General features: G+C 38.4%; 7 protein-coding genes across 7 annotated transcripts; 3 read left to right on the forward strand and 4 right to left on the reverse strand.

Moving 5' to 3' along the window:
• Positions 1-526: 526 nt before the first annotated feature.
• LOC143882796 (uncharacterized) lies at positions 527-1128 on the reverse strand. Its single transcript, XM_077386210.1, has one exon. It carries the CDS (start codon positions 1071-1073, stop codon positions 645-647), a length of 429 nt encoding a protein of 142 aa, XP_077242325.1. The 5' UTR covers positions 1074-1128; the 3' UTR covers positions 527-644.
• An 8327-nt stretch (positions 1129-9455) lies between these two features.
• Positions 9456-16727, reverse strand: LOC143884326 (small ribosomal subunit protein RACK1). The gene is made up of 2 exons (XM_077387838.1): positions 15769-16727; positions 9456-9806 (listed from the first exon to the last, which is right to left on the reverse strand). The coding sequence occupies exons 1-2, from the start codon at positions 16612-16614 to the stop codon at positions 9705-9707; spliced, it is 948 nt and encodes a 315-aa protein (XP_077243953.1). The 5' UTR covers positions 16615-16727; the 3' UTR covers positions 9456-9704.
• Positions 16728-18451: 1724 nt separating this feature from the next.
• LOC143884327 (carboxypeptidase) lies at positions 18452-25591 on the reverse strand. The gene is made up of 2 exons (XM_077387839.1): positions 25240-25591; positions 18452-18905 (listed from the first exon to the last, which is right to left on the reverse strand). The coding sequence occupies exons 1-2, from the start codon at positions 25502-25504 to the stop codon at positions 18751-18753; spliced, it is 420 nt and encodes a 139-aa protein (XP_077243954.1). The 5' UTR covers positions 25505-25591; the 3' UTR covers positions 18452-18750.
• Positions 25592-29406: 3815 nt separating this feature from the next.
• LOC143884328 (uncharacterized) lies at positions 29407-44431 on the forward strand. Its single transcript, XM_077387840.1, has 4 exons — positions 29407-29683; positions 31842-32209; positions 37381-37423; positions 43669-44431. The coding sequence occupies exons 1-4, from the start codon at positions 29560-29562 to the stop codon at positions 44112-44114; spliced, it is 981 nt and encodes a 326-aa protein (XP_077243955.1). The 5' UTR covers positions 29407-29559; the 3' UTR covers positions 44115-44431.
• Positions 44432-52077: 7646 nt separating this feature from the next.
• On the forward strand, positions 52078-58630 carry LOC143884329 (beta-glucuronosyltransferase GlcAT14A-like). Its single transcript, XM_077387841.1, has 4 exons — positions 52078-52898; positions 56537-56612; positions 56707-56822; positions 57081-58630. Exons 1-4 carry the CDS (start codon positions 52400-52402, stop codon positions 57593-57595), a joined length of 1206 nt encoding a protein of 401 aa, XP_077243956.1. The 5' UTR covers positions 52078-52399; the 3' UTR covers positions 57596-58630.
• Positions 58631-60292: 1662 nt separating this feature from the next.
• Positions 60293-62639, forward strand: LOC143882804 (Tetratricopeptide repeat (TPR)-like superfamily protein). The gene has a single exon (XM_077386216.1). It carries the CDS (start codon positions 60559-60561, stop codon positions 62215-62217), a length of 1659 nt encoding a protein of 552 aa, XP_077242331.1. The 5' UTR covers positions 60293-60558; the 3' UTR covers positions 62218-62639.
• A 944-nt stretch (positions 62640-63583) lies between these two features.
• Positions 63584-69959, reverse strand: LOC143884330 (ATP-dependent Clp protease proteolytic subunit 3, chloroplastic-like). The gene is made up of 5 exons (XM_077387842.1): positions 69668-69959; positions 69460-69574; positions 65772-65947; positions 64292-64387; positions 63584-64187 (listed from the first exon to the last, which is right to left on the reverse strand). The coding sequence occupies exons 1-5, from the start codon at positions 69929-69931 to the stop codon at positions 63894-63896; spliced, it is 945 nt and encodes a 314-aa protein (XP_077243957.1). The 5' UTR covers positions 69932-69959; the 3' UTR covers positions 63584-63893.
• Between the last annotated feature and the right edge of the window lie 837 nt (positions 69960-70796).

Below are 70796 nucleotides of genomic sequence, written 5' to 3' on the forward strand. Positions count from 1 at the left end.
CTAAAGGGCGCCCACGCAGAAATAGGGTGAAGGGGGCCCCATTGGCTTCAAGGGACCGTTATGCATTTAATGTACTTTGACTTTCAGCATTATAAATGCACCTCTGTTCCTTGCAGCCAATGGGGGCGCCCTTTCAACCCATTTCTACAAGGGCGCCCTTCAATTTAGAATACCTCATTTTCTAAAACTATTATAGCCGTTATATAATTAGAAATACTCATCTTTAACTTTAAAACCATTTGGGTCTAAGATTATTTAAAAATAATTTTTAGAAGTATCCAAAGAAGCCCTTCAGCTACGTGTCCATCTAGCAACATTCTGCTCTGTCTCCATTCTTCTGTAAGTTCAACCAGCTTTTAGGGCTCTTCCTTCTATCAAAAGTTTAGCCAGTCTGGCTATGGGTTGCAAGATATCATAGAAACAATAGATTTAATCCCGGCTTACCCATAAGAGGAAAAAAAAGAAGATTGTATAGACAACCTAACGTTACGTACAGATCTCAGATGATAGAAGATTTACTCACTAATTATAAAAATTTCAAAAGAATTCAATTCATGTAGTATCTAAAGTCTAAACAAACAGAGCTCTCTATCCATAATCTCTATACATACATTCACCAATCCAAAGATCTATGGAAATTGAATCTAAAAAATTCCCTTACTCGCTTCAATCAAATGAGAAACAATCATATAAACCGAGATTGGAACACTCGACGCGACAAGAACCATCATCCCAATAGCCAAGCTAGGCCGTGTGTTCATCAACAGGGTCTGAAGCAACCCAACTGCCTCACACACGTCTGAATCATAACACGTGTAATATCGCTTCTCCCAATCCATCCAATCATGAGGTGGCTCATAATTCCTCTCCACCATTTTCATCTCGTGAATGCGCTTTCGCAGCACGATCATGTCCTCATCCACTGATCGGCCCCCAAAATTCCGATCGTACGGATCACTTTTCACCGCGAAAACTCCGGTTTGTGGTCGAAATCTCTTCTTATGACAGAACCCAACTTTGCGGTTTGGAGTGGTGAGGGAGAATCGTTGAGGGAGAATAAGACAAGTTTCCATTGAGAGAGTTTACAAAGGGATGAAGGTGAAGGAGGAAGGGGTTTGTCGTTTTATAAGCTTTGGCAGAGATTGTTTAAGAGCTAAGCTAAGGTTGTGGCAAACCGTGTTGGATACCGCCACGTGTCTGCTTCCGCGTTTATTTCAGTTACATCCTGTTCGTAATGCGAGTGGGGGACACGCGTCCTCTTTTTTTAAAATATTGATTCCTTTACTTGCAAAACCGGGCTAGGTGCGGCTCCTTCTCCCAAAGCAAGGGCCTGTTTTTTTATCGGAAAAGATATTCTCCCGGAAAATAAGGAATTGGAATTCTAATCCGATTCCTATTCCTCCTTACTTAGAAACAGGATGTAAAAATATTTAGGCCATGTTCGGCAGCTAGGAACTTTTGTCCATGATAAATTAGTGTCCCCGGTGAGAGATGGGTAGGGCGGGCGGATGGGTGGGAGGGAGAAGGAGAAAGATTTGAGAGGACGATTGAGATGAGGGGGAAGTGGCTAAAAATTAGGAAAAAGTCGATCCAATTTTGAGTAGAGTTTTTTTTTTTCCTAAAATTTAACCACCTCTTACCACTTGGAGACCAGTTTCCTGATTTTTGTTTCCTGTTTTTTAGCAATTTCACCTGCCCTTACCCACCTCTCGACACTTGTTTAACATGAAAAAAAAATAAAAAATTATGATAGCTAAATGTGCCCTTAATTCAAAAAAAAAAATCCTACCCAAGGCAAAATCAGAGTACCACATATTGGGGTGGGAAATAAGACTCCAACATTTTTTTCTATTTAATTTCACTTCGGTCACATTTCCGCCCTTTCATTTCATTCATCTTTTTGAACCAATTCCGGTAATCCAAAAAAAAAAAGAGAAAAAAAAAATTATCTTTTTTCAAATTTTAAAAATATTTTTACTATTCTAAACTGTCTAAACTGTTTTTGAAAAGATTGAAAATATATTTCAAAAAATGAAGAAACAATCAACGCATCAAACAATAAGCAGTCATGGGTAGAGGAGGAAAATAAAAGAAAAAAGAAGAGAGAAGGGAAGAAAACGAATGGATATGAAGAAAACGTTTGTGCGTTTCTTGAAGAAGAGAAAATGGAGGAAAAGAATAACACACGAAATTGTAAATAAAAATGTTTTTTAGAAACTTAAAGAGGAGAAGAGGAATTAAAGAGAGGAGATTAAAGTCTATAAGAGAAAGCTTCGGCCTGCCTTGCCTGCGTCCCATTTTTCTAACTCTCTATGTTTCTTACTTTGATTATGTCAGTCACCATACCAATTTGTCTGAACACGTCAATAATTAGTTATCACAAGAATTAGATTAGTAGTACAAATTAGTCAAGATTTGCATAATGGAAGTTGACATTTGCTAATAATGTCAAGTCAAAAATGGCATCCTTCAAAAGCCTCACATGGTGCATCTCATTTGGATGTTGTTATAGCAATTATTAGTGTAAGACTCCTAGATGAAGAGTATAAGTGCTTCTTATCATATTTTAACATTGATTTGAAGTTGATAAGAAATATGTTCTACGTTTGGTTGCCGGAATTTTTTTGATTCTCAGGACTTCTATGGAATTTCTGCAGGAAACCCACGTATGGTTGGTGGGCCCAAAATAATCCCAAGAACCAAAATAACCCCGCACGAAACCCTAGGAAAGAAAAAAATACTCCCAAGAACCAAAATAATCCCAGGAACCAAAAATAAGCTTGCAGAAGATTTTTTTTTCTTCCCAACAGTTCAAGCAACCAAACAAAGCAGGGGTATAGTCCGGTCAACCAAACATGGATTTTTATTTTACCAGGATACTTCCAGGGAGTTTTTTTTCCCACCAATCTCCCAGGAAGTTTTTTGTTCCACAAAAATCCCACGAACCAAAAAAATTCCGGCAACCAAACGGTGAAGAAGTCAAAAAAGAGCTATTAGCTAGGGCTCACTTGTTATCACATGCTAATTAAGAAGGCATCCTTACCTTATATGTTACAACCCCATGATAGATATCTTTCCATATGTTATTTTCCTCTCCTCAATCAGCTCCCTTTGTCTCATGATCTAGTATCTCCTATCTCTTTCCATACATGGAAGAGTAGAGTGCCATTATTGTAATAAGGGAATATGTTACCCCACCCCCCACCCCCCCCCCCCCCCCCCCCCCTCTCCACACACAATTTTTTAACTCTTTTACACACAACTCGTTGTTTTATTTTTTTATTCATTTTAGAAAAATCAATATGAAGACACGTTTGTGTTATGATTGTGTCTCAAATAGTCATCTTAATAGATTTCTACTAACAAGACGATCTCCTTCAAAAATAGTTGGATAAGTCGGAAAGGGCTGTTAAAAAGCTTCCTAACACTGGCATGTCTTCCCAACAGCTCTATTTATTTCTGCAGGCACATTGATGTGATTGTTATCATCATATTATAATTTTTAAGAGTTAAAATAGATGTAAATGATATTTTTACCCTCTTCTTTTGACCTTTCTTGTAGATGAAGAAAAAGACAAACTAAAGGAGGCGGAAATGCAACTCTTTCCCAAAAAAAAAAAAAAATAGACAAAGAAGAGGTGAAAAATATGATTTCCCAACATTGAACTATAGTCAAGGAAAATTATAAGGAGACACAACTAGCAAGCCATCCTTTGGCTTTCCAAGGTTACTGTTTGTGCATCCTCCCTATAATCAACGTTGTCACACTCTTTTTATTTTGGATTTTGAGAATGATTGTTAGTCCAAAACCGATTGTTGGACTTAACTTTGAGTCCAGTAACCGGTTTTGGACTCACACCCTGTTCGTTTAAGATTTTGAGAATTGATGTGTGTTAGGAATAAATTTTCTTATTTAGATGCTTTCCTTATTTATGTTATTGCTATCTTATATTAGGTTCCCTTATTTTCTTTTTCATATTCTGCTAATATATGTTTCCTTATTTCGCTTTCCATAATTTCTATATAATGTAGATGCCGTATGGCTTTTGGGCAAGGAATGAATAATCAAATTAAGTGCAATTTGCATATTGGACGCCAAGTTTCCTCGAATCAACTCAATCTTTCCCTTTTTCTATCATCTTCTTCCATATTTTCTTTTCTGATAGAACGTGTTCTATCAACTTGGTATTAGAGCACTTTCCTAGTGCATGGTGCTGCAGAAAAAGTTTTTTGGCATCACCGAAGCAGTTTACTGGTGGATGCCTCTTACTCGCTGTCAAAAGAACAAGATTAGTATCAAAGATTTGAAGGCGTATTCTATGGCTACATGAAATAATAATGGTTTGTCCTTAGAAGCAAAGTTGGAACCGAAGTTTAATTAGAGATTCCAAGTTTTCGAAGATAAATAAGGGAAATGTTTAGAGAATTGGTCTCTCAAAATTCCAATCCTCCGCAGGTGATGGCACCGTTTTTGGTGTGAAGTTAGAGGAGCTTCTAAGCGAAGAGTTCAGCGAGAGCACCGTCGAGAAGGCTTACACAATAAAAAAGAACAGACGAAATAGAAAAAAGAGAGAAAGAAATCAGATCGAAGAAAAAGCCAAAAAGCCACAAAAGAAAGTGGTTAATGATTATCGCTTTCTCAAATCCAACAACGTCGACACCGAAAAATTTGTCATGCCTCTCTACCTTTTCAACGCCATAGAAAAGATCCTCACCTGAAACTATCCGTGAATCAATCTAAAAAAATACACCAAAGAAGCTTTGATGAACGGGATAATGGGATCGGTTTGCAATTGGAGTGGCCTCGACCCTTGATGATGGTTACTAATTACAAGACAAAGAGAAGGCAAGAAGGAGGGAGCAAGAAAAAAGAAAGGGAGACTAGAGAAGAAATTCGAAAATTTTTACACAAGATTAATCTCCAACCTTGGGGACAAGGTTGAAATTAAGGGCGGGGGAATGTTAGGAATAAATTTTCCTATTTAGATGCTTTCCTTATTTATGTTATTGCTATCTTATATTAGGTTTTCTTATTTTCTATTTCTTATTCTGCTGATTCTATTTCCATATTTTCTTTCCCTAATTTTTATATAATGTAGATGTCGTATGGCTTTTGAGCCAGGGATAATCAAATTAAGTGCAGTTTGCATATTGGAGGTCGAGTTTCCTCGAATTAACTCATTGGAGGCCTGAGTGTCCTCAAATTAACTCATTCTATCATCTTCTTCTTCTTTTTCTCTTCTGATAGAACGGTGTTCTATCAACTTGGTATCAAAGCACTTTCCTAGTGCATAGTGCTGCAGAAAGAGTTTTCTGGCATCACCGACGTCCAAATCTATTCCACGGCGGATGCCTTGAAAGCTGAAATCAGAAAAGAACTCGATGCGGTTTATCAGGCACGGCTCAACAACATTGGGATGCAGTTGCAAAAGATCATGAATCTTCTTCTGCAAACACGACCGTCACCTGGTGTGAAGTTATGAGAGCCTCTAAGTAAAAAGTTCAGCGAGATCGCCGTCGAGAAGGCTTACACGATAAAAAGAAAAGACGAAACAGAAAAAAGAAAGAAACAAATCCGATTAAAAAAAAGAGCAAAAAAGCCACAAAAGAAAAGGGTTAATGATTATCAACGTTCTTGAGTCCGACAACGTCGATGCCAAAAAATTTGTCATGCCTCTCAACCTTTCCAACGCCATAGAAAGGATCCCCACCTGAAACCATTCGTGAATAAATCTAAAAAAATACATCAAAGAAGCTTTGATGAACAGCAATTGGAGTGGCCTCAACTCTTGATGATAGCAGGCAAAATCGTGACTAATTACAAGACAAATAAAAGGCAAGGAGGAGGGAGAAAGAAAAAAAAAAAGAAGAGAGAAGAAATTTGGAAAGTTCGCAAGATCAATCTCCAACCTTGGGGACAAGGTTGAAATCAAGGGCGGAGGAATGTTATGAATAAATTTTCTTATTCAGATGCTTTCCTTATTTATGTTATTGCTATCTTATATTAGGTTTCCTTATCTTCTTTTTCATATTCTGCTAATATATGTTTCCTTATTTTGCTTTCCCTAATTTTTATATAATGTAGATGCCGTATGGCTTTTGGGCAAAGAATGAATAATCAAATTAAGTGCAATTTGCATATTGGAGGCTGAGTTTCCTCGAATTAACTCATTGGAGGCCTGAGTTTTCTCGAATTAACTCAATCTTTCCCTTTTTCTATCATCTTCTTTCTTATATATTTTCTTTTCTAATAGAACGGTGTTCTATCAACTTGGTATCAGAGCACTTTCCTAGTGCATGTTGCTGCAGAAAGAGTTTTCTGGCATCACCGGCGTCCAAATCTATTCCTAACAATGTGTTTGTCCAAAACTGATTGTTGGACTTTGACTCACAATAGGTTCTCAAATATCCAAAACAGGCAAGGCCTTAAATGTAAATTTGAGACCAATAATCCATTCTGGACTCACAATCGGTTCTGAAAATCCAAAACAAACAGGGCCTAATTAAATAATGTCATGAAGAACCATGATCTCCCTTTACTTTGCATGATCAGAACCTCTCCTTTTGTAGGGACCTCCATGAAAGGGTCACTGAACGAAAACTGGCCACAATGTAAAACTCCAATCATTTGATTACTGATCTACAAATCAACGGTTAAAAATTAATCAGCGTTAGACATCTAAGCGAGGATTAAGCAACAAACCAGATTGTGCCATTCCTAAAAAAAAAAAAAAAAAAAAAACAACAAACCAGATTGAAGGGAGCATAGATGTTCTTTTACTAAACAATCCTAACCATTCAACCAGAGAACATGAGTACAGATGTGCTGCTCAATTCTCTCATAAACGTCCATCCACAGGCTATGGATCAAGTGGTCAGGATTATCCGATCAAAGAGAATTTCATCCTATAACATCTAATTGGCGGGCCCCTTCGAGATGATATAGTCCAAATGATGCCAGTGTTAGATAGACGTGCACGTAATGAATGGAAGTGCAACAGCAGCTTGATTAAAGAGCATGACTTTTAAGCTTTTGGAAAGCATTGCGTGTGGAAAATTCCAAGAAATGCCATGGAAGATAAGATAAGAAGCTTCCCATTGGCACAGCTGACTAAATATTATTGTTTTCTTTCTATTGTTTATCTTGGCTTCCATGAATAAACAATTGTAATGTGAATCCAGCTTTCTAACTGCTGTTTTACGTTTTAGTTTTAGCATGTATCAAATAAAATAGGAGGTCGTTTTCCATCTTGTGGAGCAGACCGTTTTTCATTGATTGTGATCCATACCATACAATTTCCTGGCCCCCACAGAATCTACGGTGAACGAGCGGTGGCTGAGAATTGCACCTGAGGAATGGCCATAACTATTCGATCAATGGGTTTTTAACCATTGGTTGAGCCATAAGGGCATCAATCAGATGGCCAAGAATGTTTCATAGTTGAGTGTTTTTGGGTGTGGGCCATTTATAATGGATGATTTTGATACACAGTGGGCCCCACCAATAATGTGCTTTGGGCAGCATCAACGAGATTGTGGGACCTACACACAAAAGAAGAGCTTGGAGGGCTCTTCTTCAAGGTGAATTGAGAGCAGATCTACAAAGACAGTCAGCACCAAACAAAGGAGGGCTCTTCCTTTTACCCGTATGTATCGCTTTTCCTTCTTAGGCCCTGTTTGTTTGGGATTGTGGAAGCTGCTTGTGGCAGCCGATTGTGATTACTGGACCCAAAATTACATTAAGTTTGAGTCCAATAATCACAATCAGCTGCCACAATTGACTGAGTATAGTTGATGCGGGACATTGATTTGCTAACTATTTTTTCTTAGCACTCTCCATTTACGTGCATTTTTATTTTATTTTATTTTGCATAGTATAGTTGAAGCCCAACAAAATTTATCATATTAGTTACTCGTTTTTCAATTAGTGCTACCAAATCCCTTGTAAAATTTTACCGAATGAAAAATTAACATTACATAGTAATTGTTTTAAAACATTTTAAATCCAAGTAGAGATTGTCTTGTACGGGTTGTGTGGGTGAAGCCTTATGCCTCCTTTCAGCTCTAGGCAATCTTTGTTGCCTTAACAATTTACAGCTTGTTAGAAAATTTGAACTTGGTGATCTCTACTTCACTATGTTTACCTGTAGTTACGATTGATCCAACCGAGTGAGGTATTGCAAGAAGAGTAGCTAAACGAACACAAATGGGAAAGAAACAGACCTTGAGATATTATATTATATCCGTTGTAGTCCCTGCAATTTTGCCAATGCAACCACAGTGCCAGGATACAAACTGGGCACTAGGAATGTTGAAGAGGGTACTTCCATTCATTCCTTTCAATAGGGCCTTCCAGAAAGAGCCCTTCAAAAAACAGGTCCAAGCGACTCATACACAATTAGGGCTGGCAATTAAACTCGCGAATGAGGAGATCCGCCCCACCACGCCCGATCGAGGCGGGGATCCTCGATTCAAGTGGGGGCGAGGATTGAAAAATTCCCCGAAGCAGGTGGGCAGGTATTGCCCTGCCCCGCCCCGTTATCCCAATACAAAATTGAATTTTCCGCTAATAAATTTGGGTTTGCCGCTTTTAATTTGCATAGCCACACTTGCCATCGAGCAAATTTCCTCAGGTATTCTTAAATTTTCCCTAATATCTTTTTCAAATGCATTTTTCAGTAGAATTTTTCAATTAAAAAATCCATCAAACACGTTTCACCGTAGCGTGCGGGGCGGGGATGGGGATTAGATTTTCCCCACGGGGTGGGACGGGGATTCCCTGCCATTCCCGGAACAGGGACGACGGGAATTTTTCCTCAAGGCAGAGACAGGGACGGGGAATGCAACATCCGGCCCCGCCCCGTTGCCACCCCTATCCACAATCTTAGGTAACTGGTTCTGAAAGAGTGGGCTTGCAAAAGCATTGACAACAATTCAATAGCTCTGCCAAGTCATCTAAATGCTACCCTCAAGCCCAATGCACTGGTTCAATAATTTTCCCCTGCCCAGACTCAACCCCATTTTCAAAAATTGATACCTGATGGAAAGATGACCTCTCTACTTGTAAACCATATGAGAAGCTATATTGTTTGCTTCTCATATTACCATCTCCTAAATTGTCAAAATAGAAAAGAAACAACTTACTATGAAATGGTTAAAACTTCATCAAACCATTTCATTGATGTTTACCATTCAAAAAAAATGTCATTGATGCACGTTTCCACTCCTACAAAACCTCCCAAGAAACCAGCTTGGTTGGTTCTAGCTAAAAAAAAACATTTCATTGATGCAAATTTGCACTCCTATATTTCTGTCTATTGAGGGCTATGCAATCATCATCCCAAACAAACTTCGTTAAAACCAGATATATTTTTTTTGGAATGGTAAAACCAGCTAAAATATTACTCCATAACTGCAACAATGAATATAAAATGAACCAAAAGGCTTTCTCTAGATTCATGCTGCAAAGACAAAGCCAATCTATTCAGGATGGTGTTATTTTAGCGACAAAGTACACGAACACAAAGATATGACAAACCAAAAACTAAGCAACTAAAAGTGTCAAATATATAATAAACCAAAAAAATCAAAGCCAACCCATGTGCCTTCTAAAATCCAAAATCAGCAAAAAGATTAAACAAAATCCTACATGATCCTCCCAGGAAGAAAAACTCGAAATAAATGTACCTACTTGGGAAAACATCTTAATAACGGCCAATACCCCAGACCCTAATGGCACCATCTGTGTAACCAGTAAACAAGGTGCTTCCATCAGAGCTCCAACTCAAGCTTGTACAGTACACCATCTGCAACAACAGTTAGGAAGAGATAATTAAAAGCTTTTCTTACACATTTTTTTTTTGAAAGAAGAGCTTTTCTTACACATCTAGTTAAAGCTTCCAAGTTATGAAATAATCAAAAAATATATGTTTGAAACTAAACAAATGCAATATAGTAGTGTTAACCATAACAAACTAGTGGCTCACACAGCTATCCTATCAAGAAATATAGGTCTTCATTTCCAGCTACTATTGCAATGTAGACGATGTGGCCACAAGTTCAGTAGTAGTTTTTTTTTCTTTTTTTTGGAAATGCCAGTTCAGTAGTATTTACCCCAGATATTAAAAACAACCACTTCACAAATCTGAATGCATTAGCCATAAGCTGAAGTAAGCAGTCCGTAGTCCTAAAAGATTTCACATGACCTGTTATGAATGCTATGTCATGTATGAGGTCAATCTTTGGTTATTGGAATTCCAAACGCCCTCTATAGAGACTAGGGATACTGAGTTCTGGCTGGTTTCCAAGATATGACCACCACACCAACATATGTGGAATATAATCAAATGATTCAAATAGAAAGTGCATATATAAGATGAGAGATGACACTATATCCAGTTTCCCGTACAGAAAAATGGAAGCTGACATTCAGATGTAAGGGTTCAGTAAATAACTGCAGAATTATACTCACAAGATCAATGCGTTCACCCTGTTCCCAAGATATCAGAGGTCACCACAATTCAAGAATCTAGTCTGTTATTTGTGATAATCTTCACAGAAAATTAACTGCAGTATTGTCGTCTGATCAAAACACGCGGATATTAATCCCAGCAAAAATGGCCCTGAAGTTTGTACCTACCATGCTGCGAAACCCACAACTCTACACTGGTTGAGTGTGATGTCAAATTGTCAACAAAACCAAGAACCACTACCACCAGAGCTCCCATTACATAGGGAAATTTGAGGCCCTTTTCGGAGTCGTGAAACAGATCAGTTACTGAAAGGTTTCTCATTACAGGCCAATAGTTTATTATGAGGCACAAAAAACCCCGAGGTTCCCAGCTGCATAAAAGAAAAGGTGAGACTGGACTCCCGTAATCAGAAACATCATGCAACTCCATAATTGTCTTGCTGCTTCTAGGCACGCCCGATTGTGCCTCTGCAGATCACTACCAAGATGCCTATTAAGCCAATTAAACTGAAAGCATCAGAACCACAAGACTGACATTTGCCATATCAGAGATATCATGTTGATTCGCCCTGATCCGAGTCATCAAATGAACTTGTCATTCTTATTGGAGGGAGAGAGAGAGGGGTCGTCTATTCTTGTGGTCTGCAATTCTAATCTAGCCATCCCATATGACCAAAAGGCCGAATGCGGCCTATTCTTCACTACACCAAGCATTAGCTACCTATTCTTGTCGCTTCTAGTAAAATATGCATTATTCAGAAGAAGAAAATATGTCTTGCCAATTTTTATCTGGTGTCAAAGAATCTCATCAAAACTATACCACAAACATCCATGCTCACAAGTCTCATCTCTCTCTCTCATAAATGTGTGTTATATTTGCAATTAATGCTAGCCATCAGTATCGATCTCTCTCTTATCTCATTATATGAATACTTTTTTCTTAAATCATAGCACACAAGGTTTTAAATTTCGATCGAAATCCGAAATTTCGGACTGAAATTTCAGGTTTTGGTCGAAAGTGAAACCGAAATGAGTTGAAGTCAAAACGTTATCGATCCCCGAAATTTAAGGAATATCCCTAAAAAATCCGAAGGATATTCATTATTTAATATTATCGCCGAAATTTTGTACGGGATAAAATATTACTTTATTCTATTTGGACGGATTTAGAACGAAATTTCGAAATTTCGGTTTCGGTGAGGAACGAAACGCATTCTGAAACCGAAATTTAAAACCTTGATAGCACATCGTTATTGATGAGACCTAGGCTAATACAAGCCCTTGGGTCAAACCCATCAAAGCCTAGGATTTGTGTTTGAAATAGTCATGTGATGAGAAGTTGTTGCAAAGCACATCTTGTTTCCAAACGGAATCACCCCCCTCCTGGTTGTTTAAAGTTAAATATTGATGGGTCGATCCTGGTGTATTCAAGTGGTGGTCTCCTAAGTAACTGAGAGTGAAGCGACAATGGCTTTTTTGTTGCTATATGTGTGAAAAAATCCAAGAGGCGGAGGTTCAGGCACTGCTTAGCATGATTCTTATTGTTGACATATATATTATGGATATGCTTATTGTTGAGGGTGATTCCCTTAACGTGATTCGGTGGGTTAGAGATTGGTCCCGCTACCCTTGAGGGGGGGGGGGGGGGGGGTGTTTAAGATTTTCGACTAGCTCCCCATTTGAGGATCTTCCATTTACCTTATCATGCTCCTTGTTTCTTTTTTAATTTCCTTTCTGGTGCAGTGTGGTGATCACCTCGGTCAAGTTCCTTTATTAAAACTTTTTCTGTTCGTTGTTTCTTTTTCTTTTTTTCTTTTTGGTGCCGTGTTGTGATATCCTCGGTCATGTTCCTGTTCGATAATAATAATAATAATGAGGATGATGATGATGGAATTAGGTGTTAGTGGCAGATTAATCAGTGTTTCAAAACTCAAGCTTGGACAACAACTCGGCCATTGTAAGAGGGAGCTGACTCGGGCAAGAAAATTATTAATGCAGTCAATTTTCCATTAGCTCGTGAGTGACATGAGCTTTGATTGACTTGGTAGGGTAAAACTTGGACAAGAGCTTGGCCAAGGGAGAAGGGAGTCGACTCGGGCAAGTCAACAATTGATTTGGGAAGTATTTTAACACTGCATTAAATACAAAGGAAAAGGATTAGAAATGCATTTATGAGCAATAAGCATAAATGAGAAGGGTTGTTTGGGCCTTTTAGGAAGATTCTTTGATATTAAATGATATTTGGTGAAATGAGGTCATTTTGATAATCCATGCTTGTCGAGCAAATAGGGCAAGTCCTCCCTTTTGGTTGTTGATTGGATGGCTAGAATTGTTGTTTCATTGATTCAAATTACTCAGCCAACATGATCCAGTAGAATTGTGCTTGAAATAACTAAAGGCTAAGATTTATGCTTGAACTAATCATGTGATGAAATAAGAGAGATAGATGATGATAGCTAAATGCAAATGAAAAGGATAAGATTTGCATTCGTGAGGCAGAGGAGATGAGACCTATAAGCTCCGGTCTAAAGGTGTTTGGGGGTATAGTTGATTGGGAAGTTAGAACATGTAGTTTGGGACTTTTGAGAAAATTCTTCAACATAAAATGATAATTGGCAAAAAGACGGGGCATTTTAGTATTCCATGCTTGCCATATGAGGCAACAGGTTGAGTCCTTTTATGAATGGTCAAATAGGGGCAAATTGATGTAATGTCTCTAGTCAGAGGAATGTGCATCTAGTGGGTCCTATGATGCTTATAGTTTGATTGGTGTCTCGACCTTGAATTAAGCCTATTAGGTGCTTTATAGGTCAAAAAATGTGCTTGTGATAGTGACAACAAGTGTTTCCTTAGAGTATGGTGGGAACCCGTGTTTCAAAATGTGAATACGGGTCAAAATGCAGCCAAAGAAAATCCTAGTTGGCTCGACGTAGCGCAGCCGAGCAATCGGTTAATGCGGCCGAGTACTTGGTTGACACAGTCGAGTATTTGAGAGAGTCAAAAGGAGTTTTAATTGATTTTGTAGGGCAAAATGTGGACTCGGACAAGAACGCGGACAAGGTAAAAGGAGTCGACTCAGGTGAGTCACCGATGATGCAGGGGAGTTTTGAAAAATTGAAACTATCATGGGAAATTGGGAACCACCACTCCTGCATGCAGAATCTGAACCCATAGCCAAGTGGCAAAATGGGGAGTCTATTCTACATCACTAAAGCAATGTGTATGGGTTGAGAATTTTAGCTACCAATGAATATTGAGACATGAAAGAACCTCGCAGCCGCTAAATGTTTTTTTACAAATACACGAGCAACTAAATCTTGGAACGAATTGATGGAATCAATCGGCAAACACCAACTACCACTAAAATAAAGCAAACCAAACAAATGAAAATTTAAGAGAAACATCAATCTTAGAGCCCACATCATTGACACCATTGGCCACTAAAACACAAACCTTCTTCTGAACCCATCAGCTATAAATCTTTTTCTAGAAAAACAATAGAAAGGGGAGAAAAAATTTTATGGAGAACATATTTTCTGCCCTTAAATCTTGTGATTTTATAAGTAAATTTCTAGAAATTTTCTCCTACATCAAAAGGCAAAACATGAGCATAGCCTGATCGAAAACAACAGACATTCCCCTCTCTCAACATGCAATAAGTTTTCTAATAAGAGTACATAAGATTAAAGGGCAATGATTCAGTGAAACTTTCTTGGTGTAAGTCCCAGAGAAGCAGGATTCGTTTCTGGAGTTGGGGATTCGCGAATCCGAACCGTGATTCGATTCGATTCCCCGATTCTGGGGAACCCTGATTCCCAATTTTGGGAACTCCGATTCCCAATTTTGGGAACCCCGATTCCCACTTTATAGGAACCCCGATTCCCAAGCGAATCCCTGCGAATCCCAACTCCCCACGACTCTCAACGATTCCCCGGCAAATCCCCGACGAATCCCCGTCGACTTTCTGGCAAACCCACGATTCCCGCTTCCCACCATCCCAGGAGCCTTCGATTCCCGCTTTCGATTCCCGCCTTGGCAACCTTGGTAAGTCCACAATGTTGGAATCTTGTTAAAACTGACCAAAATCGGAAGAGGATAGACATTCAGTCTAATTGAACTACCACCCAAGAAAGGTCAAAGCAAGTGGGCACAATTCCTATTACTATCCTGCCATGATCACAGGGTGATACATTTGCTCATAGCAAACAGAGGGGTCATTTCCAACAAATATATGGTCATTTCTATTTAGCATTTAGTGTTAAGAATGAAAACCTATCCTATGAGCCATCTTAACCACACAAATGTACACATGACAATGTATGCAGTGATCTCAACTCCTTCGATATAGCCAATAATCAAATTGAAGGATCACTATCCTTTGTGTTCCACATGTGCAAAGGAAAAAACCGCCAAACTATATAAACATGTGTGTGTGTGTAGAAATCCCCTTTCCCGCTCAATTCAAGTGGGAAAGAAAGTTCAAGGCAAAAATTTGACACACATTTCTAATTTTTGGGGATTTTACTCTTCCAAAATGCACATACATTTCACAAATCAATAACTAAATATGATGATCAAGTAAAATAGCTTCTGAAAAACAACAAAGTAGCCAAGTGGCTACCATACTATGTAATGAGGAAAGACCAGATGAGAAAAAACACAACAAGTGTTTGGTTAACCTACATCAAAATAAAAAACAATCTGCACATTCTTATCTCATGATCAAAGGATTTGTTCCAAATATCTATTTTAATAATCCTTGAAATGCGCACATCTAACCATGGAGATTGAAAACAAAAGCTCCACAAACGACACCACTCATGTCTGATCTAATGACTATCATTCATAGATCATATGAACCAAGACAACAAATAACCCCAATTCATAGATCATAGATGATAAAATAAAATAAAAAAGTGATTAAGCATGCCTGTATTTTCATACTGGAAACAAAAATATATAAAAATCATCCTGTTTAAATGTAACAAATAATAACAGCAGAAAAACATTTAACTAAAAAGCTATTGTGATATACCACCAATGTCAAATACAAACCAAACCCAACAGAATATATGAAAGGTTTTAATATTAGACAAATCTATCATAAATCAAACCAACAACATAGGAACCAAAATAGAGCCAAACCACAAGGACAAGAATAATAAAATTCCATCACCCAAAATCCCATTTACTTCAACCATACGAAACATATAAAAACTAAGCAAACAATTCATAACCCTAACCCTAGATCCCAATAAAACCCAGAAACCAGACCATAGTACAGTAGTTATAGTTACCTGATTCTTCCCAGCTTGACTCGCTTCGGGCTTGAGATCCTGCACAACACTCTTACTCTCCAGATCCCAAATCTTAACACTCTCCTGCGTCGCAGCGCAAAGCCAGTACCTATTAGGACTAAAACACAGAGCATGAATAATCCCCCCAGCATCAAGCGAATAAAGCCTCTTCCCTTCAGCCAAATCCCACAAAAGAGTCACCCCATCTTTCCCTCCACTAGCACAAAGTGATCCATCAGGTGAAACCGCAACAGTATTCACATACCCACCATGCCCAGCCAAAGTACACCTCAACTTACAATTACTCAAATTCCAAACCTTCACCGTCCGATCCCAAGACCCAGAAACAATCGTCGGCTGAAAAGTATTAGGGCTAAATCGAACACAACTAACCCAATTACTATGACTATCACCATCCTGGATAGTGTACTTACATTCACCTAACGTGTTCCATAGCTTGATCGTGCGGTCACGAGAGGCCGAGACGATCTGACGGTTGTCGATGGAGAAGGCAACGGAGAGGACGTCTTTGGTATGGCCCACAAAGCGGCGGGTGGTGGCCCCGGTGTTGAGGTCCCAGAGACGGAGTTCGGAGTCCCAGGATCCGGAGAGAGCGAATTGGCCGTCGGATGAGAGAACGACGTCTTGGACGAAGTGAGAGTGGCCTGTTAGGCGGCGACGAGGGACCCCGTATGTGCCTTCTTCTTTGGTGAGAGTCCAGACTAGGACTGATTTGTCACGGGATGAGGAGACGATCATGTCTGAGTTGTCGATTGGGGCTGCGATGGCTGTGACTACGTCTGAGTGGCCTTTCATTGTGCCTCGGAGGACTAGGGATTCGGCCATTGTTGTGGTGGAGAGGGGAGACTCTGGTTTCGGGATGGAGGTTAGGGCTTGGGAAGGGTTGAGTTGATGGGCTAGTAAGTATAATATATGGGATGTATGGGATGCGAAGATGGAGGGATTCTAGGGTTTTGGGGTATGTTGGGGATTATATTTTTGTGAACGGGTATAAGTGTAAAAGTATTACATCATTAATGGGCCGAGCTATTTTCTTTACTTTTTTCTAATCGCCATGGGCGGGCTGATTATGTGGACGCAATAGTCAGTTTGGTTGCGTAAAATTTAAAACCTAGGAAGTTTTTAGTAAGATTTTCATCCCATCCTATGTTTGGTTGCCTTTTAGCACTAGAATTCTTTTAATCCCACTCTTGTAATGATTGCTTATGAGTATGACATAGACTCAATTTTAGAAATTGTAAGGAGAAAAAAAAACTTAGCAAATCCCGTTGACTTCACTGCTGTGATTAAAAAGCACAGAGGATAAAAAATTTACTGGCAACCAAACAATGTTATGGGCTGGGTAAAAGCAAATCTTGGAGGTGTCTTAAGTTTTAACTTTCTAATGACCGTGGGCCAGGTTGATTTTGTGGACGCGTTAGGGGTTTATGTATACAATGTTAATGGGTTGGACAAAAACAGCATTGTTAAAATATTGAAAACTCAACTCAACTCGACTCGACTCAATTAAGCCTTTGTCCCAAGGGGTCGGGTAATGAATCCTTTAGAAACAGGATTGATTTCATAGAAAATTGGCAAAGTTTACCGCCGGATGCCAACCTGACGCTTGGGACAGACTGTGAAAAACACAGGCGGAGTTGTTAAAATATTAAAAACTACTAAAAAACCTTTTGGGGTCAAGTAAACGTGAACAATCTGTTTATCCAAGCTGAGACACTAGGTCCAACCAATTATGCAGTGTTTGGCAACCATGAGGACTTATTCCATGGAGTTATTAATTGGCCCAAATTTGGAAGGGGGTATAGAATAAAGGAGAGGGAGAGACTTGATTGGGCAGGGTAGAGAATGAAGAAAATCTCTATTTAGAATGGGTTTTTCATTTTCCTGATTTGTAGGTGCTTTTCATGCTCATGGAATATTTTTTCACAGTGACGAGGGGCCTTGTTTGGATTGCTGGATTTTTTATCTCTAAAACTTCATGCTTTCCAATTGTTTGATTACTTGTGAAAAAGTGACTTTAACCATCGTTTTTTTTATAGGAACTTTAACCATCGTTGTTCAAGTTTTAACTTATAATGAGAGTTTTATATGGTGCCTGAGCATGACGTACAGTGCGGGGTGCCCTTGATATTTGGTCCAACAGCAGGCCAGCCTAATTTTTAAGAGGCTGGGCTGCTGTTGGATCAAGTTTGATCAGATATCAAGGGATGTGCTTTTAAGCCTGCACGGGCACCATATAATTTCTCTTATCATGATATCCCTGAGAAATTAAAAAAAAACCTAAGAAAAGTTTTCCTCAAGAAATACTTTTCCTGCAATCCAAACAGGGCAGCATCTTAAAGATGTTGATCTGGGGACGATCAAGTTGTGGCAAAGGCAATGCAAGTAAACCCGAGGTTGCAATGTAATTATGTATGGCACTTCCTGTATCATTCCTTTTAATTAAGAACACATTTGATTTTTAATCTTTTATTTCCTGTTCTTTTCTTTAACATGATTCTTAACCCTCCAGTAATAGATCATTTAGCAGGACAGTTGAATTTTTTTTCAAAGCCTACAAGTGAAAACCATGCATAAAATCCCCAAGAGATGAACCAAAAGCCCAGAAAAGTAGACAAGACTGCCATTTCCCAGAAGAATGCACCATTTTCCAACCACCGTAAATAAGAACAAAATACATTTAATGGTGTGAGCACATCTCATTACCCAATAAATCTTATACATAATACATTTAAATACATCCCAAAAGACTAACAGAACAAATCACATTCAGATCGTCACTGTCACCTTCACCATCATCTTCATTTCCTTCGCCTTCGTCCTCAGAGTGTAACTCTTTAAAGTCGAGTAGATCTCTAGAGACCAGAATCTAAGAAACTATGAGGAAGAAGATCAGACCTCAAGACTATAGAATCAATTAGCTGAGTGACAGATGTGTATTAAAAAAGTCCACCATTGATGTTAATCATCGTATGAACAGTGGGGCGCTGCGGTACACCCAGCATCAAAGGGATCTTCAGAGCCACAGCAATGCCAATATTGGATAACTTGACCAGCATCAGGGGTGTTCATGGTTCCTCCAGTATATACACTTTCAAACTTCCTCTTTGTTTCTCCTGGGATGGCAAAGAATCATATACAGACTAACAAATTGATTTTACCAAGTCACACACAGCCATTTGATCATTTTATATTAGGATATGAAAGCATCAGTGAAAAAAAAAAATGTATCCAAGTGTTCGTCTGAAGGACATATCTGTTCATTTGACCGGCATCTTTTTCTTCAATAAAATAAGCTTACGTTGCTAGAAGATTCAGAAAGAATGGCAGGATCCAAACCCATGATGGCATGAAAGAAGCAATCTTGTAATTCTCAAGAATAAAAAAGTGACTGACATCCTGAAAATTGACAAATGTATTGCTAATTCGTGAAGATGCTGCACATTTACTTTATTTTGAATAATTCATCTTTTAAAGGCCAAATAAGTTCATTAAAACAACAAGTATTACTAGTTTGAGAATTTTTTACTTCAATTTGTGAAAAGTTGATTGAAAACACTAGTGTCATTTATAAGGAAGATTGTAGTTAATCCGGATTGGAACTGAAAGCACAAGTCAAAATACATTAAACCAAGAACCGCAACTCAATTAGCTCAACAGATTTAGCAGCACATAGTCAGGTGGATTGGAAAATAGCTTAGTTTTAAAAGCATATGCCGTTGTATTTTGGCCATTACAAGAATAATTACCCGATAGAGTTTTCTCACATGCACTGACCGCACGACACCGAAAGAATCCCAAGATATTTCACTTCCTTGCAAAGAGATCATGTAAGGAAGCAATGACAACACTGTAAAGGATGCCATTTAAACATGACTTGGATTAAAAGTTTTCTTGAAAGACCCAAATTGGTTCTCCGTAGACAGGCATCAAAGAACATCTCGTACCTGATTTGCCAGCGCCCGCCTTGCCCTGCCCTTACTTTTCTATCAATCAGCCTCAGTGATCCTCAAAGACTTTTAAGTGCCAAACAAGGAATGACATGAACATTCCAGGACAAATAATGTTTTCCTACAAAGCGAATTTATACTAAGGAATATGATATAATATCACCTAAAATCCTACATCACATCTACTAAATACTAATTACTGTAACTAGAAGGTTAACACTCATTTCTTCAAAAACCAAGTGGTATGAAGCAACTCTTGAATGAAAAGGTTGAAAGTAGAACATTTTCCAAAGGGCAGCCTTCAACTAAAAAGTACGAACAAGGTGATGGTTCTTGGGAGATAGGTTTATAAGCAGTGTAACAGTTTCCTTTCGCACAGGAAACCGCTTCCTTCCTTTCAACAGAAAATATATTCAAATATGTTTCTAGAGAAGGGTTCTTTTCTAAGAAACAACTACATGAGGACTATAGCATGCATAGTCGAGGGCTCGAGGCCCCATGCAGTGTGCTCCAAGGAGCACCATCAAGGTTGTTGGAAATTTGTTGGGCCTATACACGATCTACATTGCCCACACATGATGGAAATAGTAAACAAGCCACAAACAACACAATGAGGACACGAGTTTACGTGGTTCGGCAAGATTGCTAACAACCACAGGCAAGTCAGAGAAATCTACGACGAGCAAGAAACAAAAACGATTACAACGTTTTTCCCTTGATCTAAAATCAAATCACCTCACCCTCTGTCCCAAAAAAAATAGAGCTTCCCATAATCTTCTTGTTTAAACCCTCGCCTTGTTACGCTTTTCCACGCAAGAGCACTCCACTCTCAATCTCTCGAAAACGCTCTTTCATTAGGTATGCAATACCTTGTATAACTAGGTTAGTCTAACTAGAAAAACCACAATAGAGTCCCCCAATGGTTTTAGAAACTCTCCTATGATTTAGACGAATTTATTGCTGACACACATGTCGTGTCGTGTCCGACACGACACCCGTGTCCACATGTGTTGACATGTACTACCAGAGGTGTCAGACTTAATGTAGGAGTGTCGACACATTTTTGTACCGTGACAAGTGTGACATTATGTTTTATTATTGAATATTGTGTTTACCTCTTTCATCGTTAACTCTTCTTATATTATAACTATTCTTTTAGATATTCTTTAACTAATATTTGATGTCATATCGCCTATCCTACAACTAAAACTCTAAACAAACTCTCGTTCTAATATTATATTATTGTATCCTATTGATTTTTCTGCGTCTCAGTTCTTGGTTTAGCCGTGTCCCCGTTTCTAAATTTTGGGGGTTTGCTGTGTCCGTGTCGATATGCGACACTTGTGTCCCTATCCACAAATCATAGAAACTCTCATTCTTTTATTTTTGCTTCCAATTCAAGTAAGGAGACCTCTGAGATAAAAGAACTCCTAGTCAAACTAGGATGCCCCCCACTTCTCTAGTACAAAGCTCACACGAACCCAATAATCTCCACCTTTGCTTGTTTCTTGGCCACCCAAAAGATTTACGTAGGCATCTCCACTTGTTTGCTATCACCGCAAACATCCATTGGCCTTCTACAACCACTAGCTATGCACACTATTGAATCATCCTAATCCTGACTCCACTTGTCTCGACCAACACAACCAAAGCATATATGTAAGTTGCTTAATACCTCGGCGTGTTGTGGAAAAAAAGACTGAGCCCACACCGGTTACCGACCTCGTAGGCCTTTAGGGTCATGGGGTGTATCGATGCCTTTCATTACTCGAAGAGCGGAAACAAGACCACTAATTCACTACGAAATTACATAGTGAATTCAATCGGACCCCTTCTGGGCCAAGTTGGAAAGCTTGATTGGTTGGTCATACTTGAAATGGGTGGGAGTTCATAATCCTACGGTCTCGCCCGGGTGGTAAGGCTCACCTAGTCTAGTGTCTTCCCTAATTGCAAGGTGTTCAGAAAGCGACTCACTCTCTCACCCGGTCCATCAACTGAGAATACTCTTCTTGCAAAGAGCCCACCCAATGTTTCATTTCTATCGTGAATGCAATCGAAATCATCGATAAATATGAGGTTACCTCCGGAGGTGCTTGTATCAAGAGATCAATCAAGACATAAGTGCCCCTCAGACATCGTTATCAAGGTCACGGAGGAGGGAAGAGTGCCCGTTATAACGCACTGTCATTTTCCCCCACAGCGTGCTGCCTTCGACTTTTTAAGTCGCGTCTCAACTTTGGAGATGGACCTCGACTGACCCTCAATACTGCCAAGAACCGTCACATCCTCACCATCGTTTGCAGCCTAGAAACTCATCTATTCACCAACTGTGAAAGAGAACTTGTGTGCACACACATCACTCCGATTCCAATCATCTTTTGAGGTACTAGGAACATCATTTTTATCATCGTGCTCCCCTATGATATAAACCACCACACTTCTCTCCTTTTAGTAAGACCATATAGCCATGTGTGAATTTCATGGCTCCAACTGGAGCTAAATACTTGCAACCCCTGAAGTCCAACTGACCTAGTGACATTAGATTCATTTGCATCATTAGGACATACGCCACACCACCCAAAGTGTGCACTACTCCATCACACATTCTGATTTTTATAGTCCCAAATTCTGTGACATCGAAAGTTGACCCATCACCGAAGGACACAATCTCTGCCTTTCTCTCTAGAAACGTATCAAAATATTCTTGTTTGGAACACACATGAAAAAAGCAACAACAATCTAGAATTTAATCAACTCAAGAAGTGAATCTATCCGCGAAGACCGTGAGGACTTCTCCAACCATCTCATTCTACTCATATATTACCTCCATGGCCTTATTTCAGAAACATTGCTCGAATTGTAGGCTCACTTTAGACAACCCCTCCTGGTGTGATTGTAACCCTTGTAATGATAACATTGCACACCTATCTTACCAACTTTGGATCTCGATCTACTATTTTTTGGATCCCCTGTCAAACGACCTTCCTCTTCAATTTTCACTATGAACAATCAATCCATGCTCTTGACTACCCTCAAAATTGGGCTTCTTCTTAATCTTGTTTGATAAGAGCAATGTGACTTCCTCCAGCTTCATTGTATCTTTCTCGAAAAATAACAGTCACTAGAATCTCGTAAGAATCGCGAAGAGAGCAAGAAGCAATAAGGCTTTATCTCTTTCATTCATCTTTCCATCAAACTTTGTGGAACTTATCCAAGCCCATTGAACATCGTCATATCTTCAAGAAGATTCCCGCCTTCCAATATCTTTAAACCCATACACCTGTTGCTTCATATACAATCAGTTAGCCAAGATTTTTAACATATAAAGCTTCTCCAACTTCTCATAATTTTGAAACAGATTCTTCCTCCAGAACATTAAACATAACATTTTCAACAAGACGTGATCGAATAATATTGACAACCCTCCATTCGATGCCTGCCCACTCTCCTGACTTCATCTTTTTCGGCTTGCCAACATTCCTATCAACACCTTAGCAAGGCCCTGTTGAAATAGGATATCATTCACTCTCCTTTGTCATAGGCTGAAATTGCCTTTTTAATTAAATTTGTCAATCTAGAATTTTAAGGTCGAGTCCTTTGCCAATATTTCAGATCAACCTTATATCACTTCACAAACTTTGAAAGCAAACAATTTAACTCTGGCCCTGGTCGTTTGATTGGAGCAGCGGCTGACTAATCGGCCTGTAGTCGTCTGATCAAAGCAACATAAGACGAATTGGCCTCTGGCCATCCCACAGGGCAACGTCTGACAGATCGGACATACCATGAACAATCGGCAAAGTTTTTTCTAATCTGAAAGACAAATAATGTCGCGGCAAACGAATTCAAAAATTCGAGTGGGTTCACTTGTTTTATGATCCCACAGTCAATCAGAATCTCATTCAATCAATCTACGTATCTCCGAAATCAAACTAAACTGCAATAAGATCTAAAATGAAGGTTATCTCATGATGAAATTCTAAGAAACTCTACCTCTGGCTAGAATCCTCTGCCAAGCTTTAAAAATTCTGCCATTTTTATCAATTTTTTGTCGACGATCGCTCCCACCAAGGTTCTAATAGCACTTTATGGGAAATATATCATGATTATACGCGATCTACATGATGCATACCCGATGAAAATGGTAAACAAACCACAAGACACACAATGAAGGAACGAGTTTATGTGGTTCCACACTTCCACATGATTGCAAACATACATGGCGAGTTAGAAGAATCCACTATGAGCAAGAAACAAGAACGATTACAGTGTTTTTCACCTAATAAAACCATTACCCCCAACAAAATATAATAAATAAAAACCTTCTCATAATCTTATACTCTAAACCAGCAATCTCCTCTGACGTTTTCCCATGCAAGAGCACTCCTCTCTCAATCTTTCGACCAAACTCTTCCATAAGGTATTCAATATCTTATATAATTAGGTTCTTCTTGTAATCTTATTCTCTAAACCGGAATCCTCCTCTGACGTTTTCTCATGCAAGAGCACTCCTCTCTCAATCTCTCCACCAAACTCTTCCATAAGGTATTCAATATCTTATATATTATGTTTCCTATTCCATAAGGTATTCAATATCTTATATAACTATGTTTCCTAACCCAAGTATCGCTCTCCCTCCCTCGTAGTAAGGAAACAACAATAGGGTCCCTCAACAGTGTAGAAAATGTCATTACTCTCTCTCCCTCTTTCCTTCTCTCATGTTTCCTACTCAGGTAAGGATACATCCAAGAGTAAAGAACTCATAATCAAACTAGGATGAGCCCTACTTCTCTAGTGGGAAATGAGACATAATCCCAGTACATGTATAGGCAAATTGTTTCGTTCCAAAAACCCATGTGGCTTTGTGAGTCCTAAGGCCTCCAAAGCTAGATTTTGATAGTGACTCTGCTTCATGAACCAATCTCAATCTCATTCATCTGAAACAGACTGTAGAGACCTTCCTCAACAAATTCAAGGTCAAGGACAGTGGTCATACACTCATACTTGGCAGAGCTCAGACAACTATTGAAATTTCATTCAATGTAATCTTTGGTGATACATCTTTCAAATTTGACTTTTTCTAGCCTTGACATCTATGCAACCAACACTTACAAACCAAATCCTCAACATACAACATATAATACGAAAGTTACATTGTCTCCCTTAATCCATGAATGAGTGATATCAAAATTTCAAGACAAAAAACAATAATCCCCGCAGAAAATGACTATCATATCCACTAAAGTCCCAATCATAAAAGACATTATGTATTTATAAAAAGTAAAACAATAAGAAAAAGGAGCCTAAATTTTCTACTAGTTGACTGGGAAATGGATTTCATCGACTCATATCATAAAACAACCGAAATTTAAACAAACCATTGAAAAATAAAACACCTCAGGATAATATCACAAATGGGTATTCATAAGAACATGAAATAAAATGGAATAATATATAAGGAAAATAAGTGAAAATCAGTAAACGGAAGGAAAGAGCTTACCCCCGAAATGGGCAGTGTGAAAACGGCAAGCTCGAGGGTGGTTGAGAGACGGGTCGAACTGCGTTTTGCAATTCTTGCACGTATTTAGGGTTTGATTCGAGTTTCCAACGCATCGAATTGAGGTTTTTTTGCCGGGAAATTTAGAAGATACGATGGGTTTCCGGAGATGAATTTGGAGTGTGGGTGAGTTGGGCGGGTTGAAACGATTGAGAGGGAAAAGAAGAGAAGCAGAGATCGGTGAACTTTTCATGGTTCCTGTCACCATTTTAGCAAAAATAAAGATTCAGGGGTTTGAAGGAAGAGGAACAAGTTGTTTTGAAGCTAGAAGGGAATCATGTGGTGATCTGAGCCTTTCATCTGATCTGCACACAGGGATTAACCAAAATTATTAAAAAAGGAAACATTTTGATGTTTTAATGGCCGTCGATTTCGTTGGTGTTTGTCGCCAACCCCACACTAGAAAAAATTTAAGCATGACGTGCAGAATTTTTTAGTAGAGCACACTTGGTAGGATGATCCAAACCGTTCATTTCTTGGGCCATAACGTAAGTAGACTGCACCTTGTAAATCATCCCCATAGGATGATCCTAACCCTCTGATCTCCGTAGGTTTCTATAATAGAGATTTTATATGGTGTGTTGCTGTGTATTTTCCAAAAATTACTGTGCGGTCCACTCATAGGACGATCCAAACTAGACCCGGCAAACGGGTGGGTCGGGTCGGGTCGGGTGACCCGTGGGTCATGCGGGTGCTGGTCAAGTAGCCTACTGGTCAGCAACCAGGTGACCCGTACCAGAGCGTGTGGGTTGGGTCGACCCGCGGGTTACCCGCATGTTTTTCCATAAAGAGTTTTTATTGGGCGGTGATAAATTCACCCCCTTCTATGTATGAATTCACCTCCTAATTTTCAAAATGGATGGTACAGCCTACACGATAGGATGATCCAAACCGTCCATTTGATGGGCCACAATGTAAATAGATCGTGTCCCAAAAATCATTGCCATAGGATTATCTCAACCGTTCGATCTATAGAAGTTTCCATATTGTCAGTCCCTCTTTAGATCGGAGGGTTAGAATCATCCTATGCTAATGATTTTTTGGGCACAACCTATTTACATTATGGCCCATCAAATGCACGGTTTGGATCATCCTATGGTGTGGGCTGTACCTTCCAATCATCCATTTTTTAAAATAGGGAGTGTATTCATGCATAGTAAATTAGTAATGCTCATGAGCTGCTGGAAGTTGGTAGTCCTCAAAAAGTGAAATGCTGTTAGAAGGGCTGATTTCCAAACACAAGTGCACTATTCCAGCTCAAAAAGTGAGATGGTCTTAGCCCTTGATCTCATTTTCTATTTTAAAATAAAAAATGTTAAAAAAGGGAAAATTATTAAAAAAATGCAAAGTTTTAGTTTTATTGTCAATCAAGGGTAGACATTTCAAATTCATAAAGTAGGGGCTGTCAGGTACGAAAATTTTGGTTTTGGGACAACTATACCCCCTTGCTTTTCCCACCCTTTTAGAGGCTCTAATCCTTATGTTTCTCACCTACCCATATCACCTTTTTGTTTTCCTCTTCCCTAAGCCTGCTGCAGGCCTTTTAACATGAAACTCCATTGACAACGTTTCCAAGCTCCATTGCCATTGTAGTGTTGAAAAAAAAACTCCATTTGCAACGTGATAAAGCTTCATTGCCATGGTAGTTTTGAAAAAAAAAACTCCATTGCCAACGTGATAAAGCTCTATTTCAACTAGTTTCCGTCAGATTTCTGATATTTGTTTCGGCCTTCGGATTTCCGACGAAAACCAGTATATTTGCCATTTCTCCTGGCTTCCATTTGGAAGTCCGACCATTGGTTCGGACTTTCAACTCGGAGTTTAAGGCAGAGTTCCCTAGTGGTTCCAGGGTAGAAAATGTGGTTCCATAGTGGTTCCGGGGTAGAAAATGTGGTTCCCTAGTGGTTCCGGGGTATAAAATGTGGTTCCCCAGTGGTTCTGTAGTATAAGATGTGGTTCCCTAGTGGTTACGGAGTATAAAATGTGGTTCCCTAGTGGTTCCGGGGTATAAAATGTGGTTCCCTAGTGGTTCCGAGTTATAAAATGTGGTTCCCTAATGGTTCCGGGGTATACCTAGTGGTTTCGGGGTATAAAATGTGGTTCCCTAGTGGTTTCAGGGTAGAAAATGTGGTTCCATAGTGGTTTCGGGGTAGAAAATGTGGTTCCCTAGTATAAGATATGGTTTCCTGGTGGTTTCGTGGTATAAGATGTGGTTTCCTAGTGGGTTCTGAGGTATAAAATGTGGTTCTCTAGTGGTTCCGAGGTATAAAATGTGGTTCCCTAGTGGTTCCGGGGTATAAAATGTGGTACCTAAGTGGTTTCGGGGTAGAAAATGTAGTTCCCTAGTGGTTCCGGGCTATAAGATGTGGTTCCCTAGTGGTTCTGGGGTAGAAAATGTGGTTCCCTAGTGGTTCCGGGGTATAAGATGTGGTTCCCTAGTGGTTTCGGGGTATAAGATGTGGTTCCCTAGTGGTTCCGGGGTATAAAATGTGGTTCCCTAGCAGTTTCGTTGTATAAGATGTGGTTCCCTAGTGGTTCGTGGTATAAGATGTGGTTCTCTAGTGGTTATGGGGTATAAAATGTGAGTCCCTAATGGTTTCAGGGTATAAAATGTGGTTCTTTAGTGGTTCCGGGGTATAAAATGTGGTTCCCTAGTTGTTCCGTGGTATAAAATGTGGTTCCTTAGTGGTTCCAGGGTATAAGATGTGGTTCCGGGGTAGAAAATGTGGTTCCTCAGTGGTTCCGGGGTAGAAAATGTGGTTCCCTAGTGGTTCCATGGTATAAGATGTGGTTCCCTAGTGGTTCCGTGGTATAAGATGTGGTTCCCTAGTGGTTCCCGGGGTATAAGATGTCGTTCCCTAGTGGTTCCGGGGTAAAAGATGTGATCTTTTGGAACAAGCTTAGATAAACCACTTGTTTGATCAAGGGTCTAGGATAATCTAATCAAACTTATGGATCCCATATTTCTTAGGTGGGACACAAGTGGGGCCGAGTAAACATAAACCATTTATTTGTTTGGGCCCTGGTGTAAATAGATATGACTTGCTTCCAAATTGGTCCCCATAGGATGATCTGAACCATTGGGATTATAGAGGGTTAGAATGAATGGATCCCATAAAAACAACCTTAACAAATCAGAGGGTTATGATCATCCTGTAGAGAAGATTTTATGGCACTACATGAAAGGGCCCAACAAGTAAATGGTTTAGATCACTGAAATAAGCAGGCCCCACTATATTTTTTTCCCTCAGATCCTCCACCGTCTGTCTAACTATAATATGGGATTTGGTAGGGACTTTCGCATGAAGGCATTTCGTGGGTTGAGTTTCATGAGAGAGCAGCCAGTATGGCAATGGAGCTTTTTTACTATGACAATGGAGTTTTCACGTTGGAAGGAGAAAAGCTTAGGGAAGAAGAAAGAAAAAGGTCAAATGGGTAGGTGAATAATATAGGGATTAGAACTACAAAAAGTGGTGAGAAAAAGCAAGGGGGTATATTTGTCCTAAAAGACATATTCTCTCGCCCATTTTTATAAAATTGAAACGTCTACCCTTTGTTCACAATATAACCAAAACTTTGCATTTTTTTAATAATTTTTCCTAAAAAATTCCAAAAAATTGCGGGTGCCCGCGGGTTGACCCGACCCGTGTTTTTGCGGGTTGGGTCACCCGCAGATCGGTTTTGGCGGGTCACTAAAACCCGACCCGTGCCCGCAAATTTGCGGGTGGGTTGGGTCGACCCGCGGTCACGGGTCGCGTTTGCCAAGTCTAATCCAAACTGTTCATTTGTTGGGGCACAACATAAATAGGTTGTGCCCAAAAAATCGTTTTCATAGGATGATCCTAACCCTCCGATCTATTGAGGGTTAGGATCATTCTATGGAAATGATTTTTTGGGAACAACCTTTTTAGGTAGTGGCCCAACAAATGAACCGTTTGGATCGTCGTCCTATGGAGTGGTCCGTGCCTCACACCAAATAAAAACTCTCTGTAATGTGAATCCGTCTAACATAAATGACTACGAGAAATCAACAGTTATGGTTGCATTCGGATCATGGGCCTGATTGCATACACTAATCACAAGTGGGCTCCCCCAATAAGTATCTTCTACCAAGATAAACGATCCAGATCTCGTGTGCAAGATGGAAGGGCCTTTTAAACTCCGCCAATAGGGAAAGGCCCTTTCCCTATACTCCGCGGTTAAACTGTGCTTTACTCTTTCCGCCATTACCATGGCAGCATCAGATCTCGATCTCTGATCAACATGGCGAACAGTAATGGAAACAACAAAGAACCGAACGGAGCTCCTCAGCCGGAAACATGGTATAACCTAACCCTAGGTTCATCCTTCAAAGACCATTCCTCCACCAAGTTCTTCACCCTACGATGTAAGTACTAATTCTAACCAAACCCTAGACCTATCCCAACCCTTTTCTTTTATTAAATTCATTCGCTTTATAGGGTTTCACACCGTAATTTTTTTTTTTTTTTTTTTTTAAATTTATGAATTTGGCATAAGTATTTCGGTTGACCAAAAATTTCAACTTCGTGCTTTTCTTAACCCTGTTCTAGGGTTTTGCTACGTGGTTCATTTTTTGATGAATTAGAGGCGGTTGATTCGGTGAAAGACGAACTGTCTGATTTTATTGTTCATATTTTTTGGGTTTTGCATGATTATTCCCTTTTTGAATTTGTTAGATCGATAAAATACTCCGATTCCATATCCTTCTTAGTATTCTCATGGCAGTGTGCATTATAATTCCGTTTTCTTTTGTAAAAGTGAATTTTAGGTGAATTTAATTACATGGTGTCTGGCGCGTTCTTTATATTAGCCGTATGTTTAGTTAAGTTCTAGGATTTTGCAGGATAGTTCTTTCCCCTTATGTATTAATAGATGATTTTTGTTACGTGCCTAATTAATGGGTCCGACTTAGGTAGAATAAATTAATTTGGTATTTTAGATAATAAGATCAGATCTTAACAGTTCTACTATTATTAGTAGCTAGGATAGATTAGAATACTAATTTAGATTAGGATAATCTTAATTTAGCAATTTCTGTTGCTATCTCCATCTATTTCTATGTTTATCTTTAAGTGCTTTATATAAGCACATGTTATGTTAATGAAACAAATGAAGAAAGTATTCAGGAAATTGTGTCTTTTTGCACAAAGGAGGACCGATCCTTCCCTTGAAGTGGATCAAGAGGCTGATCTTCCTTCTAAGAAGATCAAATCTGTTACGAACCGATTCGGGTTCGTAACAATTGTGGATCAAGAGGCTGATCTTCCTTCTAAGAAGATCAAATCCGTTACGAACCGATTTGGGTTTGTAACAATTGGTATCGGAGCGGTCGATCCTGCGCCATGGCTACAGATTTGAGATTCGATATGTGGAGATTTTAAGAATATCAAAGCACTTGTTTTGGAATTGATCCTGCGCCATGGCTACAGATTTGAGATTCGATACGTGGAGATTTTCAGAATATCAAAGCACTTGTTTTGGAATTGATGGAAGGACATCGACGGTTTGCAGAAGGCTTGAACAAAATCAGTATGGCGTTCGAGAAGTCTTGCACGGTGAAAAAGAAACGGCGAAACAGAAAAAAGGAGAAAAGAAGAAGGAAGAAAGAAAGCAAATAGAAGAAATGAAAAATACAAAAAGAAAGGCATCAATGATTTTCAGTATTGTCGAGTTCAACGATTTTGCCGCCGAAAAATCCATCATTCTTCTCAAACTATCCAACGCCATAAGGAAGATCCTCATCCACGACCATCCATCATCCAAATCTCAATCATTTCAAAAAATCACGGCAATGGAGCTTTGATGATCAAAACGGTCAGATTAGTTTGAAATTGGAGCTACCTCAACCATTGATGATGACGTACAAATTGTTGACTAATCATAAGACGAAGAGAAGAAGGAAAAAGACTTTCAAAAGGTGCACAAGATCTGATTTTTCACCAATTGCCCAGCCCTCCATCTCCAACCTTGAGGACAAGGTTGATTTCAAGATGGGTGGAATGTTACGTGCCTAATTAATGGGTCCCACTTAGGTAGAATAAATTAATTTGGTATTTTAGATAATAAGATCAGATCTTGCCAGATCTACTATTATTAGTAGCTAGGATAGATTAGAATACTAATTTAGATTAGGATAATCTTAATTTAGCAATTTCTATTGCTATCTCCATCTATTTCTATGTTTATCTTTAAGTGCTTTATATAAGCACATGTTATGTTAATGAAATGAATGAAGAAAATATTCTGGAAATTGTGTCTTTTTGCACAAAGGAGGACCGATCCTTCCCTCGAAGTGGATCAAGAGGCTGATCTTCCCTCTAAGAAGATCAAATCCGTTACGAACCGATTCGGGTTCGTAACAATTTTGCAGTGGCAGCAATTGGAAAATGCCTTTTTTTTGTTTTTCTTGTGATAAAGTTAAACGTGTATTGATCAATAAGCAACAATATCCATGTTTTCTTTTATCAGTCATCCTTTTCTCTTTAATATTCTGTTCTTATTTCAAATTTTTGTGAAACTTGTAGATGAATTTAAACCAGCATCGATTGATAAGAATCAGGCTGGATCCCTACACAAGAACAAGGAAAACAGGGTCTCAGTAGAATTCAACAACAATCAAGTCGGAAAACCAAAGGTAACCTTCGAGGGTAGCACCGAAGATTACAAGGACAATGATGGGGTTTTATTCTTTGATGGTGAGTCCTTCCGGTTGGAGCGGTTGCACAGAGCAGTGAAGCGGTTGAGGCATGTTCGCAAGCCCGGCGAGTCTGCGGCTGCTACAGCCATGGCTGCCACCACTTCAGTTGGACCAGCTACGGAGTCCCGTTCACCCCCAATTGGAAAGCCAGCCAAACCCCAACCATTGAGTAAACCTGTAGTGCATTCCGTGCCTGTAAGTATCTGACTTGAACAAGTTATGAAAAATTCCCATGCTTTTGGAATATGCAAATTTGTTCTGCTGAAATTAAGAACAAAAATGAACCTAAGAATCATTAAAAAGAACCTAAAATGAACCTTTTTAATTTTTCCTGCATAAAGTGTCAAATTGATTGAAATGAGATTTGAACGTAGTTATTTTCAAATGGATAGGATATTAGAAATTCTAGTCAAATAGCTGATTTTTCAATGCCCATATAACTTTAGATCGTTGGGTGTGCCCAGGCTCGCTAGAATCCTTCTATGCTTGACGGTTCGATATGATTTTTCAATGCCCATGTAACTTTAGACTGTTGGGTGTGCCCAGGCTCTCTAGAATCCTTCTATGCTTGACTGTTTGATATTGAAAAACCTTATTTTTTCCCCCTTTCTATGATAATAGTTTTATTTAACATTGAATCAAGTGCAAAAAATTTCTTGGACTAGTTATAATCAAGTTTTGCCATCTGCAACATGACTTCAAATGGTTGCAGTTTTGATTAGATCGATTTGTCTCTTTTTTTTTTAAATGACAGTTTTTCTATCTTTTTGTTATTGGTTTTCTTTAATGAAGCAAGATTTAGGCATATTAATGCATCAAAAAATCTGGTCAAGAGAGAACACATTTTCCTCTCCTTGTTTCAATCGTGGCATCTTTAATAGTAGATTTATTTATTTTAAATAGAATTTTCTGTAGTCACAGTTTCCTTCATTCTCATAGCTTCTCCATTAATCTTTAAAAAAAAAAAAAAGCTTCTCCATTAATGGTTGGGTTTGAACTCTGCAATGGAGCTCCCAAAGAACTAACTTCCTAGGCTTGCTATCTACAATGATGAGTCCCTTTGTTGGGTGGGCGAATCAAACCAATCAAAGATTGTGTAACATCACTATTTATTTTTATAAAAGGTAAGCTCTATTAATAAGAACAGGATTTTTTTTTTCAAATTTACATATGTGGGCAGCAGTTGCCCATAATATATGCTGCCCACAATGCAATTACGCACATCTAACTCTTGATTCCCCTTGTTTATCTATGTAAATTTTTACACAACTCCATAAAATCTCTTATTGCTTCACTTCTGACTCACGTATTGTTGAAATCTAAATGGTCCCATCTTGTCACCAATCATTGCTTCACTTATCGCTTCCCAAATTTAGGGGAAGCACTATTTTCATATGCTTCCAACATGTTTCCTCTTAATTAAGAGTACGCTTCCTATTTATGTGATTATTTTTTCTAAAAGAGTGTTTTCTCCTTTTGATAATGCCAAAGGAGCGTATTTAAAAAAAAAGAAAAAGAAAGAGTGTGTATTTAAAACTTAAAAACTCATCTTAAGTTTAAATGAAACTTAAATTGACCTTTTTTCCAAAAATTTAACATTAAATCCACATGAATAAAAATGTGAAACTGTAAATCCCTAAAACCTGTAATTCTAATCAGCCACGAAGTATTCTTCATTCCTTGTGTTCCTTAGCTACTTTAACCCAATCCTACTGTAACCCTACTCTTTCTTTATACTTCTTGTTCGCTTCCAATGAGGCTTTTTACATGCCTCTTGTTGATTTTCAATGATGTTTCCTACACGCTTGCTCTTTACTTTCTTTAGAGATTTTTACTTCCCACATTTTCTCTTTTAAAAAACATGTACTTCTCTCTTCTACTTCTCACATTGCTTCTCACACTTGCTTCCCACTGTGAGAACTGTGCTCCAAACCACTTGTATTCATTAGACCAAAAAGCTGCAGCACCTTTCCATTGCATCGAATGATGATCAATAGATTCTTCCTCCTTGCGTATAACACCTATTGGCCAAGTGAATTTTCTTTTCTTTATCTTTACCAAAATGGTAATTTTTTGTAATGTAGCCGTCCATTTGAATGGTTGCAGCTTGGTTTGGACCGGGGCATACCATATCTTCCTCCATGGGACAGGGACTTATTTGTGAGGAACAAGATCTCCAAAGTAGAATTTCACTGTGAATCTTTCCTTTTAGATCTGGAGCCCAAACTCTGTTAATACTTGAATCTCTGTTCCTTGGCGGACTATAACTAGAAAAATATTGAAAAAGCATCCGAGCATGATCTTAGCATGCTTTTGTGTTCCTATAATTTGGATGGTCTTATGGACTGCTCATTGCCTAATCTATTTTATGAGGGCATTCTTAATGAGAGGTAGGTGTTTTCACCACTATTTTGTTGCCATTTTTCCTCTATAGGAGCTTGCATCTCTCAGTTGTCAAAAAGCATTGGCATTGTTAGTTAACAATCAAAGCCTTCTTCATTTATCACTAGTTAAAAAGCACATGTGTTGGGAGTCAATGATCCAATCCCTCTCATGAGGTAAGGTCAAAATACTTGTTGTCTTGACCTTTGTAACTTTTTCACCAGGGAAATTTGATGATCTAGGCAAGAGTATATTCCTCTCATTGCATGCCCCAATCCTATCTTACTTCATTGTCATGGCTTCTCATGATAAATACACATTCAACTCTTTGTTGTCGTGACTCTCTAATTTACGAGATTTTTCATATTGTTGTGACTTTTCTCTTCACTTTTGTAGCCATGATCAAAATGGCTGTTCTCATGCTGATAAAATTCTCTTTATCATAAAAATGTCTTTAATCGCTGCTTAGCTTGCAAATTCATCATCTTTCATGTTACATCGTGTGTGTTCTTGCTGCCTTTCTCCGTTTAGAAACATTTTTAACCCCTTTCCAGTTATAACTGAACTTCATCCTTCTCAGGTTGTGAATACCAATGAGTTCTCTGTTTATTAATTGTTAAGCCTTGCATGGATGCATTCGTCCTCCAATAATGCTTCCAGCTCTTGTGCCAGTGATTAACGTTCTTGCATTCAGATTACAGTAAATAAGGTTCAACCTTCTTAGGTTGTGAATACCAATGAGTTCTCTGTTTATTAATTGTTAAGCCTTGCATGGATGCATTCGTCCTCCAATAATGCTTCCAGCTCTTGTGCCAGTGATTAACGTTCTTGCATTCAGATTACAGTAAATAAGGTTCATCTTGTAATGTACTGATTACTGAAAAGTGGATGTTTTTTTAACAGTTGCAATTTATAGCACGAGTCAGAATAGTTACCTGCCAAATATGATTGCCATTTACCAGATTCTCAGATCTAGCCATACCAACTCACCTACTCAAGCTCATTGTCTTAACTAACCATTGCAGAATAGTCATTTCACTCCAGTACCTTCTGGGTTATTGATTCAGGAGTATATGATCGCATGACTGGTACGCCGCCGACAATTTTTCTTCATATAGTTTACTCTCTGGTCGGGACAAGGTTAAAATTGTTGATGGATCTATCTTCTTTTTAGGGAATTCCCATTTTTATTTTTAGATGGGCTCACTCTCCAGCTTAGATACCCCTGAGCCCAACTCGACTCAACTCAACTCAACTCAACTAAGCCTTTGTCCCAAACTAGTTGGGGTCGGCTAAAGAATCCTTTGGAAAATTTTCATGAAGAAGGTGAAAGGATCTACCCGGCTCAAATTGAAAAAGTCTAATCCTGACACTAGTTGGGTTCATCTCAGACTCCCCAGAGCAGCCCCCCCACCCTACTCACACACATACACAAAAAAAAGAATACTAACTAACTAACTCGCTGCATTAGTCATTTACTCGCCCAAGTTTAGTCCAATTAGGATTTTTTACACTGGTAGTCTCACTTATTTCAACATGCTATTTCAACCACAATTCATTGTACCTGCTCATTTCAGCAAGTCATTATTTCAGTAGCAGTTGATGGTCTACTGGAGAGTAGCAAAGCCATGTAGTGCAGTGGTTCCCAATTCTCATTGTTTTGGGCATTTGGAGCATCATTAGATCACTCTAGATCAGTTCCGAATTCATCTTAATTGCTAGCAGCATCAATGGCTTCACCTTATGTCCCACTTTTCGAGGGCAGTGATTGTTGTGCTGATTGTGAGGCCGAGCGCTTACGTTGTCGAGGCTTATCACGAGTATTACGGCTGGGACCCGCTTTACGTCAGAAACACCCAAAACATGTATTGGGAGCAATCTGGCATGAAAGAGAGAATGATATATCATGAGGTTTTAAAGAGAAACAAGGGCAATAGCATACTCTAAAATCTGCCTAGCATAAAAATCCCCAAATAAGTGTTTTCTAACACTCGACCAAGGCATCAAACAATGCTAATTTGCTGCCCAGTCTGAACTTCCATTCTGGACGCTTCCTACCTCTTGAAGAATCCCAAAGAAACTAAAAACAATGCCACTTTTCAAATTTCAGTCTAAATGGAGACCTAACAACTCTTAAAATTAATTTGGCAAGCAAAAATAGAGACTTTTCGGGTTCTACATGGCTCCATCTCCAAACCAGCCTAAACTATTCCGTCTTTTCCTATTTCTTTCCCTTGCTGTCATTTTTTTTATTTCAGTCGATGCACTTGTTTTTATACTAAGAGTTGCAAGAGGGACAAGGTTAGAGATTTCTAGGGACGATGCAATCTTCATAGGAGAATATATAAGATCCTGATTATAAATTTATAACCTTAAAATTGAAGAATATCCCTCACTACTTTTTTTACTTATCTACATCTAACATTGACAGAAAAAGGAGATTTATTACTTAAACATCATTAAAATAAAACTGAGCATGCCCCTAAAGTTTATTGGGTGCCTTTTCTTTCTATAAAATAATAATTGCTCTCTCTCTCTCTCTCTCTCTCTCTCTCTCTCTCTCTCTCTCACATACACACACACACACACACACCTCTGCTTTCTATTGGTTTTTGCCTTCTTTCCTTTCGAGTTTGAGTGTTTTTTACCCTGGCTTTAATTTAATACCATGGCTTTAATTTAATACCATGGAGTTGCACATTTCTGTGACTAGTCTTTTAACATCAGATTCCATCATTTTCTTAATGGCTGTTTTTCTTATATGTTCTATTTTCACATAGCTAGGTCGGTTTAACATTTTTTGTTACCTACAGAGAACTGCTTCCTTCTTTATTCGAGCATTTAATGAATAAATTATATGCCTTCTAAGCACATGGATGATTGGAAAAAATATTCTGCATCTTTTTTATTTATTTGATGTCTTTTTGTATGCCTTTAAAATGAAGAACCTCATTTGGGTGTTTTTCTTTTTGTTATTGATGCAGCTTGAGGTGGAACGAATTGATATTGGAGAGCCAGAGAGCCCAGGTTTGTCTTTTGTGTTAAGATAGTTTTGTATCGTCTTCTTTCATTGTGTCACTAAGTAACTGGCATATACCCTCTTCTAGTTGATGGGGACTGATATAATGTAAAATCAGTTGTCATTCGCCATTTCTTTGAAGAATAACTGACTGGCTGGTGTTAAAAGTTCCTGCTTTCAAGTTGATACAGTGCAATTGTACAAGCATAGAGTGAACTTAAATGAGGTGCACCGCTCTTTAATCTCCTTTTCCCTCCTGAAGATCAGTGTTTAAACTTTAAAGGGTCCTCTTGGGGGAAAGGTGTAAGCCTCGAGGTGTGAGGTGTTGGGCTCATGATTTTTTTGATTTAGTAAAAAATAAAGAAAATAACAAAAATAAAATATCAAGAACAAGTAAATCTTCATTCAATTAGGAACAAAATAAAACCTCAAACATCCACTACATGTAAAAAAAATTACCCTCCTTTCTGCCATATAACAACCACAATACGCTCCAAATAAACTCAAACAACATAAAGTAAATGGGGTTTTTTTCGAATGGATTGAAAATAGGATGAGAAAGTCAAACTCTTTGACAGCCTCATCAAAATCTTCTGCGGCTCTATGTAACTATGGATCATTTGTTTCCAGAACGGGTTTATTTCTGCTGTGTCTCTTTAGTTGTATTGCTTGTGCTCATGGTATTTCCATTGCTATGAGAATACAGTTGCAATTTGAATTTTTTGGACATGTTCAAATGGCTCTCCTGTTACTTTCTCGTAATAAGCTTTTCATTGTTCACATTTTATGTTTCTTTAGGTAAAATGGGGTTTGAAAAATTGATTACAAAGAGGGTTTGAAATTTTACTGGCATAATATTCTTAACCATACCATCTCACTTTCATGATCCCAATGAGTGAAGTTCTACTCCTTTTTTTTTTGAATAAGTAGTGAAGTTCTACTCCTTTCAGTAGAGCAGTAGAAAATTTTGCTACTTTTCTCAGTGGCTGTGCATTTAAATGTTTAATGATTAAAAACTTCTCTGGAACATTTGAATCTTGAATACAAAAATACTAAATCTTACCTGTGCATAGAAAGGGATTAATAGCTTGTAATGATCAGCATCTGCACATGAACCAGAAACAACGGTTTTCTTTCTTTCTTTTTCTTTCATTTTACATGTTATACGTATGTCTATATTTCTTTGTGATTTAAGTCTGCATTTTCCACGAGATATAACCATCTCTTGACTGTCAGGAGTTTTTTGTTACACAACCATCACTCAGCCATGTGCCATGTCCACCCGTTGGAAATGTGTGGCTTTGTGCATGTTGAAATTCGAAAGGTTTTGTTTATTGAAGACCCTACTGGAGTATTTGAATACCGAATATTAGTCTGACCAAGGGAGCTTTAATTGCTTGTAACATTTACTTTTATATTCAGTTTGCACATGAAGTGACAGGTTTTCTAGAGAGGATTGAAAGAGGGACACAGAAGATTTGGCCAAAAAAGTGATTATAGATTTATAGGCTCTCGGGCAATTTCTATTTTCTTTTTTTCTTTGAAAAATGACATATTTCATTAATATTAAGATAGCAATTGGGACTAGTAGTCCCATCCTGCATTACAAAATATTAAGGTGGCCTGGACCGACATGCCGGCACCAGTCCAAAAGAGATAAACAAAGCATTGACATTGGTTTATATTCATCCCAGTACTACACAAAAGACTGTATTCTTTACATCATCTTTCAACCACAAAGTATATATTTATATTCATCCCAGTACTACACAAAAGACTGTATTCTTTACATCATCTTTCAGCCACAAAGTATATACCACCTATGCGTGATAAGGCCACCACTCACTACTGGCCAACAACCTAAAACCTTAGAAACATCATCTTGCAAGATTGGGGAAATAGATGATATTGCCCCCTTTCTTCCAAACTCCTGCACCCCCCCAGGAAAAAACTAGCTAGAACGTCCTGACAAAGTGAAGCGAAAGAACGAATCTCTCAAGCTACTGCAATAGAAAGTAAATTCTAGATATGTAACATGTCAATCGGCAAGCTACTAGTCAGTAAATCCTGGGGAAGGTCATTCTTCAAATTCTTAAGCTTGAAAGTTGAGCCTTTGGCTAGCATAGCCTCTCCACAAACCATTAAATCCAGCCTAATCTATCCTAAAAATCAATCATTCTGTCTCACTGAACTAAAACATATTTCCCCTATATTTTTTCTCCTAACATCCCCTATCATTTTCCTACCTTCCAATCCTCTTTTCACTTTTTCCTACTCCTTTTTCTCTAATCCTTCCCTTTTTTCTCTTTTTTTTTCTTTTTTCTTCCTCGGGCCCGAAAGGCATATCATTCAGGGTTATTACTCTCGGCCCCCTTGTTCTCCTTCTCCTTACCAACTTTTCTGTACTCATAGCCATAGCACGAAACAAATTTTCTTGTTGCTTCCAAATTATCATCAAAACCAATTCAAAAAACATCTCCTATTGTCAAGAGTTCGTCCATTTCCTCACGAAGGACAACAATATCCTCTTCCTATTCCAGGAAGTCTATCAGTCTAGAATCCACCTCCTGCCTATTCTCAACCTCACCCATCCGCTTGTGAAACTCTAAGCGAACTTCCCGATCAAGGGAGTCTCAAGACACCTGGGAGACTCCATTTGAGGAACCTATTAACTTCTCGAGTCGATCAATCTCTGCCGCCTTATTCTCTTCCCAACGATGACGACGCACAAGACGCTCTTCTTCTAGAGCCTTTTGGAAAAAATCCATCTTATAAATTTGAACAAATGCTTCTTTGAGGTTGGACATGCCTGAAATCGGGAAGAAGCTTTCCTTGTTAGCCATAGCTTCCCATTTGAATTGCTTCCATTGATTCTTCAAGATAGACATGTAAATTTCCTTGGGAGTTGGACATTCTTTGGTCGCCATTTGTTCATCATACTGTAAATCTCGGAGAAATTGAAGATCTCTTACCTCAAACAAGACTGTCTCCTGATTGCTCGGAGGAGATGGAGGAGTAGAATCCATAGAGGGAACAATATGACAGAAAGGTTTATCAAAGTCTTTTAGAAGAGGATTAAACTTGGAAGCTAGACTGAGTGTTTTTGGTTCCTCTCTCGTACAAGAACCCAAAAGGTTTCTTTTAAAGAGAGACAAACCGTTTTTTGTAGCTAACAAATATTTTTTCTCGATATTCATACCTCGCCCCTGCAGACCTTTTTGGGGCCTAGCGCTTTTAATGAGGGCACAACTTCTTGACGATCGACTATTGGTATTCTTCGTTGAATTTTTCGGGATTGTTTTATTCTTCTTCCTTCCGAAAAATCAATTTTTGATTCTTACAGACTTCTCAACTAACACCGGGTGGAGGTTACCGTCAAATATATCCTTTCTAGTACCTTTCCCGCAGGAATGCTAGATTTGTCTTTAAATACTTCTAACTTGATATTTCCTTGGGACTGACCAAAATCCCATTCAGTGATGGGACAGGACCTTTTGGTACGTCTTTCTGAATGGCCATTCCCGAGGTAGAAGAAAGTTCAAAATCGGGAGTAGGTATTCCAAACGGCTCTTTCCCAATGGAATTGACAAAATTTCCCCTGGAGGCAACTGGGAGGGGCCCAACCGTTGGCGGATCTTCCACCGGAGATGAATCGATCGGATCGCCTTCCTCCGAGACCACCAGATTCCTTTTTTCCAGAGTGTCATTAATGGGGTTTAAGGGCTCTTCCACCAACCTAACTCCAATTGGGAAAATCATGGAATCTACCATTATGTTGGGATGGGAAACAATTCCATAAGGGAGTTAATACTTTGACGGTGGCAAATTCCATACAATGTTCATGACTACCTGACAATTGAGATTCCAGAATCTGACCAAAATGCTGACCCAACGTCTCCATCATGGATAAGGACCAGGCATGAAGGGGGATATTAGGGAATCTAAGTCTCATTGATCTTTCACTCGTATTCAAAATAGGAGACCAAGGTTGGAGGGATAACAGATAACCTCCCAAGCCATCGCCCCCCATTCGGAGAATTGAGGTAGCTTGGCGTTGGGAATCAAAGGGAAAAAGCACCGATAAAGGGCTCAAGCAAAAAGGTTTGCTAAGCTGTGGCAGAGTCCAATGTCTTTTAGCCCAAGACCAAATTTCTTCCAGTAGGACTCTGTATCTCAAGGTACCAATCAAGCAGTTTTTCGGAAAGTTCTTCCTTTCGCTAATCACTTCACTAGGAATAGATATTACGGGGTTACCATCCTTAGAGGGTTTCGGGATGTTTTGGTGAGGCATCTTCGGGATCCATACTTTTTCAGAAGCCGTCTTTCTACCGATATCAGCAAGTTTCCTATTTTTCGGCTCCAAACATTTTCTACAAACGCACCTAGTGCCAAAATTATTGTAGCTGGACTTTGAACAGCTCCATTCACTTGTATTATGAGTTGAGACAAACTGCTTTCCGCGAGCAAAGCCATTTCTGAGGTCAAGACGGCGTGTCAATAAATCCAGATCTTTTTGGCTTCCGATCGATCAAAGATCTGGGGGGAGGGGGGGGGGGGGGGGGGCACGAGGGGTTATCTCTATTTCCACTTTGGCCAAGGAACTCCGACAACAACTGTTGAATACCCCAATCGAAGAGAAAGCTTCCTGAATAGAGTATCCGCTATCGAGCAAATCCAGAAAGATTGGGGATGCCCAATCCAGGCTGGTGCCACAAATACAGTGATTGGAACTAGTATCCAAGCCCACCCGAGGGTTAAAACGTCGACGACTAAAGAAATCTCGAACCGACATCTTCTCCTCAATGATATATGCTCTAGCTCCTTCTCCCATCTAATTCCGCCTAATTGTTTTTTGGTAAGAGGGTTTTTCTCTCTCCGTGGAATCCCCAACCAGAAGAGAGAGAGCTTTTTATTTCTATTTTCTTTTTGAATGATGAAAGTTTATTAATGAAGGGGGAAAGCACAAGGACCGAGGTGGTCGATGCAAGAGAAAAAAACCAAAATCAAGAACATGCAACAACACAACTAAAGCAAAAACAATAGATACATCGAGGAAGGAAATCAAACAACTCCAATTGGGTTCTCTCGTCTCCAGACCGAGCCAACCGATCCGCGTTACTATTGGCTGGCACCCTTACATGCTGAAAAGATGTTTCGTGACCCTCCAGTTGATTTGGATTTCTTTGATGGCATTTGCAATCCTCCAAGGATGAGGATTCCTATGATCTATCCATCTAACCACATTCAAGGAGTCTCCTTTCACAATTAAGTGATCTAAGTCGCCCTTATATGTGAGTCTAATACCCTGTAAAATAGCCATCACCTCAGCCTCATCAGTATCTTTGATACCAATTAGGCCCGAGAAAGCCCACTTGGTATGGCCTAGCCCATCTCGTAGGATCCCTCCCACACCAGCCGGACCTGGATTACCAAAACCCGATCCATCAAAATTTAGCTTCCTTGGTTAAGAGGAGTCCAGTTAGGAGCAGTAACCTCCTTCCTCGACATACTTATACAAGCCTCCCTCCAAAAGTGGTTCAGGGCATAGCTAGAGGTGTCCTTAAAGCACGGCAAAACCTGCATCCATTTGCACGTCAATAAATCGTCTTCATAAAAATGGACTGAGGTTCTTTGGAAGTAATCTTCTTTCTCTCTATATTAGTTTTCCCATGACATGTAATTATCCTCACAAGTGCTCATCATGAAACCATGCTCCCACCCTGTCATAGACTACATTCCTTCTAGCCAACCAACACACAGTGCCTTGTAGAGAAAGAAATAGGCGATGCTATTGGAGTAATGAAACAAACAGTTTTATGCTATGTGGACACTTCAAACCATAATCTGCCTCTATCTCCCATTTCAACACTTTGGAGCCGTACACATTTCATACCATCAGTTACGTGCCTTGCTTAGTAATTTCCTGTAGAAGAAACAATAGAGATTTGAGTTCAAATGCTAAATCTATAAGCTAAATATTTAAAATGAGGGTGCATCCCTTAAACTTTTGAATTAGGGGCCTGCAGGCATGCATCTTTACCGCCACATAATTCTAAATGTGCTATGTAAGAGAATATGAAATTCTGAATCATGCTGATGAATGATGTTCCATGCCTAAAATGATTGACAAACAAAAAAGAACATGTAAAAGAGACTAATGAGTAATGACCCATTTCTTTGTATTAGTTGTATAAATGTCCTCTCTCTTTGAATCATTTCTGTTAATTCCAACATCTTATCTCTTACGTCTCAGGTGCAAAACCTACTGCCAAGAGCAATGATTATCTCTCAGCTCCGCCAAACCCACCGATTGTATCCCCAGATCCGAAGAATTATGAACTGGAGGAGAATCTAGATTTAGTAGTGGATGATGATGAAGGAATGCCAAACAAAATGAGCGCTGTTGCACAAGGAGCAAAGATTGGATTCGATGTGAATGTGCCATATCAGAATGACACCGATGAAGAGATTGCTGATGTGGATGACAGTGATGATGAGACGGGCAAAGGGCCTAATGCTGCAGAAGCTCTGAGGGCACAGGTGAACGCTGAGGGGAGGGAGGAGGGACAGACTTCGAGTTCAAGTGGGAGCAGTGGGAGTGGAAGCAGTGGGAGTGGCAGTGGGAGTGGGAGCAGCAGTAGTGACAGTGAAGGCAGTGACGATGACTCTGCAAGTTCTGGTGGCGACGTTGAAATTTGAATGATCGAACAAGGATAGATATTTATAATGGCCGACTTCGATCTGAAAATGGGAAATAGCCTTTCGAGTTTCAGATATACAGGGGAATGCTAAATTTGCCGAAATGACTGTAGGTGGTGCAGATGCTAAAGATCGATGTGCTTTTGATGCATCTTCGTGGAGAGTATTTTCATAAACTTCTGCCAAAACTTTTTTAATTTTTCGGGCAATTCCCGTCTGTTACTGTAAACTTGCCGGTTGAGCCTGTGTGAAATTATCTATAAAATGTGTATGGCTACATGCCCTTGTTAATGGGGCAGTTCCAGTAGTTTGTTGCATTTGAAGTTTCTTCTTGTGTCTATTTGCCTCTCTATTAAAAAAGGGTTGGAGATTGGGCTCATATGCGTCTAGGCTAGGTTGGAAATTGATAAGTCATTAATGGTGCTCAATTTGATTAGGAAACACGCCAGCTACGACTGAGAAGGAATTTCTTTAAAACAGAGAAGGTAGGTACAGATCCGACGATGATTTTGTGGAACCCAGCTCCTTTTATTTGGGCTGACCTCTATCAACGGCATCTGATCCAGATTTTCCCATTGCCCCCAATTTTCAAGCTGATCAAGGGATCCAAGCTGCCGAATCTTGTGCTGGCAAAAAAAAAAATTTAAAAATTAAAGACGATTTGTTTTTTTGTCAATGGATCCCTCTTTTAAATATACTAGGAAAAAATGGGGCCCAAATATAAGTTCAAATAGTACAAAATGACGTGGCAATATAATATTGGAGTTGATTAAAAGGAACAACTACCTAGGATCTATTTATATAATAGGGAAAACAGTATTACTTTACCTTTTACTGAAATTTTCATTTGAAACCGAAACGTCCACATTTTCAAGACGATCGGAACTTAGATTGAAATTTAAAATCTTGCTCTTAAGCATGGTTTGAAATTTCGACCGAAATCCAAATCCGGACAACCCGAAATGGTATGAAATTTCTAACGAAATTTCGTTTTGCCTCAAAATTTTGTTCCGAAATTTAACTGAAATTTCAAAATTTCGATCGAAATTTCATTTCCCTCCGAAATCCCGTTGTGAAATTTAAGAAATATCCTAAAAAAATATGGATTTTATCCCTTATTTAATATTATCCTGAAATTTGGCCAAAATTACTGAAATTTTAACCGAGTTAAAGTATCTTTTAAATTGATTTTTATGGATTTCGCCTGAAATCCGACTAAATCAATGAATGACTATTTTTTTCGTATAGAATTTTGACCGAAATTTCGGTAATTTTGGCTGAAATTTCAACAGATATAGGCTAATCCTAGCCCTCCAATCAATATAGGTTTCCATAATTGTTGTTCCTCTTAAGGTGCCTGGAATCCGTCAATATTTTGCAAGTGCCCGTATGTGTAATGTAAAGTACTTGTTTCGTCATTGTCATATGTCTCTACCTCTTCTTGGTATTTTTTTTTCGTAATTGTCATAGACAGATACCTGTGTCGGTACTTTTCGTATGTAGATTACGATTTTACCCTAAAGAAAGTAGTTAATATCATAACTTATTATTCAAGAGAATATGCATAATACAGCTGGGATATAGATGAGATTTTTGGCAAAGAGTGGAAGAACTTAACCCACGATTCCGCCTTTATATATAGTAGTTAGATTAGATTAGATTCCAATAAGGGGTTGAATATCATGATTTAGCCAAAAAGGTTAACTCTTTAAAATATATTTCCAATAGGTACCTAAATGCCACTTTTATCAACATCACTTTAAACTCTTCTTTTTAATAAAATGGCTTTTCACTAGCTCTACAAGCATGCTTTTCATTTTATTTTATTTTGGTATTCTGAGAGGAACTGCAATCATTTGGTATGGAAGGCACTATAACTAAACTCTAGGCAAACCAATTATGATTTAAGTGTGAATTGAAAGTTAATTTTGTCAGCAAAAGTTCAATGTAGGTTTTGGGGACCTTTAGGAAATATTTTCTAAAAAGTTGAACTCTTGAGCCATTTATGTTTGAAATAATGTGCATTCTGATCCATTTGTCCAACCTTGAACCAAAGTTGGATGTGTTACAATTTCGCTTGTAGAAAGTTAGGGCCTTTCAACGTGCATGAGAATTGTGCATAGAAATTCGGCTACTCTAATTTTAGGGTTCTATCAAATTAGATTCAATTTGTTCTAAGATGTGGTTTCTACTACCAATTAGAGATTGAGTATGCTTAAGTCTCTTTTAGAATGTCAACTTGTGATTAAAAAAAAAAAAAAAAAACTAGAGTTCAAATTATAAGTTATAAATCAATTTACTTTATCAGTGAGATCATTGCATTAACGCTATAACTCAAAAATTAATTTTACATCAAGTGGGGCGCGTTAACATTATAACCCGAAACCCAAAATCTGATTTAGGAAATTACTTAAAAGTGAAATGTCATGATAAAATATTCGAAAATACTTCAAAAGAGAATGTTAAAGAAATTCCTAACAAACCCATATTTGGCATGTTCATACATATTGTCACTAAAGATTAAGGCAAACCTAGTCAGTGTTATTAATAAATCTATAATTGAAAGACATGCGCAATTGATCGAGTCAACTATCTTAGAGCGAAGTCTATATATGTAAAAGATCAAGTTGAATACTAAGGCCTTGATCGCTCAAGATTATGACAACCGATTGTGAGTCCGAAACCAAGTATTGGACTCAAAGTTAAGTCATAATCTTGAACATGGCCAATAGCGAACACTTTTAAGTGATGCTTATAGATCTAAACAGCTTAATCAAGACAAATATAATAAAAATGAGGTCAACTTATCGAAGCAATCGGACCAAATACAATATTGTAAGCAATGAAGGCTATTGTATCTAAGCAATTAGATAAAAGAAAAACCGTAATTGAGAATGGCTTGTTTTTAATCTTGCCATCTTTGTCTTATTGCATTGATTGATCTTATTAATGTCTTTTGTGTTTAAAATCTCTCTCGCCTATACTTGACATAAACTCTGAGCAGGACATGCAGCAAGAGGCCATCTCGGCATGCATCCCTCACGCGGTGTCCTCAAATCATTTTTCATAAACTTCTAAGCAGCTTAAATTTTTTTCACTTCATAATATGGGACTAAACTAGACGTGAAAGCCAAGGATACGAAATCAAGCTTTCTTAAAGCAAATGTGAAATATCAAAATATACATAATGATTCTTTAGGCTTGTTCGTTTAAGATTATGACAACGTAAGTCCAAAACCATTTATTGGACTCAAACTTACATTAATTTTGAGTCCAATAATTGGTTTCTTACAATCGGTTATCATAATCTTAAACAGACGGGGCCTCATAAAACCAACCCAAAAGAGGGTAGGTAAAGAGGAGAATTTATATGACGGGTGGCCGTGAAAACACGTGAAGTCTAAAAAAAGTAGGGATGGCCCACTTTTTTTGATGATCCAAACCGTTCATCTGTTTTCACACAACATAAATAGGTTGTGCCCCAAAAATCAGTTTCATAGGATGATCCTAACCCTCCGATCTGTAGAAGATTCCATAAATGATTTTTGGAAATCTCTATATTTAGAGCAATTCAGATCGGAGGGTTAGGATCATCCTATGGAACTGATTTTTTGTGCCCAAACAGATGAACGGTTTGGATCATCAAAAAAAGTGGGCCGTACCTACTTTTTTAGACTTCACGTGTTTTCACGGCCACCCATCATATAAATTCTCGGTAAAGAGAATGTTTTACCTCCATCCCGACTAAGTGAACCTCCCAAGTTTTTAAATCATTTTCTTAAAACTAAAACATGACTAACATAGTTTTCAAAAGAGTAACTGAAAAAACTACTAATTAGGAATTTATATAAAAAAAAATCCAACGCACACCCCCCCCCCCCCCCCAAAATAAAATAAAATAAAATAATAATAATAAAAATAAATAAATAATATCCAAAGGGCAGTGATAAATCAACTCCTCAGATGGATAAATTGACTCCCCATGTGTCTATCTCTCTCCTCTTTCAGGAGAGGGATAGACACATGGGGAGTCTCCCCTATCCAAAAACTAACATTAGATTAGATTGTTAGGATTATACGATCTGATTGATTTTTTAAGCTGATAGCTGGAATTGATCAAAGGGAGGAGGGCCCATGTGGGAGGTAAGGTGAAATTTTACCAGATCATTCATCTCTACAGAAAGAAATGCATCAAAGTTATATTCGCCTCAGCTTTGCACCGTGTGCACTAATGAGTGCCATCAATGTCTCACCTCATTTGCTTCTTACGAGGCTCCAAATATCAATGCAAAGATTAAACCGCACAAGGCTGCAAGTGTAGAGTCACAGGTATTCTGTTCTAAAGAGCGTTTCATATATTTTCTTTTACAAAATGAAATTGCCCCTGCTGATGGACTTCTCAATTCTTTGAGTTTGAAGTAAAGCCACCATTTTAAGATGATTCCCCTCCAAGGATTTTTATCTATTAGAATTTTAGGACTACTAATAGAACAATTGCTCCAATCACCTCATAAAAATAATTAATTGACATGATAGAAGAAAAAATTATTTTTGTTAATAAAAATTTTTTTCCATCAAAATGCTAATAGCTAATTAAGGATTGTGTGTTAATAGCATGAAAATGCTAATTGTTAATTTAGGGCCCTTTCGGCAACCATTCTCAATGCCGATAAAGTAGGTTGGGTGCGTATATTTGTGGAAATTGGCTAAACATAACTCCATTTTGTTACTTGATTCCCCCCCTCCCCCCCCCCAAAAAAAAAAAATTAAAAAAAAAAAAAAAATCGCACTTAGGAATAGGAAATCAACAAAATGGAGAGCGAGTCGGGTTTGATGAACATTTTTTTTAATTTATTTTTTATTTTTAACAGAGAAAAAGCGCAAAGACATTGTCCGAACGCAGCTTAATATCAACCAAACATCAAATTTAAGCTTGTAAACTTTAACAGTAGATTATTTTAACTTATTTCCAAGGAAAAAGTCTAAGTAAGTAAGCACTAAGCACAGCCAACCGCCCAAAAAGTGCAAATCACTGGGAACGAGTGGTAGCAGCACTTACTGACCCAAAAGGTGATTTTGATGTTTGAATCCAGGGCATCTCCTACTAATTCAGAGTGAAGTTAGCAGATAATTTCTATAAGACAGCTGGTATCTTCATCTTTGGATAAATTAATAACTTTTTCTTCATGACAAGAATAAAAGATTATTTTTATAATCTTATATGCAAATTTTGGTCGCAGATAGTCTCATATCTTTGTTAATGGCTTCCAAAAGGACCTTGATTCTTCATTTATGAATAAGAGATGAACTTAAAACAATCCTTTTCATAAATGAGATCCAATCTTTTGTGGTATTCGAAGAGGCCGTATATACTTTGATTTATAAGATTAAATTTCCATTTTTGACATGTAAAGAGAAATGTAAAAAGAAATTTAATAATGAAAGATATGTAATAGAAATATAGAATAGAGATTGTTTCACCTGTCACTTGGGTTTTTTACTCTGTGTTGGGGGCTTTTCATACTTCCCTCACTCCCAGCCTCTCAAGTCTATCACTCTCATTCCATCTCCCAGAAGTAGCCCCATTAACATTCCATTGAATATTTTTTTCATGGTAGGCTTGGTAGCCAAACATGCTAATAAAATATGGCTGTGAAAGTTGGCTGCAGTGACTATGAGTCCACACAAGGCGACCTCTTGTCATGCTTAGCGATCATATTGTGTAATATATTTTTTCTAGTCAGAGATTAATTATAGTTTGCCATGTTAGGTTAATTTTGATTTCATTATAGGAAATGTTTTGAGGAAGCAAGTCAAGATGACCTTTGCATGACTGATCTCTCATTAACTCACAAGGGCTATTGTACAGTTTTACCAGGACCTACATGACTGATCTCTCATTAACTTACAAGGGCTATTGTACACTTTTATCAGGACCGTCTATTATAGTTGGCCCCTGGGTTGTCAAACAAGAGAATTTATATGGTGGCCGACCATCAAAATCACAAGGGCAGTATGGCAAAACCATGCTCTTTGGCAAAACTCAAATGGTAGGGTTTTGCCACCCTGCCCTTGTGATTTTGATGGTCGGCTACCATATAAAAACTCATCAAACAAAACCCATAAAAGTCGAACGATCGTCCAATATATCTTCCAAATGGATAATTAGGATGTGTAACTAGTACATTTAAGGCCCCTCCTACTTTTAAGAATAGTTAATTAAAATTGATTTCTAAGTTTGTATGGAGGGAGTAGAGGGACCATGGCCTCTCTCTATCTCTATCTCTCTCCCGTGCATGTTGCATGCCTTTTTACAATGTTGATGTGTAACTAGTCCAAATTATATGGCTTTTGTTTCGTGATAGTCTTGATAATCCAACCATACATCCACTTGTACGGGGTTGATGTGCAACTTTAGTAGGTTTATTTTTTCAAATAAATGTATGACAAGATATGTACCTACTTTTTATCAACCGTGATTAGCGAGAAGGTTTTTTTTATTCAACCTTTTTAATTTTTTTTCTAAATGGCACAGAGGATCCAGTTTTTCTATTCAACCTTACTAAATTCCAGCCAACTTTAGGACTTGTTAGACATAAGCTATATTATTATTTTTTAATGGTAGAATTCATTAAAAAAGACCGAGATGGTCACAAAATAAAAATAAAAGAAAAACAATACAAAGAAGACATTACACCCTCAAGGGAGAAGAAAATCAAATCTCTCCAAGGACTCCAAATCAACCCCCCTCCTAGCTTGTGAATCCGCCTCTCCATTTGCCGATCTCCTAACAAGATTGAACTCAACATGAGAATCTCCGATATTATGTAGGATCTCATTAAAAAAATCCGCAAACCTCCACGGAAACTTATGAGAACCGGACAACCATAGGATAACATTTTAGAAAATAATGAGACACTTCTAAAATGGGATTCTGTCTAGAAAATAAAGAGGCAGGAAACTGCAATTATTTGGTCATTTCCATTCCGCAGTGCTTTTGGCATTTCTTGTGGATTCATGCTCCCTTCTGTCTTCTTTAGCATGTTTCGCAATAGGCAATATCCTCTTTTTTAAACGGCATCCCGTTTTGCAAGACTACCAAGGCTATCCGGTCTTGAACAAAAACCGACCATGACTCAATGCACACGTAACACATTGCTTGGTTATCTGAACTGTAAATCCAATGGGTCACCACTAAGAAATTAAGTGGGTCCATTCAATACACAATCAAATGATTTCGCATGCTTACCATATAATATAGGAATTCTCCTTGCTTTGTTTTCCCTGTGGAAAAATGACTCAAAAGCCTTTTTATCTTTTCAATTTGGATCACATAAAGCCTTCTATCTCTCATGATAGAGGATCTGATTAGCAATATAAAGGAGTGTACAAATCAAAGGCTGAAGACATCTTAGAGGATTTTTTCTCATCAAGCCCGATCAAATGTCTAGAATAATCCGGGACCCGATCAAGGATCCATGTTGTAGATGCTACTATCAAAGTCCAAAGGGGCATTTATTACAGGCTTGCTTATCTCAATAAGATGATTATTATGAGATTTTATATGGTGTAAGTGCTTACAACAATACGGTAGGGGTACCGCCCTTGATATTTAATCCAACCACAGCTCACTTATTGAGGAGCTGTTGTTGGATCAGATATCAAGGATGGCACTACCACCGTACCAAGGCCTTATTGTTGTATGCCCTTAAACCATATAATTTCTCGATTATTATACTCTTCTCGTCTTTTTAAAGTAAGAAGAGAAGTGGGTCCACCTCCCTTGAAAAATTAAAAATTAACGAATAAGACATAATCTCTTAAACTAAACACAAGCGTATTAGGCGGAATTATTACCAGATCAACAGATCACTTACGCAACATTCCCTTCCAATCAGATTCCGCCACGTCATCAGTACCGACCATCCGCCTCAGGCGAATCTGTTCAAACCTCTCTCTCTCTCTGTCTCTCCAGTACACAAAGTATGTAAATAAAATTACGCAAAAAGCAGAAAAAAAAAAGAAGGGAAAAGAGAAATATAAATCCAAATTTCCAACAGAGATCCGAAAATCCCATCTCCCCCAAAACCTAACCCTAACCCTAATTCTTCCAAATTCTCTGAAATTCTGATACCCAATGGCCCTGCAATTTCAAACAAAGAAGAGTGTAAGAAGAAGAAGAAGAAATTCACCAAATCCTCCCCTCTCCTAGTCCAAAATTTTCAAAACCCTAACCCTAACCCTCATTCCATGCCCCTGCACCAAAACCTCATACACCTTCTCCCATGTCAGCCGAGAAGAAATGGCTCTTCATTCTCTTCTCCGCGGCCTTCATTTCCCTCTTCTTCTTCCTCTCAGCCATTGCGGGATTCTCTTCCTCCTTCGCATTCTCCTCTCATAAACCCTTCCCTTCTCTTTCCCGCCATGGACCCAATTACCCTCCAACCTTTGCCTACTACATCTATGGTGGCCGCGGGCACAAGGACCGGATTCTCCGCCTTTTGCTCGCGGTCTATCACCCAAGGAATCGATATCTCCTCCATCTCGGCTCTGATGCTTCGAACAATGAGCGATATGAGCTCGCGTCTTTGGTTAGGGCGGTTCCTGCAATACATGCTTTTGAGAATGTGGATGTGGAGGGAAAGGCGGATGCACTTACTTATATGGGTTCTTCTATCCTTGGGGCGACACTTCATGCTGCTGCTGTGCTTATGAAGCTTGATGGGGGGTGGGATTGGTTTGTCACTTTGAGCGCTATGGATTATCCGCTTGTTACGCAGGATGGTATTGTTTTGTTTGTTTTTTATTGGGTTGTTGTTGTTTTTGGAGAATTGGGGTGTTTTGAGTTTTGTTGTTTGATTAGGAATATTGGGTTATTGATTTAATGGTTGGTATCTGAGTTTAGGACAATTGGATCTATTCACTTGTCTTTGTTTATCGAACTGTTTTGTTTCTTTGATATTGGTTTGTTGTTGTTTTTTGGAGAATTGGGGTGTTTTGAGTTTTGTTGTTTGATTAGAAATATTGGGTTATTGATTTTATGGAAGATATATGAGTTTAGGACAATTTGATCTATTAACTTCTCTTTGCTTTAGCTTGGGAATGCAAAGTTCTTATAAATGTCATTTAGTGTTTGATTTTAAAAGAAACAGATCCTTCTTTTTTTTCTAAAGTTATTGATTTGGAATGCGGTGTTCTTGATTCATTGAGTTGTACTTGAGAAAATTAGGTCCATTTTCTGATCCTACTTTGTGATGGATAATTCTTTATTCGGTGGAGAGTTCGGAATTTGTTCTGTTTTAGTTTTTGCTGCGAAAGGCTGTTTTTTTGCAATATTGAGGGAATTGGAGTTTGGAATTTTGAGTTGATTTATTGGAGGATATCTGAGTTTAGCTCTTCTGGTTGTTTTCAAATTTTATCTGAACGCCAATTTCTTAATTCATTAGAGGACATCTGATTTTAGGAGAATTGAGTATTTTTTTCTTCTTGGATATTAATTCAAAAATTGATTTATTGATAGATCAATCTGATCTCATTAGACTTGGGTTTTCTCTTTGTTTCTGATTAACGTTTGTAATGCCTTGTGCTTGATGTAACTAAATATGTTTCTATGAAGTTTACGGTTTCTTTGCCTTTATTCATGCAATGATGCAAAACAAAATAATGGAATCTTTGTTCTTTTAGGGGCTTCTAGTATCTTGTTTCCCTAAATTGCAAGAAGTTGTACTTCTGCCATAATTTTTGGACATGAATATCTTTGTTATGGCTGCTCCGGTGCTTCCTGTAGTATTAGTTTCTAAAGTGTCTCTGTTGAAGAATCTCCAGCATTTAGGGATCTATTTTCTTCATATTTGATAAATATAGATATTAGATAGTACAAACATGTTATTTTTTTAAATATTTTTTTATGTTTTTCCCTTTTGGGTGCAATTTAGGATAAAATATAAGCTCTTCATGATACAATATTGATGTCTTGACCATTACAGCATGAGCCTCATCCCCAGTTGGGACTAGGTATGCTAATTATGATCTTCTCTGTCCACGACATTGTTTTCCCTGTTTTTTTTTGTTCTTAGTAGTCTGGGCATACCCAGGTCCCAGAGTATGATTTAGTTGGTTATGTACCCAGAGTATGATTTAGTTGGTTGTGTAAATCCATTTAGTTCTCACAAAATATTCAATGCCATGCAATTATTATGTTTGCAACATTCTGTTTTTTCCAGTAAAAAAGTATTCTAAAATAAATCATTCCTTTATATGAGTAAACTGATATTAATGAATTTATATACCTTGCACTTCTATTTTTTCCAAATATCACGACATATACTATTTAAAATATTTTCTTTTAGGCAAAATGTAATTTTCTCCACTTTCAGGGGGCTAGATTCTTCACTACCTTTCAAACCTCTGAAATTCAACATATCAAAACAGCTTATGTAGAGTCACTTTTCAGCTTAGGTTTCCATCTCTTGTGTCAGAGATTCTCCTCAAATTTTCTTCAACACCGCTGAGCCCACTAGACTGTTCGGGCTAGCTCCCTCATATTTTTTTGTCAACTTGCAATTAGCCTGCCATATATTTAAGATAGACTATCCCATTTGGTATTTTTGTAGGCTTGGGTCCCATTGTCGGATGTGTCAAACTTCCATCAGTTTTCCGATCATCTAGGCATTATGCAAAGCTCCAACACAAAGATACTTTTGTATTCCCCTTCTTAAAAAAGGCAATAAAGAGAGTGTGGGGTGCACATCGTAGTTACCAAGTTCATCCCAATCCCTGTGTACTGTGAACTGTGCGCTGGTTACAGCAAACTGGATAAAAATTCCCTCTAACCTATTACAATCTTCCTAAAATAAAGCACTTACAATAAGAAGTCAAAGAACTGCAGGATACAGAAAGTCATGGAAACAGGAATTTTTGGCGAACTGAAAATCCTATAAACACCAACTGGTTAAATTTGGGAGAATCATAGCAAATTGAGTATAAATACCCAGCTGGACAAACAAGAAAATGAGATTTCTGAAATTTCACTTGCTTGATGTTTATAGAAGATGAGTAATTCTAACGCAAAGCAAGCAGCAGCAGCAGCAGCTTGCTAACATCCCCAGAAATCTTGTGTAATTTGCATGAGCACATTCAAAGTTATGGTTAGGGTTTTTCATTTGGCAATAGAAGGGGTGGGAGTGGGGTTAGGGTTTGAAGGGGGAAAGAGTAATATATTTGCCTTTTGAGATCACAATGACGTCCAGATTTTCAATATAGAAATTGTATTTGTCTCGCAATCCACATGAATATTCTTGTGTAATAGAACTTCATACCTATCATCAAGGGACCTTTCTTGTATTTATGCATTCATTATTGGCTCATTTATACAATATACCAAAGGCAATGTCTCTGTTCAGTTAAACTATTTTTGCCTCTTGTTATTGAGAATCCTATTTCTTTCTTCTTTTTTTTTTTTTTGAATGGTAAGAGGCTTTCATTAATGAAGAAACAGAGACCGAGTAGGTCCCTGGAATACAATGATAAAGCTTAGAGCCAGAAAAAGGAAAAAAATATAGGAATCAAAATTAGGGAGGGAGGAAATACAATGTTCCCTGCCCGGAAGCTATTTCTCCAAGTAGTTCATCCACTTTTATCTTTATCTGGCAACATAGCATTACTTATGTTTTTCTCTCTGTCTCTTTCTTTGAGTTTTTGGGTTCTTTCTTCCCATGAAGAGGATCTTCTCCACTTGGCACAAGAGATGGATTTCCAACTACAGGGATAGAACCTTTAAAATATGGCCAAGGGGTTTTTTGCAGAATTAGGCACAATTTTTTCCACCTCTAGGCAAATGGGATTCTTTATTTCATTCATCAACTATGAAAAAACTCCACCCCTTAAACGATCAAACTAAGTGGGCCCTCCCTTGCATCTTTGATAACCTAAATGATGGGGAATCTTAAGTTTCCCAAGTTTGGCCACGGTCAAACTATTGCAATTGTCAATCTTACCCGTTTTTAATTGGGTTTTATTTTGAAACTTTTTGAGGAGGTTCTAGTGGTGGCATGATCCCCACTTGACTTTGAAGGTGCCTGGAATGACCTCTTTTTCTTCTTTGGTTCGGGGTGTCCCCCATCACAATTGCATTGGATTATTATTGTTTCTTTATGTTTTTTCTTATTATGTTGTCTACTTACCTTCTTACCTCTCGGTTGACAAAATTTTACATGGAAATGGACTGCTTAGTATCTTTGATGTTCATTGGCTTAGCTTTTGAACTTATGTTGCAACAAGACTTGATACTAATACTGCAAAGCCTTGGATGTTCTTTTTCGTCCAATTACGCGTTCTCCTTACTAAATACATTGTGGCTCCTTCCTCTCTAAGTTATGCTGAGAAAAGAAACCATTCACCTGTTCTTTTATTTTCTGTTTCAGATTTATTCCATGTCTTCTCTACCCTACCACGGGACCTCAACTTTATTGATCACACCAGTGACCTGGGATGGAAAGAGTAAGAAATACTGCTTTTCACTTCAAATTACTTTGTTCTGTCCTCATAAATCCAAATCACTTCCTCTCATTCTGAACTTCATTTGTTCTTGCAGACTCCAGAGGGTCCAGCCAGTTGTAGTTGATCCAGGGCTTTATTTGGCAAGGAAGAGCCAAATCTTTCATGCTACCGAAAATCGACCAACCCCTGAAGCATTCAAATTCTTCACAGGCATATTTTCATCTCCTTTTTGTCTGTTTCTGGCTTTATAAGACTTCAAATTTCTCTCTCTAGCATTCTCTACATTGCATTGCTTCTTTTAAACGGGTGAGATACCTATGTCAACAGTGTTGGATGCATCCAATGGGTGCACGGACAATATCCTCCATTTTACAGGCACGATTGGCCGTAACATTCTTCAATGGATCCATTATAATAGGTTCTGTATTCTAGCCTTAACACAATTATTCGTCCTATTTTTTTCAACAGGTTCCCCATGGGTTATTCTCAGCCGACCTTTTATGGAATTCTGTCTTTTAGGTTGGGATAACCTCCCTCGGACGCTTCTCTTGTATTTTGCCAATGTACAGCTATCAGAAGAAGGCTATTTTCAGTCTGTCATCTGCAATTCACCAGATTTCCAAAACCTAACTCTCAACAGTGATCTAAGATACATCATGTGGGACAACCCTCCCCAGATGGAACCCCACTTTCTCAACCTCACCGACTATGATGATATGGTGCAGAGCGGAGCAGCTTTCGCAAGACAGTTCCATAAAGACGACCCAGTGTTGGACATGGTTGACAAGAAGATACTCAAACGTGGGCCTAATCGAGCTGTTCCCGGAGCATGGTGTTCGGGTAGGAGGAATTGGTGGATGGATCCATGCTCTCTCTGGGGCGATATCAATATTGGGAAGCCAGGGCCCCAAGCTCAGAAGTTTGGGGAATCAATGACTAAGATTCTTGAAGAGTGGAAGTCTCAGTTGAGCTGGTGCCAATAGTGCCATGCTTTTACCTCTGAATTGAGTATATGACTGGTTTGAAAGTTCACGCTTGATCGAGGTATATATTCTTCACCCTTGTACCGTTTTCTTGTCTCCTTTTCTTCGGGTTTCTTGTATTGGTTTTACTGAGGGAGGGGGTGGGTAGAGATTTGAGGGAGAGGAGAGTGGTATTCTTTTAGATTTTCAGACTGGTTTGGCTTGTTAGAAGCAGTGACAGTCCCATACTATGTTAGAAGCAGTGACAGTCTTTAAAGAGCCACCAACAGTCTTTTCGAAACCAATAAAAGGGAAGCCCCAATTTCTGTTATCTTGTAGAATATGGTACTTTCTTATTCTAGTTTAGCACGGGGGAATTTTTTTGTGGACAATATTGCAATCAATTTGTTGCTTTGAAGGGCAATCAATGGCATTGTCTTTCAAAATTCATGTGAGAATTTGGGTAATATATTAAGCATTTTATTTTATTTTTCTTTTCTTTTCTGTCTGGTTATTTGAAGAACGCTAAGCCTTTCCCGTGGCCACCCTACCTTACATCGTTACATGTGACAAGTATGGTATGTTCGTCATGGTAATTTCTGGTCCCATGCAAAACAGTGATCCTGCTTCCTTGATCCGTGTATTAAAATGCCAACAATCAACTTCTTCACGGGGATAGCAAGCTGGGGTTAATTCTATCCTTGGATAGGTGTGCTATCCTCCGTCCGTTAACATAAAAAACAGCCTCAATGCGTAGGGTATATACTACACAAGCAGGGTAGCCAATCCTTAGCCAATCTCAGGAACAGCTTATCCAGGATTTATCTTCCCGTGGTGAAGAGCCCAAGTGGCCAATGGTTGTAGAGGGCATCACTACTAATCTGGATCGTGTTAGTCTTGGCATGACCCTTTTGCAAGGAGACGAGAAGTGAACATCAGACGAATTGTTTTGTACAAGAATATTTCATTAATGATTTTGTATTTTTCTCTATTCTGAATTTCATGTTTTCCCGTTGGGTTGGAGAAATACATGTAAAAGGAATTATTTTGATGGTTTTTGAGAAGGAAACTTCTGTCTGTTAAGCCACAAAGGGGGGGTGTTTCACTTCAAAGCGAAGCGACCCCTATTATACAGTTGCCCCTTGACTAATGGGAGACCCCTCTCACTGATAAGTTTAGGAATTTCACTAAACTTTTGGATGGATTACAAAGACAATCAAATCAGTGCTTATAGAATTTCGCAAACTTTTGGATGTATTTACAATAGAATCAAGGTGTGCTTATACGGAGCACTTACATGATAAATATAGAAGGCAAATCAAGAAAATTATGGAAGGAGAGAATCCTAGTCAAATCTACCTAATCAAATATAAATAACTGTGGAAAGATATTGTTCTAATTCAATCTAGTTGCCTAATCTATCTAGATTACCCAAACTAACCAACTTGCCCAATCTACCTCTAGACTTTCCCATATATGATATGCCAAATCTTTACACTCACGCCCTATTAATACGGCTAAGTAGCTATTACTTCCTAGTAGGGCACTCCAAACCGACCCCATTATACAGTTGCCCCTTACTAATGGGACCCCTCTCATGTCCTATTAGAATGGCAAGTAGCTACTACTTACTATTATGGCACTCCAAAAGCCTGACAATATTTACTAATAAACTAATAAGGGCGTGATAGGGAGACTTTGAACTTGCGTACTAAGTAAGACAACAAGTACTGTATTGATAAAGGGTAATAGGGGGCTTCACCCAACTGCTGGTTCCATAGGTAGCAAAGGGGTGGTTAAGAACAATGGTTAAATATATCTAACAAAGTACAAGTAGGGTTTCTCAATGCCACAAAACTTAGTATTTGTTTTTAAATACGGTTAGGGCGCTGATACCCCCCCTAAACGGCTAAAATCCCCCTTTAACGGTTGGTTTATGTGAGAGTGGTTCACTGCTTGAGGATAAATTCACCCACTTAATGCTTTTCTTTGCCTTTAAAATCTAACGAATAACATTTTTTTTTTTGCCGGGGGGGGGAGGGAATTTTATCCATAAGAGGGTGGGAAAATTTCATTTCCCTTCGATTATTGTAAGAGTAAAGTGTTTTTGAGCTTGAGCTTAGATAGCTTATTTGAGCTCGAGTGTCAAAAACTCATGTGGGCCCACATTTTTGGGGTGATCCAAAGCATTTATTTGAAAGGTCTTTACATTGATAGGGGGTGTACCAAAAATAAGGTCCATAGGATCATCCTAACCCATCCACAGATCTGCCCACTTTTTCCCTCCACAAATGGAAGGGTTAGGATGATCCTATGGACCTGATATTTTGTAGGCACCCTATCCATTTAAGGGCATTTCAAATGAAAGCTTTGGATCACCCCAAAATGTGGGCCAACATGAGTTTTTGAGCTCGAGCTCAGATAAGCTTATATGAACCCGAGGTCAGAAACACTTTCCTCTTATTGTAATTTAATTTTAATTGCATACGGAAATTAGGGCCTCTCTGAAAGCAATCACCAATTTCATTTCTAAAACAATTGTAGCCATTATTTGCAAATTAACGTATTTACCACCATTAGCCTTTATATTCAAATAATTCGTATCCCAAGAGATCCAAAGAGGCCCTAAATCCCCAGCTTGCCCACCAAGAAAAAGACACCCTAAAATAACGACCATGAAGGATAAGCAAGTCATTTCCTTGTAGAAACAAGGATTATTTGGTTCCAATCTATGTTTACAAAGGAGGAAAAATAAGCTCGTTGTAGAATAGTAGAAGTGTAGAACTGTAAAAGCTCGGCTAACACTTTCCATGGGTACTAAATCTTCTCTTTTTTCTTTTCATTAGGCTGTTCTGGTTTCTTTCTCTTTCCTGCTTGCTCTATGATGTATAGATTGATGGTAGCGTTTTAAACTTCTTTTCTTAAAATGAGTGTTATCTAGGGTTTTGCACCTCTCTTCCAGCCTCATAAGTCCATAAGAAACCATGAAAAGAAACCTTCTCTTCACCTCCTTTCCATCTCTTTTTCATTGTCTTGAAATGGGTTCTGCTAGTTCTTTTCATCGATTAGTAAAAACCCAATTAGAAACCCCAATCATCAATAGAGACCCAGTTCTCATTACCAAACACATCTCTGGCAACACAAACAATCTCATCCATTTATTCTCAAATCGTCATGATTCATTCATTTTCCCCACCTTTGCATTGAGTTCTTATAGATCCATCCATGGTTTTGCCAAAATTGAAACCAGTGATGATAGCCCTAATTTTGTTAGCAACCAAATATCTGAATCGACAGAAAAAATCTGTCAGATACTCTCAAATCAGGCTAGTTCTAGCATTGAATCTTCCCTCGAAGGTTCCGGGATTAGGGTTTCGCCTGCTCTTGTTGAGGATGTTCTAAAAAAGCTCAGCAATGCTGGGATTTTGGCGCTGTCATTCTTTCGGTGGGCCGAGAAGCAAGAAGGATTCAAGCATACCACTGAGAGTTTTCATGCTTTGATAGAAGCACTAGGCAAAATCAAGCAGTTTAGATTGATATGGAATTTGGTTGACACCATGAAGGATAAGGGTTTATTGACAAAAGAGACTTTTGCAGTGATCACTCGCAGATACGCAAGGGCTAGGAAGATCAAAGAAGCAATTGCAACATTCGAACGAATGGTGAATTATGGATTGAAAACTGATATATCAGATTTTAATCGATTAATTGATACCATTAGCAAGTCTAGACATGTTAAAAGAGCTCAAGAGATTTTCGACCAAATGAAGAATAAAAGGTTTTCGCCTGATCTCAAGACTTATACTATTCTCTTAGAAGGATGGGGACATGATAGGAATTTGCTGAGATTGAGGGAAATTTATCATGAAATGAGGGATGAGGGGTTCGAACCCGATGTTGTAACATATGGGATTCTTATCAATGCGTATTGTAAGTCTAGGAAACATGATGAAGCATTAGAGTTATTCCATGAGATGGAAAAGAAGGGTTGTCGGCCGAGTCCGCATATCTATTGTTCTTTGATTAATGGATTGGGTTCAGAAAAGAGACTGAGTGAAGCTTTGAAGTTTTTCGAGCTATCTAAAGACCATGGTTTTGTACCTGAAATACCCACTTACAATGCAGTTGTTGGGTCTTACTGTTGGGCAATGCAGTTTGAGGATGCGTATAGAGTACTGGACGAGATGAAGAAATGTGGGATCGGTCCCAATTCTCGGACGTTTGACGTATTGATTCATCATCTGATAAAAGCAAAGAAAACAAAAGAGGCATATGATATTTTTCAGAGGATGGAAGGTGAGCATGGTTGTGAGCCTAGTCTGAATGCATACACAATGATGGTAGGGATGTTTTGTTCCGAGGAGCGAGTTGACATGGCTCTGAAAGTGTGGAAGCAAATGAATGATAAGGGCGTTCTTCCTTGTATGCACATGTTCTCATCTTTGATTAATGGTTTGTGTGATGAGAATAGGTTAGATGAAGCCTGCAACTACTTTGAAGAGATGATGGAGAAGGGTATTAGGCCTCCAGGACAGTTGTATAGTAATTTAAAACAAGTTCTTCTTGATGGAGGAAAGAAGGATTTGGCCATAAATTTGGCTCAGAAGCTGGATAAGTTAAGGAGAACGCCAATGAATGGATGAAACAAGATTTCCAGTAAGGCATTTTGTGCCAAACATCATAGATGGGGATAGGGATGCTTGAACATGTAAAACTTTGACCCTATCACAGCACCCTGGTATTACTGGAGTTGGAAAAGGATTTGCTATGTGAAATGAGAACTGATTCTTTTGCTGAGCGGTATGCAAAACTGTTACAAAATCAAGTATGACAAAAACAGCTAGCTCTAAAGATGGGGAAACTTTGATAGCTCACAAGAGACTCAAACGGTTGGTTTCGTTAGTTATAGATAGAATGGTTAAGAGGAGAAATGCATGTAATTTTTCAATGAAATGCTTTTCAATTTGAAGTTTTTGCTTCATTATTTTTGCAGTGCTGCTTGGTGTGACATTTATCTATTCCAGAATTTCATTAGCATAAAAGTATGGCAAGAGGGTGTTGATCATATTATGTTTTAAGAAAGTAATGGAGAAGCCTGTATCATATTCATCCCGAGATCTTGCATCATATGTAGCAGAACAGCAAATGCTGAATGGGGAGTATTTACTAGTAGAACTTCCCATGTTGAAGGAATTTTGAATTTGAGAGGAATGTGTCCGTAAGGCCACTACAATGTATTGAGTTCCATCATTGATTGATCTGAACAGTCCACTTGATGGACCCTGCGTTGTATCTCTTACAGCCATAATGGCCTCTTTGTATGCGCATTAAAACTAGCCCTTATTTGCTAATGAGATTATTTTGATTTACTCATAATTTGCAAAGGGTGCATTGAGGCCTCTTTGGAAGCCATTTATTACAACATTTCTAAAACAAATACAACCATTATTTGCAAATAATCATATTCAACTTTAAAGCTAGGTCTATGAAATACACTATTCAGATCAATCAAATGTAGGATCCACTGCTGTAGTAGATACGCCTAATTTGTATTATATTGAAGTCATGCCGTACTGAAGTATTCCTCTTGAATGTGATCATGTGAGAGTCTTACCATGTATTTACGAATATTTAAATGTTTTACAAAGGGAAATGATTTCACTGCTCCATTGTTTTGATAAACATGTGTTCCACATGTTTGTCGTGTAGTATTTAAAGGTCTTTAAGAGCTTTTTGAGAACCGTAATATTCCTCTAACAGCGCTTTAAATACTACACAATAAAAATTGGAGCGCCTGTTTATCAAAACTGATAAACATTGGAGCGCAGAAATCATTTCTCTTTACAAATAGCTAGAGCACATTGATGTGGCTTGAGATAGGTTATATTGTTTCTCATAAGCTTTTGGTTAGCTCATTTTATTTAACTTGTAGATGAGCTCTAATTAGGAAAAAGGGGTAGGGTGGATCAAGATGTGACCAAACATGTTGCAGTCCTGAGGAGGAAGCAGTTGACAGAATAAGCATATGGATATATCAAACTTTCACTGTAAACCCTTCTCAATCAGTTTTATCAACTAAGCCATTAGACCAGGCAATTACACTCTTGACATTGAATGAAAATTTTGGCAAATGTTACATAACAACAAATACATCTTTCCCTTTATTCCCCTCCTATATTGGCTTTTATCCTTGCAGGTTTCCATATTCATGCACTCAAATCTTTTCAAATTTTTTTTTTTTTCAATTTCGGTAGGCAAAGCCCCTGCAAGTTGCCTCTTCTTCAGTGATACAGCATGAAGTGGGGCTGAACCTCGCACCTCATACTGGTGCAGCAGCTTCCTTTGCCTGCTCCGCGCCTTTCTCCTCATCACTTCCATGGCCGTTTCCAAACCCATTTTCTGAAATCTTCTGCTCTGTAGGCAAATTCTTCTTGGCTTTTTTACTCCCTTCTATTTTCCACAAATCCCACACCCGAGTTTTGGGTGGAGGTGTCGCATCTGCAATAGGTGCAACCAAACCTGGCTTTCCATCATCAATGACTGCATCTATCAAACCATATTCCATTGCCTCCCAAGGATTCATGAAATAATCACGGTCTGTGTCCCCTTCAATCTGCATGCAAGGAAGTAAAAAGGCCAAGAAAAACAAATATAATAACTTACATCTTCACAAAGTAATTGACTTACCCAGAAAAAAAATCAGAAGGTAATGCCCACCTGTAGCTCAGGCTTCCCTGTAATTCTTGAGAATATTTTGTTCATCTTGACTCTGTGATACGCCATTTCTCTAATCTGCAACCCCATATCTGTTGTCTGCAATCATATAAACATCAGAAGAAATTTTCAAGAGCTATGTGACATCAAGCTACTAGCCTACCACAATTCAAAAGAGAGAACTGAAGATCTTCTGGCATAGTGAATTCTATAGTAGTAAGTGCTAAGCATCAATGATAATAAGTTTAATGAACAGTATCATACAAGTTGAATTCAAAATTTGAGATAGTTACACCTGACCAGGGGGGAGCAGAGCCAATAGAACTTATCCTACAGAAGGTTGAATGCAAGCATCCAATTCAAAGCAACAATGTAATGGGACTTATTAGTATTACCCACAGGATTTAAAATGATCATATGCAGGCACTTGAGCTATTTGAGACTTGAGAGTAAGTCGTCAATCTTCAATGTGTCTTACGGACACAGCTGTTCCCACTTCCAATCCCCCTACCTATCCTTGGCATATTGGGTACTTGCATGTTTAAGCCGGAAATATAGGGAAAACGAACAACGACAATATGACATCACACGATTTTTAACTCATTTACTACCCAACAGTGTTTAAGAGGAAGGTGGTTTGCAGATCATGTCGCTGAAATTGCAGAGAGCGGAGTTTTACGTGGATGCATTTCCAACATGACGTGTTTCTAAAAAATGCATTAATGGAGCGATAAAGAGTACCCAAGAGGAAGAATTACCTAAGGCCCTGTTTGTTTTGGATTTTGAGAAACGATTGTGAGTCCAAAACTAATTATTGGACTCGAAATTTAATGCACTTTGGAGTCCAATAATCAGTTTTGGACTCACAATCGGTCCTCAAAATCAGAAACAGTTTCCCTGTTTTGCAGAGAAATTTGAACAATTTCTACAATATACTGCAGAGAAAACTGATTGGAACCCAGCAATTTGTCTGGTGTGATTCCAATGTGTCCTTTATTTTATTGCTTGTTTATGATTATCTCTGGACGCTCTCTGTTTTGCTTGTTTTATTTGCTTTCCCTGCATCATACATTCATAAAGAAGCATGAACACAAACACACAAACTCAGTCAGGTGCAAATGCTTGCAGCCATCTTAGAAATTAGAATAGATGCCGATTATAGAAAGGATCTTATACATGTGCAACATGTGCTTGAAGAGATACATCCAATCTTTATCTGTGGTTCATGATTCATTTCTCCAGAAACCACTATAGATTATCTAGCAAAAAAAGGAACAAAAGTACAACCAATATTATTTGCTAAGAAGACCTTGAGAAAGACACCACAAGAAGACTGCTAAAGGAAAACTAGCAATGAACAAGGCCACATTCAATACCATTTGCAGATAAAAAGACTTGCAGAAAGAAACCTCAAGAAAACTTCTTACAAAAAAATCCCCGTAAGATAAATACCCAGGGTAAGAAGCAATAACCAAATACTCACCTTCCCTCCAGCAGTTCCCAGAGGTTGATGGATCATTACTCTACCATTTGGCATGCAAAACCTCTTTCCTTTCGTCCCAGAAGCAAGCAGAAACGCACCCATTGATGCTGCGAGACCCAAACAAACAGTAGATACATCTGCTTTGCACAACTTCATAGCATCATATATTCCCATTCCTGCAAACAATAGTAAATTAGAGAAGCGCAATACTCAATGTACATTACTAAATGTTAGATAAAAAAACTCCTTCACTTTTCCATACAATTGTGACTAGGGTTGAGAGAACTTAATATAAATTAAAAAAAGAAAAAACTAGAAAACCCTACTCTATGCAGTATAAATGAATCAACTCATGGAATACGAGAGAAACTTCCAAATGATGGAGCAAAAGACTTAAGTCTTCCAGAAGCATCACTTGCAGTATCAGAAGGATACTTAAAAGGAAAAAAGATTACATGAAAGATATGCCCAAATTTCAAGCCTTCAGAAAAAGCGATAAAAAGTAAAAAATACTACAATTTCCACCACATGCAATAGAAAATACAGTGATCTACAAGTTCTACTCCTAAAGTATGACGGTCTCCTTACCTCCTAAAAGGCTTCTACCTAGTCTTCTATTCATCAACCAACCTCCCAAAACACATTTGAGGCTCTGTACTCCACGATCATCTACTTCTTGTGGTTGTGGTGACCATGTTGGTAGCCATGGTTGAGGCCAAGGCCCCGGTCGTGGAGCTCCCCATTATCAGCCCTAGAGGTTGGTACACCCTTGATCTGGCCATTATCATCCTTACCCTACATATAGTGGGCCTCAACATGGTCTACTACTTTGGTAGGGGGTACTGTTGTAGCCTGTTAGGGGACAGCTTGTCCCTTATTTGGCTCTTTCTTGGAATAATAAATGTCAATTTAAAAAAAAAAACATGGTCTACTACTTACCCACCTACATTCGAATATCCTCGACCTCCTGATGTGTTGTCTCTCATCATGTCGAGCATACATCATCGATGAGTTGTCAGATCTATGGGCGTCAAAGTAAAATTGTTGCTAAAGCTACCATTGTTACAATTCTGGTGACATCTTCGTGGGTGGTGGATAATGGTGGCAGCCATCATTTGGTTGATGGCTCAGGTAACTTATCCTCCCTAGTTCCTTATTTTGGTTCATCTCGTGTTGTTATGGTTGCTGGGTCATCTCTAGTCTCTACTGATTACTTATGTTGGTATTGCATCTATCATGAATCCCTTTTGGGGTTATTAGACTTCTTTGACATTCCTGATGTGTATTTTGTTCCCAATATCCAATGCAAGTTGTTATTTGTCTCACAATTCACTTCCCAATTATCATGTTATTTTACTTTTACACCTTCATATGGGCTTGTGAAGGATCTACAATCGGGGAAACTCCTTGCTAGAGATGCTTGTCGCGACAACCTATACATATTGGGAACTTTTCAATTTAGATAACATCATCAGATTTCCATGATGAAGTGTTAACTGCCATTGAGTCTTTTATGTCGATGTCCATATGCCATCATCACCTTGCTCATACAAGCAACCATACTTTACAGTCCTTCCAGTCTTCCATGCATGTTTATTGTAATAAGGCTCGTGAGTATCATCCATGCCACTTTTAAACTCGTGTGTCAAACTCCCCTTTACTTTATATAATTATATTAGAACAACTCCCTTTTACTTCATATAATTATATTAGAAATTATTTTCCTTTTGAACTTGTACATTCAGATGTAAGGTCCTGCCCATGTTTCTAAGTTACCTTCATAGATGATTCTACAAACTATACTTGATTTTCTTTTTATACACAAATTAGATGTTCTTTCTACTTTCTCACGATTTAACACTAATGTTGGCAAAGATCATGGGCCACATATCAAAGACTTACTAAGTGATGGTCCCATGCCTATAGGGACTACTGTCACTCCTACAAAATTTTGCAGACATTTATGTTGCCAAAGATCATGGGCCGCATATCAAACACTTAATAAGTGATGGTGGCGGTGAGTACACCTCCCAGGCCTACTGTCACCCCTACAGAATTTCGCAGTAGTTTACCCGACCCTATGCACCTTCGGAATGGTGTTGCTAAGCGTAAGTATCATCACATTAGTGAGGCTAATCTCTCCATGATGTTCCACAATGGTGCCTCACATCATCTCTAGGCAAATGCCTTTCAACAGCCACAAATGACTAATATGCTTCTGTCATCAGTTCTAGAGTGTACTCCTGCTTATGCTCTCATGGGATGCCATTTAGACTACTCATACCTCTGGTCATGGGGGTGTATTCGTTACGTCTACATACCTGCATCTCAAAGTAAGAAATTCTTTCTCAAAACCGTAGCATGCATTGTTTTTTTTTTTTTTTTTGGCTAAAATGGTGAACATAAAGACTATAAATGCTACTCCTTATCCTCCAAGAAGATTCTAATCTCATGCCATGTGTTATTTACTTATTTGATGATGCTTACTTCCATAAACTCCCTCACATTGGGCATGGGATTAAGGGACAGACACCTACATCTACTCCTGTAAATCTCAAATCCAGATACCTTCTATAGTCGATGGTAGCAACAAATCTGGTATCTTGCAACCATATGAAAAGTTTTATACCCACCATAACAGACACAAGCAAACCTTAGGAGCTCAAATGACCGGTGTTCATGAAGCATCATCCTTTTCCTAATGTTGTCACAAGTGATAAGAAGATAAAAGCAAAGGGGGTCATCCTTTTCCTAATGTTGTCACAAGTGATAAGTGGATAAAAGCAAAGGGGGTTGGGGGGCGGGGATTGGATGAGTGACCTGTACAAGAATGACATACTTGGACAATTGTTCCCAGACCAGTAGATAAGAATTTCATTGGATGGAAGTGGGTGTCTAATTTGATAGATATAAAGTTCATCTAGTTGCTTAGGGGCACAATCAACACCATGGGTCATATCAAACATTTAGCACCGTTGTTAAGACCACCACAGTACGTTTGATTGTGGCATTACCTAACATCTTTGGATGGATTCTATGCCAAACTAATGTTAAGAATGTCTTCTTACATCAGTGGTTAAAGGAGGGACTGTATACGAAGCAGTCAGAAGGGTCTGGAACTACTAAAAGAAACAACAATGTGTGTGAGTTGAGCAAAACTATATATGGTCTGAAGCAAGCGCCTCTAGCATGGCTCAATCGGATTCATCCGCTCTTAAACGAAGAGAATATAAGCAAAGCAAGTCCAACAACTCTTTCTTTATCAGATACATCTAGGAAGCTATGGTACCTATCTTCGTTTGTTTGATGATATCAAATTGATTGGGAGTGATATCAGTGAATTTGAAAAAATGAGTAGTAGTTTAAAAGAAGACTAATCTGAAGAATCTAGAGGAACTGCGTTACTTAATCGGAGCAAAGATTGAGAAAATCGAGGAAAGAGCCAGAAAAATGCATCTTTACAAATTAAGCTTAAATACTTCAGCAAATGACTCAAGTTACACAAGCCACTGATGAATACATAGAAACTTTTTTGTCAAGATAACACAAGTTTAATGAAAACACATTGATAAAAATAAAAGGTGCTGAATTGCGTCTAAATTCAAACATGGTACTGATCATGAGCCCAAAACTAGAACCATTAAAAAAAGAAAAAAGACAGACGAATTAAGTGAGTTTAAACATGTACCAGCAGTTACAGATCCACCAGGAGAATTTATAAACAATTTGATATCTTTTGTCTGGTCTTCAGCATCAAGAAACAAGAGTTGGCTTATAACAAAATCAGCAGTCAATGTGTCCACCTAAAACCCATCAATTAAAAAACCCAAAAAATGCAACAAAACCACCTTCAATACTCAATAAAACAACCTTAAATCCTTAAAATTTAATCAAACCTGAGAGCCCAAGAAAACGATTCTCTGCCTGAGTAGCATGTTGGTACTATCGAGCTCTTCGATTCTGGGCATCCAGGGTCCAGCTGAGCTAGAGAGATTCCAATCAGAGGAAAGGGTTTTTCTATAACTTTTCATATATGTGAGGGTGATGGGTTTTGTCCTGAGAGTATTTGGAAATGTTGGGTTCAAATAGAAAGTGGGGAAAGCTCTATTAGAGAGAAAAGGTTGAGAAGGTAAGGTGGTGAAGGATAGGGCTCCTTCCATAATTTCTCTCTGTTCTTACAAAAGTTTGAAGAGAGCTCCTTTAAATAGAGCTCCTTTGCATTGGATGATCCTAACCCTCTGATTATAGTAGGGTTTCTATAATCGGAGGGTTAGGATTATCCCGTCAAGATGATTTACGGTGTACAGCCTATTTACATCGTGGCCCCATCAAATGAATTAGATCATCCCAAGAAGTGAGCCCCACGGTTTGTTATCAGCAATCTTAGGAGTTTAGGAAATTTAACTAGGGGAAAATCTGAAACGTAAAATAACCATTTCACTGCTTAACTCATTCTTATGGAAATCTTTTTGTAAAATTGAAATTTTCCTTCGGACATGTTTGGCCAAGAAAAAAACTTCATGTAATCCTGACGTACCAGAAGGCCAGAGGCAAGCGAGATTTGAGAGGGTGGTGAGGAGATGGTTTGAAATTTCGGACCTAGCCGAAATCCCAAAATTTTGGCAGAAATTCGGTAAAGAAGCATGAAATGTTGATTTTTGGGGCCGAAAGTTCGGTAATTTCGGCTGAAATTTGGGAAAGGAATAAAAAATTAATAATTTTTTTTCAAGTTTCACCGAAATTGATGAAATTTCCAACATTTCGACAAGTATCGGAAAGTTCCGAAACTGAAATTTAAAACCATGGAGGAGAGCATGTGATGGGTTGAAAAACAGGATAAAAAAACTATTCAAAAGAATTTTTCTTTCAGATTTTTTAGCCCCCCTCATGCTCTCCCTTACTCATCCTACTCTCAATTTCCCTAACGTCTGTGCTAGCATTTTGGTACATGTGTGTCATATCTAAAGGATGAAAGCTAGTCTCTATTCCATTACCAAAAAAAAAAAAGAATTCAAAGCTTTGTCA

This window comes from Tasmannia lanceolata, unplaced genomic scaffold, assembly GCF_043159265.1.
Source record: "Tasmannia lanceolata isolate RefF3 unplaced genomic scaffold, GAP_Taslan_0.1 ptg000008l, whole genome shotgun sequence".
In the NCBI taxonomy this organism is placed as follows: Eukaryota; Viridiplantae; Streptophyta; class Magnoliopsida; order Canellales; family Winteraceae; genus Tasmannia; species Tasmannia lanceolata.

Excerpts from the sequence above, each read along its gene's own strand:
- LOC143884326 (XM_077387838.1), bottom strand. The coding sequence starts at position 16,614 with ATGGCCGAATCCCTAGTCCTCCGAGGCACAATGAAAGGCCACTCAGAC. Across the intron at positions 9,807-15,768 it reads GTCAAGCTGGGAAGAATCAG|ATGGTGTACTGTACAAGCTT; the intron begins GTAACTATAACT and ends CTGTTGTTGCAG.
- LOC143884329 (XM_077387841.1), top strand. The coding sequence starts at position 52,400 with ATGTCAGCCGAGAAGAAATGGCTCTTCATTCTCTTCTCCGCGGCCTTC. Across the intron at positions 52,899-56,536 it reads TCCGCTTGTTACGCAGGATG|ATTTATTCCATGTCTTCTCT; the intron begins GTATTGTTTTGT and ends TTTCTGTTTCAG. Across the intron at positions 56,823-57,080 it reads AGCATTCAAATTCTTCACAG|GTTCCCCATGGGTTATTCTC; the intron begins GCATATTTTCAT and ends TTTTTTCAACAG.
- LOC143884330 (XM_077387842.1), bottom strand. The coding sequence starts at position 69,931 with ATGGAAGGAGCCCTATCCTTCACCACCTTACCTTCTCAACCTTTTCTC. Across the intron at positions 65,948-69,459 it reads TGGTGGATCTGTAACTGCTG|GAATGGGAATATATGATGCT; the intron begins GTACATGTTTAA and ends TATTGTTTGCAG. Across the intron at positions 64,388-65,771 it reads TGGGAACTGCTGGAGGGAAG|ACAACAGATATGGGGTTGCA; the intron begins GTGAGTATTTGG and ends ATATGATTGCAG.
- LOC143882796 (XM_077386210.1), bottom strand. The coding sequence starts at position 1,073 with ATGGAAACTTGTCTTATTCTCCCTCAACGATTCTCCCTCACCACTCCA.
- LOC143884327 (XM_077387839.1), bottom strand. The coding sequence starts at position 25,504 with ATGGTGACAGGAACCATGAAAAGTTCACCGATCTCTGCTTCTCTTCTT. Across the intron at positions 18,906-25,239 it reads TCACACTGCCCATTTCGGGG|GAGAAACAAAGAGGAAGTTT; the intron begins GTAAGCTCTTTC and ends TTGCCATCCCAG.
- LOC143882804 (XM_077386216.1), top strand. The coding sequence starts at position 60,559 with ATGAAAAGAAACCTTCTCTTCACCTCCTTTCCATCTCTTTTTCATTGT.
- LOC143884328 (XM_077387840.1), top strand. The coding sequence starts at position 29,560 with ATGGCGAACAGTAATGGAAACAACAAAGAACCGAACGGAGCTCCTCAG. Across the intron at positions 29,684-31,841 it reads CAAGTTCTTCACCCTACGAT|ATGAATTTAAACCAGCATCG; the intron begins GTAAGTACTAAT and ends TGAAACTTGTAG. Across the intron at positions 32,210-37,380 it reads CTGTAGTGCATTCCGTGCCT|CTTGAGGTGGAACGAATTGA; the intron begins GTAAGTATCTGA and ends TTATTGATGCAG.